This window comes from Vicia villosa, linkage group LG6 (assembly GCF_029867415.1).
Source record: "Vicia villosa cultivar HV-30 ecotype Madison, WI linkage group LG6, Vvil1.0, whole genome shotgun sequence".
Classification (NCBI taxonomy): Eukaryota; Viridiplantae; Streptophyta; class Magnoliopsida; order Fabales; family Fabaceae; genus Vicia; species Vicia villosa.
In genome coordinates, this window is record NC_081185.1 from 135,053,532 (window position 1) to 135,125,620 (window position 72,089).

Sequence of the window (72,089 nt, forward strand, 5' to 3'; positions counted from 1 at the left end):
AAAACAGCTGATGATATGCGTAAATCAATGTTGGAGGTATAAAATTTCTTAATCACTTACACATTAGTTGTTACTATATTTTACATAATGAATGTTATTTCAAGTAAACAATATTCAAATTTGTTACTATTGACATTTGTTTGTATTAAGATGGAAAAGATTATCCTATGATTTATTCCAATAATCTTGATTTGTTGTTGAACATGAATATTTTACTTTTTACCGCCTGGAGGTCATATAGATAGAAACCTGGAGCGATAAGAACGAAAGGGTTAGTGTGGTCACAGCTACAACTACTAGCACTTCAAAAGGCTTATATTTCTTCTAAGGGCGCTACAGCAAGCTACCTTTTTTTAGGTCTGGCATGAGCCACTCCATTCCTACTTCCACTCAACAAAAAAGATAGTATTCTTGGGCTCTACCTCCAGAGTGCGTACAAACTAGTTTTAATGCAATCTTGCATAACATAAATATATACTAATTTTAAATGAAAACTCATTAGTAAGTATGTATATAAATTTATTAATTGACGGGGAATTAAAATGTCCAAGGTGTTTTAATTGCCTAACTTGGTTGGATATAATTTCATCTTTGTGGAGAAAATGATTCATTCATCTTCATTTAGTGGTCATAAGAAATGGTTTTCCCAACATATACTAAACAACAAAAACAAAAGACAATAATTTTGAAATGAGTGTTATTACTTTTAAGGAGTTTCCATTTTTTTTGGAAATCTTGGTATCCGGCCTTGCGACCGACTAATCCAAGAGGGACCAATCCCACCGTCCACTAGCGGGGGGGGCGTTTAAAGCCAGAACAAAGTTCTGTATGGACTGGTCCAACAAGGATTGATAGCATCAAGCAGAATTCGAACTCAGGGCCTTGAGATGAGCACATTCTAAAGACCCAAGCCTCCACCACTAGACCAACCTTTGGGGTTGAGTTTCCAATTAATTCAACTTGACTGAATGCCATCTTATTGACAAAACAACTGATGATATGCGTAAATCAACGGTGGAGGTATAAAATTTCTTAATCACTTACACATTAGTTGTTACTATATTTTACATAATGAATGTTATTTCAAGTAAACAATACTCAAATTTGTTATTATTGATTGTATTAAGATAGAAAAGATTATCCTATGATTTATTCCAATGATCTTGATTTGTTGTTGAACGGAAAAATGACATTTAGAGTTAAGGTTCAACTAAATTTTAATCAGACTTTAGTTTACAAGCTCTCTATTGATGAAAAATTCATTAATCAAATTAAAAATGAATTTCTTATTGATGAGGTAAAAAATTTGTTAATATTATATCTAAATTTGATTTATGGTATATGAGTTATTCATTTTTAATAAACTTAATTTAATGATATTTGCATAATCAGTCTTAAACACAATCTGCAAAGATCAATACAAGCAAATAAAAGATAGACTTCTCAAATGCAAGTCAACAACTTTATTACTGTACATACTTTTTATATTGATTTGTAATATGCTCAATATCTGATAATTGTTTAATATATTTCTAGTCATCTTTGATTGGGAAATATACCATATAGATGTTGATTGTGAAATATCTCGCTAAAAAAGTTTCAATCAAGGGAAACAATAAAGATATTGATTGTGAAATATTTCGAGCTACTCAATTCTCAGGGACCAAGCTAGCGAAGAAAGTAAAGATTGAACTAAAAAATCAAAAAGGATTGGAAGACATAATGGATTTGAATAATTTTTGGTAGGCCTTTTTTCAATGATGCTTTATTTAGGAAGTTTAATATAGATGGTCATGTTATGATAATTTTGAACTATGTTATCCGAAGTTTGTAAAATGTTTGTTTAATGTTTCAGACATGCATGGTTTATTGTTTAACGTATTTTGAGTTATGGATATTGTTTGCATTTTGTTTATTGAATTTTTATATTAAACGAAATTTCAATATATTTGGTGTTATGTCTTTTTATATATGTGCTTGAGATGTTTATGAATGATGACAATATATTTAGTTAATATACAATATGCTATGTCCGATGTTTAAATTTTAAAAGAAAAGGGTTAAATATACAAAACCCCCCTGTAATATTAGCGAGATTAGGTTTAAGCCCCTGTAAAAGATTTTTTTTTAAAACCACCCTCATAATTTCTAGATTCCGTGGATATAGCCCCCGTGCAGTCTAGATTCCATTTTTTATTGACATGGCAGTCCAGCTGGAATTTTAATTTATTTTATATTTAATTTGAAATACCACGTGGAATTATAATTTATTTTATATTTAATCTGAAATACCACGTGGAATTTTAATTTTTTATATTTAATTTGAAATACCACGTGGAATTTATTATTTTTTTAAGTTATTAACTTTTTTTCATTTTCTTAAATTATTTTTATTAATATTTTTTAGAAATTATTTTTTTTAAATAATCAAAATAGTACATTTGGGTCAAAGCCCATTTAAATTTAATAGACTGCCATGTTGTCCAATTCCCCTCACATTTCTTTTAATTCATAAGTGGATATGGTTGATTGATATATAAACATTAGTTTTGTTCTTTTATCAAACGATGTGGGACTAAAAGTATAATAGTTGTTGCTATTACTGAAGCAACAAAATAGGTAGTTGTCTGCTTCAACTTCTTCACTACACAACAACAACAACAACACCTCTATCATTGTCAAACCCACTAGTGCATTAGTGATGGTTAAATCTCTGTTGAAGCTCACACAATTTCTTCGCCACCCCCCTGCTTCACGTAAATCAGAACCGCTTCACAACAACACCAACTCATCGCAGCCAATCGCTCACCGCCAGCAATCGGCATCTCCATCGTACCCACCGCATTCTCGCAACCGATTCAACACCTTTTCGGATCCACTTCTTCCGATTGTCAGCTTATTAATGAAGCAAGAGTCACCACCTTTTTGACGATTTTATCGACAACTTGTTTCTGCTTAATTCCTACCGGAATAGCCAACAAATTCAATGGTCGATTTGAATTTTTCTGAAGCAAAACAATCGGAGAATCAAATAATATAGATTGGATTGCCGGAAAAAAATAAAAGAATGATTAGAATTAAGCATACATTGTTTGGAGCAGCAGAGGCCCATAAGGGCCTTGTTTCCAAGTCAGATGTTGTAGCAAGAATTCCTTGAGGCAATGAGTGAGTTCCAGAAGGATGATGGCATTGTGTCTAGTAAATGGAAGCAATTAGAAATTGAAAATGATATAAAACAAATGGTTAAATTTGAGAAATAAAATAAGAAACCTTGCATGCATTTGATTTTGTAATAGGTGTTGAATAAATCAGTCCCCATCTTGCCAACCTCTGGGAAAATAGTTTAGAATGTTATATACATACACAAGAGTTTAGTTGAGGGGAAGAGAAATAGAATAGAACTAGTAGAACATACTTGTTTGTATTCGTTTTGAGATAATGCATTACCAACGAAATAAGCTGCGCAAATCAAAGAGAGTAGAACAAAGATGGTCCATAGGAAGAATCTGTTCTTTGGATCCTGTAAACACAAAGACAACATCATCATGATAGCATAGCAGTTAGTTGAATAGTCAAATAAGTTTTTCAGAAAAGTAAGGTTAGTAATGCTGAATATCACAACAGCACTTTGTGTAGCTAATCTCATTATTCTCTCCATTTGATCTTCTTCCATTGTTCTTCTTACACTTCTCGTGTAGTAGCTCCGTGATGGTTGTTCCACTTGTTATGTCATGCAATGTTTACATAAAGCAATGACAAAATGGCAGCGGGTGTTTGAAAGCCAGGCAAGGCAAGGCAGGTAGTATGTATTCATGCATGCATGCTGATAATTTTAGCAGAGTTGGTGGTGAAGAAATTGGATAGAAGGAAGTCCCACATTGTTTATGAGAATCACACATTTAGTGTTTATAAAGCAAATTGCCATTTTATCTAATAAATTGAACACATTGAAACACTAAGTGGGTTGGACTTTAAACAAAAATGGGATTAGTCCCAAAACTTAATATTTTAATAATTAAAAAAATCATTCCTAAAAAATATTAATAAAAATAATTTTAAAAAACGTAAAATAGAATAAATACAAAAAAAGTATAAAAAAATTAATATAAGAATTTAAAAAATAAATAAATTCCACGTGGTTGTTAAAAATTAAATCAAAAATAAAATAAAAATCCAGCTGGACTGCCAAGTCACTCAAAATTGTAATCTAAGTTGAAATAGTATATCCAGGGGCTATAACGAGGGAATCTGAATATTACGAGGTTTGTTTTACAAAAAAAACTTTACCAGGGGCTAAAATCTGATTTCGCTAACATTACAGGGGGGATTTGTATATTTAACCCAAAAGAAAATAAGACATGTTTGTTTGACAATGATTCGAAGTGATATAATTTCAGACAATATAAATATATAGTTTCTCTATTATTTTGATAATAGATATGTCATATACAATTATGCTTGCTGAAATAATTCAATGGCATTCTTGGATGGTTTAAATCATTGTTATTTATTAACATTTGCAAGCCAACATGAGATTGAGAAGGTCAAGTTCTTGATATTAAAAATAGATGATTTCTCACTACACCCCCGTAGGCTTCTTACGCATTACTGAATTGACAAAAATGTCCTCCAACTTTCGTAGATGCACTTCCAGAAGCACCTCATTTTTTTTGAAAAATTTAGTTTTTTTCGTAGATTCATCTACTGAAGCGTTAAAATATAGTGAAATTTATGATTTTCCCAATTAATTGGGATAATCAAAATGTTCCGTATATACATCTACGGAACACTCTCTTTTCAAACTCTTTCGTAGATGTAGCTACGGAAGAATTCATGGACTTAAAAGTGTTTCGTAGATATATATACGGAACATTCTGATTTTTCCAATTAATTGGGAAAATCTCAATTTTCACTATGTTTTAACGCTTCCATAGATGCATCTACGGAAAAAAAACTAATTTTTTCAAAAAAATGAGGTGCTTCCGGAAGTGCATCTACGGAAGTAGAAGGCAAAAATGGAATTCCGCGCAGTGTGTAAGAGATTTATGAGGTGCATTGAGAAATCGTCTAATAATATATCACTTTAGGCTATGAGTCCATTTTATATTTTCTTGCTATCTAATTTAAAATGCATTTTAGTATGCTATAAAAACTTAAACAATACAATACTTTGTATTATGCTAAGAAAACCATAACAGACTGAGTGAATATGCTTCATATAATGTGTGGTCGACAAACAATAAGGAATTAACAAAGTATTGTCAAATGTGCATGTGTACTAATTGTTAAAATAAATATATCATAATTGCTTATTTAACTCATTCCATTTCTATTGTTGTGGTATCATGCTGCTTGAATAAAATTTTATTGATTGATCCACATCATGAATTTTAATACAAATATTATATTCACATCAGTTGTTTCAGGATCTCATAAATTATAAGCATCATGGTGTCATACCCCAATTTTTGACCCTAAGATCATACATCATTCGCATATCAATCATCAACCAAGAGTTTCAACTTAAAACTCTGCTTGTGGTGTTGTGCTCACTTCATCTGCAAGGGGGATTATCGACCACCAATGTTTATTTAGTTTGTATATGTTATACTAACCAAAATACAAAAAATATTGCTTTGTGCTTTTGTACGTTTGTGTTTTGTAGGTGCCAAGCCAAAGTATCTATCAAAAGGGGCATATTTCAACATTTTCACTGTGCAAATCGATTTGCATAATGTGCAAATCGATTTACAGAACTGTTTCTGCCCCAGATTTTGCTTCTGCCATCAGTGCAAAACGATTTACATCACTGTTTTTGCACCAGATTTTGCCTTTTTCAGCAATGCAAATCGATTTGCATAAGATGTAAATCGATTGCACCAATGCGAAATTTGAAAAATGAAGACAATTTTTAGCTTTTGAGGAGTGCGTCACCACTTTCATGTGTGGGGTGAAGCTTCTAGATTTCCCAAGCAATTCCCTACATCATTTTGATCAATCTTATCATGTACCTTCATTTGATGACATACACACCATTGGATCATAATTTTGGCTCCAAATTCATTTACCAAACCTAATTTCATTTACCAAGCCTAACTCCAAACCACCACCAATCCCAAGCCTAAATCCTATAAATAGAGGCATTCACCTCTTCATTCAACAAGCTTTGAAAGCCAAAGAAACTCTTGCCTTTTCTCTACTCATCCTTTCCAAACCTCTCACTCAAAGTTCATATCCATAGAGTTAGTAAGATTCACCTTGAATCCTACTAATTTTGAACTAAACCTTCATCATTTCACTATTTTCTTTGTTTATTCATCATCAATTGTGGAAAATCAAAGCATTTGTGGTTGTGTTCTTCAAGTAGACTCGAAGTTTGTGAAAGAAGTGGTAATTCTCTTGATCCATTCCATAATCAAAGATGTGATCCTTTGTTGTTTGTGTGTGATCACCTTTGATGCTACATTGATGTTATTTGATGGTGATTTGATGGTATTTTCGTGCATATTTGTATCAAAGATCACAAGGTGTTTGGTTTTATGTTTAAACAAGTTTTATTCTCTTTATTTGCTGTTTTTTTTAAACTGTGCAGTGCAAATCGATTTGCATCCTGTGCAAATCGATTTACACAGTTGTTTTCTACGCAGAATTCGAAAATTTGAATTATGCAAATCGATTTAACTTGTTTTTGGTCCTAACTCTTCTTCTACTCCATTCTTTTGATATTTTTCTTGAATCACAAATTAGAGGCCTAGTTCCTCTCTAATGTCAATGGACTTAGGGCGTCGGTAGGATGAAAATCTGAATCCGCAATATTAAGTGATTGAACTTAGAGATAGAAGGAGCTTTTGAACGTGGTTCCATCTTTTACTTCTTTTTATTTTGATCGATGAAAGTCTTCAATATCTTGAGAATTCTTAGGGATTCTTGATAAAGACGAGATCGCTACCTATTTTCTTTTCGTGTGGTATTGCTTTCGGAGAGTGATTTATATATCACTTCTCTCGCATGGATTATCACGTAAATTGTTGATCCGCCTCATTGTAGGTTGATTTCTACATAAATCACTTGGCGATCTGCTTAACATAGCGCAACATTTCGTGTCCCGAATAAAAAGATCCAATATGCAAGAGAATTGTATGCGGTTGATTTAAGACTTATGGAAGTTTGTCGTGTAGTCGCTATGAATTTAATGAGCTTCTGATAAACTTCCATTAAATTTAAATCCGAGAACATCCTTCACTCACCATCGATCTTCATGACTAACACTTAGATGATATACTTGTCAAGTTTCAAGATGGTCATCTTTAACAACTAACAATTGACTTTAATTTCCGCGCTTTATTATATTGTCCTTTATATTTCTCGCTTTATGCTTTATTTTATCATTCATCATGTTTATGTTTCCGCTATTTTCTCTTTGTCCATTTGGACTCTTTGTTTATGTTTCTGCTATTTTCTCTTTGTCCATTTGGAAGTTTTATTTCCGTTATTTTCTTTTTGTCCATTTGGACCATACTCTATTTTTGTGCTAAAACATTAATAAACAATTTCAAATCTAAAAAACACTTAAGGCCCTATGGACTATTGGTTACTATCCCGAGCATTTTGGAGACCAGGACTTAGTATCTCTGGACTCTGTTATTCTGTTGTTATTCTGTATGGCATTATATTGTTGTCTGTTTGTGTGTGCAGGTATTTCCTCAAAAATTCCTTGATGGTTAATTCCAAGGCGCCGTGATAAGGATTTTACCCAAAAACAGTCGTTACTCTGCCCAATTTTTGTCAGAATTGTAATGTGCTTAATGCAAAGTGGTGCTAAAGATAATAAGTTCATCTGGATCCCCAAGTGGTAATGCGTTGGTTCAGTGTTGGTAGTCCAAAGGATGAGAAATCTACCTTGACTCTTAATGTCAAGTGTTGGATTCTTTTTGGTTAGATCGTTCTTTCCTTAGCTTTTATTTTATGCTCTAGGATAGCCTCTTCATCTCATCCCCTTCTTAGATTTTCAAAATCTTCTCCCTTTTTATAAAATCTTCTTATGTTTGCAACCTTTTTATATATATTTCTTTTAAAAATATCTTTTGCCCTTAGTGGCTTTTCTTTCAAAGTTTAGACACGATTAATTATTGTAGTGAGTTGTGATACCCCATGATTTTGAGATTGATTGATATGATGGAGTTTTTTCCACGTGAGAGAGCTAGTGGCATACTCGTTGATTTCCATCCGAGTTGGAGCCCTTCTTTCATTTGTGATGCAAAGAATCCATTTGTTCTCATGATCAAGATCAATGGCTGAGTATTCTCTCCGACGACGATAAAGTGTTTATCCCTTTTAAAAAAACCTTTTCCCTTTTAAGCGGAACTACATTAGCTCTAACTTCTCCATTGCACCGAGGAGGTATGTAGGCACAAGATATAATGTCTTGCCAAGCTTGTTTTAAAAATTAAACAAACCTTTTTTTGCACACACAACACAAATTTTCAAAAAAGTTCCTATGGAGTACCACAAATATGAGGGGTGCTTAAAACCTTTCCTTTGTAGAATCAACACCCGTACCTAAGATCTCTTTTTGTTTTAAATTTTGGGTTTTATTCGTTATTTTCCCATTTCCTTTGGAAATAATAAGGCGCGGTGGCGACTTTAAATGAAATAATGAGTCGAGTCAATTTAATGGCTTCGTTCTCATTTTTTCCCCGCTACACATGGTATTGTGGTTATGCCAAGAACTTATCAAATATTGAGATCTAGAAATATTTCGCATGACAATAAGGTATTTGAAAGGCTAAATTTATGTACAATGTCGAAAACTAATGCATCTAACACTCAATACATTTGTCATGTTAACTATTTTCAAAGTTTTTGTTGTGAATTCAATACCAATAACAAAGTATAAAACAAGGAAAGAATAAAGAACAAGGAAGAAGACGAACACAATAATTGGTTATAACTGCTATTCTTTTACTTTCTCTTAGACCATTTACAATGGGGGTGTTGAAAAAATTATTCAATAGTTGAATGTCTACAATGGTTTGTTGAATGAGGTGTTTAATGTGATGTGGATTAATTGGTGTTGAAAAGATTCAACATGTTGAATGAGAAAAAAGTGGGGCCACATGCAACACTTTACACAATTTTATTGGTTGTTGTGATTATTTAGATTTTATTTTCTTTTAATCATTTAAAATTAATTATTTCATAGTAAATAAATTTTTTATTTATTTTTATTTTTATCAAAATTCATTATTTTTTTTCCTCTATAAATAGAGACTTGGTTCATTTGATTTGGACTCATAAAAAAAAATTCACTTTTAATTGATAATAGATATTAATATATAATCATAAAAACAAAACTTTAAAAGAAAATAAGAATATGATGTGGGGTAGGGTGTTGAATTTTATTAAACAAAACCATTGTAGTGAAAAAAAATTGAATAGGTGTTGAATTATTAGGTGGAAGAGAGAGAAGATGACGTGGAAGATAAAAAGTGAAAAAGTAGGGTGTTGAATAATGTAACCATTGTACATAGTCTTAGACTATTTACAATGGTTTCCAAATTCAACACCCTACTTTTTCACTTTTTATACTCCACATCATTTTCTCTCTCTTCCACCTAATAATTCAACACACATTCAACTTTTACTCACTACAATAGTTTTGTTTAATAAAATTCAACACCCTACCCCACTACTTTTATTTCATATTCTTATTTTCTTTTATATTTTTGTTTTAAGATTATATATTAAAATTAATTATATATTAATATTATTATCAATTGAAATTATGAAAAAAGATGAATTTTAATATTATTAATTATATATTAATATTATTATCAATTGAAATTATGAAAAATTATGAAAAAAGTGGAATTTTTTGGTGTGTCCAAATCAAATGAACCAAGTCTCTATTTATAGACACACAAAAAATGATGAATTTTGGTGAAAATAAAAATAAATAAAAAATTTATTTACTATAAAATAAATGACATTAAATAATTATCATGAAATAAAAATATAAACACTCACAACAGCCAATAATAATTTGCCAAAAATATTATGTGGCCCCCACTAATTTCTCATTCAACATGTTGAATGTTTTCAACACTAAATAATCCACATCACTTTCAACATATGATTCAACACACCATTGTACCAATTCAACTATTGAAAAAAAATTCAACACCTCCATTGTAAATAGTCTTAGAAAACAAGATTACAAGTTTACAAGAATAACAAATAACCTCTCTCACCTTAAATTAAGATTTGCAGTGTGCAATGATGAGAGACTAGTATGCTATTTATAATAAAACTTAACATATTAACTAATGGGCTTTTTGCATAAATCCCATTACACAAACTAACTTAATAAACAAGCTAACTTAAAAAATTAGGGTTTAAACACTAAAACCTAATTTAACATGCTAAAAACCCTAGCATCTCTGACACCAAAATGTGAACAACCTTCAACTTCATGCTTAATCCTGTCGAACCAAGAAGCTACCCTTCGACCATACTAGAGTTCAATCCAACATCTCACAAATCTCCATATTGGACCTAACTCTACAACATCAAGGGAACATATTAGCTTTCTTCATGTAGCTTTATCAACTGCATACAATGGAAAAACTTACAACTCGGCAATGACTTGGTGATCATATCAGCAACATTGTGATCTTTCGAAACCTTCAACACTTGGACTTCTCCACGCTCGATTACTCTTTTGACGAAATGCAGCCTCACATTAATGTGCTTAGTTCGCTAATGATATGTTGAGTTCTTCGACAGGTGTATTGCACTTTGACTATCACATTTAACAGTGATACCTCGACCTTGAAGTTTCAGCTCCTTCGCAAAACCTTCAAGCCACACTGCTTCTTTTACAGCTTCAGTGAGGGCAATATATTATGCTTCAGTGGTTGATAGAGCAACAACCTTCTGAAGTGTTGTTTTCCAACTAACTGTTGAGCCAAACATAGTAAAAACATATCTAGAAATAGATTTTCTAGAATCCATACAACCTGCATAATCAGAGTCGACATATCCTTCGATTACTGCTTTACTATCTTCACCCAAGGCTCCACCATTAATTAGGACCCTGTTCAGAGACCCATTTATGTACCTTAAAATCCACTTAAATGCTTGCCAGTAAGCCTTTCCAGGATTCGCCATGTACATGCTTACAAGACTTATTGCATATGCTATGCCGGGTCTAGTACATACCATAGCATACATCAAAGAACCAACTACATTAGCATATGGGATGCTATTCATATAGGCTCTTTCGACATCAGTGCTGGGACACTGATCAATACTCATCTTGAATTAAGGGTTTGTCGGAGTCACAACTGGCTTCGAATTCGACATACCAAACTTTTCGAGAATATTTCATAGATATGCTTCTTGAGATAAGCATAATTTCGACTTCTTTTTATCTCTTCGAATGTCAATTCCAACCAGTACGAAACTTGGGGTTTTTCCTAATACACCCCTAAAGCCCATCACTCTTTTAAGTTTGGTGCATGGATATAAACGGTGGACGGTCCATGGTCCGATCGACGAGCTTTAATACCATATTATAGTTTGACCTAACTCATCCTTATAAAATTGATTTGTAAGATGATGGGTGTCACTCTATATAAACTTTCTCAAGACTCTATCTCCAACCAATATGAAATTTAATATTTTTCTCAATATTAAAAAATATATGATTGCACCAGATATTGTATGTTGCAGTTTTAGTCTTAATCTCGCAAATATCTATTTTATTATTATTGTTTTGCGCAATTTGATATGGGAAAATGCAAGATAGACCCAGGAGAATGTTTGCATCTTTATAATAAGAGGACCAAAAATGCTACTTTGATATCAAATATTACACCTACATCTTATATCACTATTTGCATATACAGTGAACATTAGTGATATTTATAATTTTGCCTTTTCAACATTTTATATTCTCTCAGACAAAACAATTTTGGCATAAAAAAATTTGGTTAATATTATTTGTAGTTTGGTTAATATGTGTCGTGACGATAAAAAATAATTTGAATCAGAAAATAAAGTTGATTAACTGAATATAATAAGTTGGTTAATATAGTTCATAATTTGGTTAATGAGTGTTTGACATCAAAAAATAAATAAGGTTTGTTAATGTATTTCATAATTTGATTAGTAACTTCTCAAAATTTAAAAAAATTGATGTAGTAAAATAAAGTTGGTTAATAGAATGTAAATATTAATTATTATATTTTATAATTTAATTTAATGTTAGAAGTATTTTATTGGTTAATGAAGTGGTGAAGTTAGTTATTTTTTAGTTAATGCAATGGTGAAGTTGATTAATAACACAACCTTATATTTATGTTATAAAATAAATTTAAAAAATATATTTTTTATAAAAAAAAATTTAAGTTTAAAAAAATATTTTTCACCATATAAATACGATTAATAATATATGGTGTCAAATTTGGGTGTAAAAGTTGGTGTCAACATAGCATACATTGTGTGTGGACATAATAGTTATAGTAATGGGCATTGCGTGACACTAATTATTACACCAAATACGAATTATTTATAGGGTGAATTGTGTTTTTTTACTACCTTCGGTCTTATTTATAAGAGAAAAATTACTTTTAAAGTTATCAAATAATTAGTGATTCTAGACTGTATCATGGACCAGATACATTAATTATTCAATGAATATATGACCCTTTTGTTTTGGCTTTTTTTAAAAATGATTTTTATAATGTTACATAATTTTTTGAAAAAAGATTTTACAAAGAAACTTTTTATAAAAGCTTCAAATGAAAATTTTGTTTGAATAATTATTTTTAAAATGTGATTTAAGGTATTTCATCTATTTATGAAAAAAATTGAATATCAAAATTTCAAAAAATCACTTAATTTTGAAGCTATTTCAAATAGATTTTCATAAAAAATCATTTTTGAAATACAACTTTTTGAAAAAATTGCGATTTTAACTAAGGTTTAATCTTCAATAATGTATGTTTATGTTTAGGAGGTTCAAATTAGTGTTTCATTTTAGAAAAAACAAACATAAAAAAATTTGTAATATTTTGAAAAATGGTTTTGAAAAATCTATTTTCAAAAATATAAAGAAAAAATCCTTTTTTTTTTAAAGTTGAAACAAACAGGCCCATAAAAAGTCATTTTTCTCTTCTAAATAGGACCAGATTTTTTTTAAAAATAAAAACAATATTATTTATCAAAAAATTATTTATTTTTTAAAATTAATTCTTAATACAAATATAATGATGTGTCATTAACCAATTTTATCTTTGTATTAACTACAAATTACATGTTATTAACCACTTACTTTACTTATAATTCATTAACCAATTTCAAAACTATATTAACCAATAAAATACATTATATTAATCATTTTTTACACTAAATTATAAAATGTATTAACCACTACTTACACTCTATTAACCAACTTAATTTTATTATTTAAAATTTGTTGGGTCTGAGAACTTATTAACCAAATAATGAATTGTGTTAACCAATTTTATACACATTATTAACTAAAGTTGATTTAATACGTAAGATTATTTTTTGATATGTGGACACTCAATTACCAAACTATAAATGATATTAACTAACTTTTCACGCTCAATTAACGAATTTTATTTTACTATTTTTTTTATGTCAGAATATATATTAATCAAAATATAAATTATATTAACCACGTTTTTATATACTATTGTTCAAAGTTATTTTAGAGAAAAAATTATAAAAAAGTCAAAATAAAAAAAAATTATTGTTCACTGTATTTGTGAATAGTAAATAAGATGTAGGTGTCAAATAACATTACTCAATAGTTATGCAAATGTGAACATTGATGTTGAGTCGGCCAAAATAAACACAGAATATACAATGTGCGGATTCAAGATGTAAACATTGATTGCTAGTGTAATTCTTTACTTTTTAGTGTGTGAGTTTCGCTCCTAACTCTAAAAACAATGTTTGAAATAGGGGTGTTCAAAAATATGGTTAATTGAATTGTATATTGGAACTGAACTGAATTGTCCCATAAAAAAAAATAAACCACTTAAATGGTTAATGAACTGTACCGTTTAATTTAAACAATTTAGATTCAGTTTAAAATCGGTTTAAAACCAATTTTCTTTTATAAACTGATTTAATTATATAAATTAATTTTTCATAAAATTCTAAAAATTAAAAATCATGTTTTTTCCAAAAAAAATTAAAAAATTAAAAATAAATAAATAGAAAAATAAAAATTTCTGAAAATAATTTTTTTTAAATTAAAAAAGTTCAAAACAAAATAAAAAATTTTGTAAAAGAAAATCTGAAAGTAAAAAAAATAGTGTGAAGAACAAAAACTAAATTTCTCTTTATTTTTCAATTAATTAATGTAGCTATTTTGGCACTTTAGCTATCAATTTGGTGTTTAAAGAACAAAGTCCTTTAACGTGGCTGTTTTACAAAAACATTTTTCAATTAAATTAGTGCATATTGTTTAGTACCAATAATAATAATTATAACCAAAAGAAAAAACTTTGATAATTTTATTTTTTGAATTACAACTCAAACAAAATAATATTCAATTTTTTTACTGAAACAACTTTATAGAATTTCTTTAACAAAGTGTTTGTCAAAAAAATATACAAAGAATTTATTTTTTTCATTATAAAATTGTTTTTGTCGAAAAATATTTTGATGGTTAAAATACACTACAAATAAAAATAATACATGTTTATATTGTTCATAAAATACACAACAAAATTTATTTAAATGAAATAGGAAAAAATTGATCACGAAAAAATATAATTAAATAAAATTGTTTCATTAAAAAATTTGATTACTAAAAAAATAGTAATCAATTAGATTCATAATGTTAATTTTAAATGTTAATTTCAATTACTACTGGTACTAAAGAATATGTATAAATTTACAGATTTACTTACAAATTTGTTTTTTTTTTTTTTAAATAAAATGATTAGTATGAAATATAGCAACGTTAAAGGACTTTGGTTTTTTCAGTTGGCCGTTAAAATGCTAAATAAATTAAAATTATTATCACTTACTCTTGGAGTCAATATAACCCTCCTATATATATATATATATATATATATATATATATATATATATATATATATATATATATATATATATATATATATATATATATATATATATATATATATATATATATATATATTGGTTTAAACCAATTTATAACTGAATTGAAACTACTTTAACAATTAACTGAATTGTTGTTATTAATGTGGTTATTAAAAACTGAACTGTTATGTGATTCAGTTCAATGCAATTCAACCAACCACGAACATCCCTAACTTGAAATGCCGGATGTGCCAAATAATTTAGATATAATTTGTTACTAGTACAACAACATTAATTAACCTGGCCAAGTCCTTCAAATTTGTTCTTCCTTATTTGTGGTGATCTTTTGACATTGTGACTCAACATCGAAAATTTGCAAGCCATCTTCATCGCGGTAACGCTCCTCCTTCATCAATGAAACATACTCCAAATTTTTTCCACCGTAACATATAGCCATATTCAAGTAGAAAGACACAGAAAAACCAGTGACACCAATCAAGAACCAACAAATGAATATTCACCAATAGAAACGGCACAATATCATGAACCCGGTGTGCATAAGCCACAAACAACCTTTGGATTGGTAACTAGGTGTAAAAATCATTAACCCCATGAACATAAGCCACAAATCTTGAATGATTATGCCAACAGAACACACAAAAGTTACACACCAAGAAACTCATTGGAAATCCAATTCCCATAAGGGTTGTCAAAAAACTAATAAAAATCAAAACTTGCAATAAATAATGGTAATGTCCTTATACCACCATAAGATCTCTTGAATGAAGATGAATAAGAAAGAAAATGGAGTTTGATGTGGTTGAAAAAGTGCCATAAACCAATTACGAAGAAACCAAACCCCAAAATTTCATGTCCCTCAATAGTGAAATTCAAATGTTCACTAAGATGAAGTTGGTTAATATGAGGATATGTATAATATTTATGTATGATATGATAGAATATACAAGTGTAAAGTGTCTATATTTGAGACACTAGAAGGGACAAGGAATAAACATTCCTTCCACAAGGTTAAAGGTTGCTACTTGTGGTGGGTATCACACAAAGTACAAGGTTTGAAAGTTTAATCTAAGGAACAATAGAGCAAAGTCGAAATTAGAAGGTGCGTTTTTGTTAAGGAAATTTCAGGCTAATGGATATACATGCACTTGACTAGAGTGGAAGTAGTTAAATTTATTTATATTTTAGACTACAAAATATAAATTCTTGTTTGCTTATACATGTCAAAAAATAACTCTTGCGTCAGATTAAGAAAAAAATACCAAGTTATCAAACTTACTTTTAGAGTATAAATATCTTAATATAAATCACTTCACTTTAAATTCAATCTTAAATAATTTAATTTTACAAAATCAAGTCTAACAAAGACTACAAATTTGTCAAACATTCACTCACATGCTAAATCTAGGATTGCACCAACAAAAATCAGAACCCAGATGACTCAACTAAAGAGGAATATGTTGCATTTTCATCCAAGTTTTCAGGCTTCTTAGTAGTGGTTTTCCATGTTGTTCCATCACTATTTTTGTCAGATGGTCCCACCTCCAAACCAACCAACTCAAAAAATTCCAATTTTTGATGTTTTATTAAATCAATGTCATCATCCCAGCAAGTCTCAGAAATAATTTCAAGTGCTTTCTCTATCTTGTCTTCAGCCACAAGATTCCCATTTTGCAGGAGGACAAGGTAGACTTGTTCAGCTGAGGCTTTTCGAATCTGTTTAACAAGAGATAAAATATAATAAACTCAAGTATGAGAAGCCAAAAAGCAAGCAGAAAGAGTAAATTGTGAGCAAGACCCTATCTGCTTTGCAAGTGATTGCTTTTAAGCAAAAAAACAGAATGCTAAATCATAATTCATGTGTTGATGAATATTTGAGAATCACCTTAGGGTAAGGATGACCAAGAAATGTAAGAAGTTCAGAAAAGGCCCTCGTAGGGATTGGTTCCGGTACTGAAGCTATATAACCAAATATTGCAATACCAGTATACAACTTGGAGAAGTTTGTTGATCCGTTTAGTTCTATTGCCAGAGAATCCAAAACAGCAGCACAAAAAGTTGGAGTCTGAGCCTGAAATGACAACATATATCAAAGGTGTTCTCACTAAACAATTGCAAGTACTTAAAAAGATAAAATCAATAATAGACACCATATATCTCATACTTGTGACTGACTTGTGAGCAGTAAAAATGGCTCATATAGTTTGAGTCATCTGGATGACATGGGGAATAATGTACATAGGATGATGCTCATGGCAGTCCAAATTACTACTCATTTGTTCTTTGCCAGAACAAGGAAAAGTTTACAGAAATTGAAGGAGGTTTTCCACATGGAGTTTATATACTTAGGGTTCAAGATGTCTGTATTATAAAAAACAGAAGTATATAGAATCTGTAGAAAGCTACCTTCTTATCCTACATATTCCCTTTCTAACTTTTAATTTATTTTGACTTAAGTATCAGGGGAAACTCAAAGTACATCTCTTGCCAAAACAATATAGAGGGTATTTGACAACCAAACTTATGCAGAAATGGGCAACATGAAGAAAAGGAGTATCAGACAACCAAATAACAGGAAATATATATATATATATATATATATATATATATATATATATATATATATATATATATATATATATATATTTATATATAACAGAAAAGCAGGACTAACCTCCATATTAAGGAATATCTTCTTGCTGAGCAAACTCTCAATGGCCTGGAACACAACATAAGCTCATAAGTACATGAGAGAGTTCCATATAATATTAAGTGCAAATTTAATTACATGTATAGATTTTTTTTTCATAACAGAAGAGGCACGCAACAAGTATTATATACAGTAAAAAGAAAATAAATTAACATTTGACTTAAAAATAATAAGCAATGATTGGTGTTGAGGAGAGTGCTGACCAGGATTATCTGTGTTCAAAACATATAAATGACGAGGTATTTTTACTTTTAGAAAGCAGATCCTTCAACTACAACACATGGACTAGTCTTCCCTAGTAGCTAACTGAACTTAGCAAATTATGAAGGCTGTAAAAGGTAAATCTTTAGGTTACATCTTAACTTCCTAATGTACATCGAACTAATTATCTTGGGAAGTCATTTGTGCAGCATAAAGCTTCTAGGTTAGTAGTGGCACAGTTACATTGAAAACCCTGTGATTTGATCAGATGCCTGGTCTGTTCAGACCCAAAAACTGGTTGATGGCCAATAGATGAGTCATGACTCACAGCAGAGATTGCTGACGACCTGAGGGAGTCACTGATGGCTATGGAGGTTCAACCTATAGATTTGCATGGTGGATGTTGATTTAAAGCATAGAACCAGCGCCTCCAAAATATTCAGAATATTCTCCAATCCCCCATACCATACCAAGAAAAAGAAGAAAATAAAATAGGTATAAAACAGAACCAGATCTTTTTCATGATTAGTTAATCGAAGCAAGAATAATAAAGCACTGCTTAGGAAAGGCAATACCTTTAAAGTGGGTACAATGACTCTGTCACGTTTCCTGTATTGTTGGAGAACCCACAAAATATCAACTGATAGCATATACTCCCTGAGCGTTCTTGTATTAGGGTCTTTGGATTCAGTCCCTTCTAAATACTCTAACAGTGCCAAGAGTGATACCCTCTTCAAAGAATTCGGAGTATCTAGCAAATCACCCATAGATATGACTAAACCTGATAGCACATTTCTGCTATAACAACCAAACTGAAGTAGCAGTACGAAGCGTGGGTAAGTGTGCGAAGGAACCTGGAATAAAATAATATTGTCTCAATAAAAAGTTTATACTATCAACCTCAAGAAAGGATGAAAAATCTATAAACTTACAGCCCAATTGGCTTCTGCTTCCTTCGGAATTATTTCCTCTAACTTTTCCCGAAAGGGAATATATGGAATATAAATCATCTGGTTGTACAAAATTCTGTAGAGAACGCTTGCTGCAGCTGCTCTCAACTTATCCAACTTCTCCACAGCTTGCTTACAAATTCCTCCAACTAAAGTAGTAGCAAGATTTTCGTCGAATAATAAGAGCTCCGAATTTTTATTAAGCATACTATCAGTCAAAGGATTCGCTAAGGATTCAACTTCATTATCGTCTGATTTTCCAGACAAGCTACCTGACTTGTCGATCTTACAGAGCATATATGTACATTTTTCAAGGCCATCTAATGCAGCCTCACGAACCCAAGATCCTACATCACCTCTATTATCAACAGAATAGTCATCAAGAGCTTTAAATAAACTCCCCATCACATCATTCTTTATAAAACTATACAGAGAAAAATCATTCTTAGTAAAAGAGGTAGCAGTATTCTCTTTTCCACTGATTAATGTTTCACATACTGATACCAGCCCTTTGACAGCATTTACCCGTGCTTCAGCATCTCTTTCTTTAGGGTTTTTCTGCAATAGGAAAGCATTTGGGTAACACAACAATTGAACCTGAGATAGTAGAGATATAGCATTTGCAACTTCTTATAGTACCTCAATTTTACAACAGCCACAAAGCTTCAAGAGCACATTTCTCCATTGATTGGCCAACAACTCATATGGAAAAACACCTATGGCCAATGGAGATCCTCTCCTTACCACTACATTGGGATCAGTCAGCATATTAAGATACTTTTCTGTCAAAACACTGGTACTTTTATCATCTGAATCTAGTAAGTATGCATAGAAGAAATGTTTCAGGCCTTTAACAGCAGCATTCTGTACATCAAAAGAGGATTTTACTTGTCAAATATACAATGGCCTAAATGGCTTATGCAATAACATTAACCAAAAATTAAATTATTTATGCAAATTGCCAGTGTCAAAGGGATAGAATAGAACCTGTATCTGAGAATTAGGATGCCTCAAGTTCTCATTTAGAGTATCGAGTAAGCTTTTCTTTATTTTTTCCGTTAATGCCACTTTAGATACGGAGATGCATTCAATAAATCGTGAAACAGCTGCACGCATTATTTCTCCCCCCTTTCCACGATAAAGACGTGCTTTCTCAATGGCAGGAACAACATTTGCAAGCTTTTTCTGTTTATCTGCAAATGACAAAGTTCAGCAAACTCCTATCTTCGATAAAGATATGTTTTATCATGACAGTTAGTTGGGAAGATAAACCTGACTATAAATTTATGTATATATTGATCTTCAATTTACAAGGCCGTGTATTTAATTCCCCAGTCCGAGGTTTTCATACATTTTCTTCTCATGTTAAGGAATGAAGTCAAATTATTCCAAGAATTATATTTCATAGGTTTCTTCCAAAAGTATTTTGTTTGAAATAAATGATATTCATTTAAAAATAAGATAAGTATTAGAGTAGAGAAGATAGAAAGATGTTCACTGAGAATTCAATTGTATATTCTGTGAACTGAATTACAAGGAGTTAGCATTTATATAGACATGCTAATCCTACACCCTTATGTACATAGTCCTACACCTCATTATAACTAACATTTAGTTAGTTATTATGATGTGGGAAAAGTAGTTACTAGATGCTAATTGAACAAACAGCTTTCCTGATAAGAAGTAAGGGGGAGAGAGAAAGAATGAAAATAGTGTTCTTATTATTCTGAATAATTTGTATGCATAAGTAGAATGGTCAATAAGCCCCAAACTCCCAAGCCCCTTAATTATGGGCCCCTTCATTATTTTGGAAAGAAAAGAAGTTGTTGGAGAAAAAAAGTTAAAAAAATGTATTTTTTGAGGAAAAAAATAAATAAAAAAGCTGGGGCCTGTGGGCCTGTCTTAGATTTGGAGGCTTTAAGTATTAGGGGCTTATTAAAGTGGAGGCTTTTTGGCCCCCTAAGCATGTGGGCTGGAGTCAAGTTTTGAAGGACTCGATAAATTGTCATATGCATGCATAAAATAAGACTACGGTTCTAAGTGTATATTAGTGTAAGCCTGACCCACATATTAGAAAGGTAGAAACTGCAGAGAGAAAGGAAAGGAAGAGAGAAAGTTTGTTGTAACTGAATCTGTTATTTCATCATTGTGTTTACAATTCTGTTAGAACAGTAACAGGCCCAACAGTAACAGTTACTAAAACAGAACCAGTCTGGCCAATTAATACTTATGTATGTACATTATGTCATTAACAAGGGTTTTCAAAGTTGTTTGAAGTTCCAGCAGCTGAAGAAACAATTTAGTTTCGCATCAACATGTGTGTAAAACTGAAATAGGTTGCTCTACTTGGAAATCACCTCTTCAATTTCAGAACACATGCATAAATTATAGACTAGGCATGCAAGGCTTGTATAACAGAAATACAAAAACATAAAGAAAATGCAATTCAACAATAGCTGCCTCTTCTTTTGCTTTTTTTATAAAGTTTTAATAGAATAAAATTGTTTCACTTCCATTACTAACAGGAAACAGCATAATCAAAAATTGTGAAATGACAACCTGAAGGAAGAGCATAATCGCATTGATGTAAAGCAAAAACAAGTTCCCCGGTTGCCAACGTTGCACCATGGCGCATGCACAAATCAGATGAAAGAGTACAAGGAACTAGCTTTTCCATAACAGCACTTGCAAAATATGGAGGATCATATTTTACAAGTAAGGAAAGGGCCTCTGCAGAAAGTTCTCGCAAGCTTTTATCCTAAAGATGTAATTTTCAAGTCAATTCTCTCAAAATATATCAAGAAAATTGAATATCAGGAAGCAGCAAAATAACCATAAACTGTTAGTAAATATCAGAATATAGATAAAGTTATGCCGAAAAAGTACATCAGATGAGAGGGAATCATGAGATTAAAAAGTAACAAACAGTAGATAAATTAAGCCGAAAAAGTACATCACATGAGAGGGAATCATGAGATTAAAAAGTAACAAACAGTTGAAAATAATCAAACTTAAAAATGTTAGACCATCCTATTTAGCCATGTTAGCTTAAGAGTTAAAAACCTCCATCGCAAAATAGTCTCTCTCTCTGTTACCAGTGAATCCCACATGACCAAGCCAGCCCCTTATTTTTAGGCCCTTTATTGAAAGAGTATTTTGTTGGCCCTGGCCCCCTAATGATATTATTTTTTAGAGGGCCTAAGTAAGAGGGCTTAAGGCCCTATTTTTTTTAGAATTATTTTTTTATGAAAATAAATTTTGAAAATAATTTTTCCCAAATTTTTTTCTGAAAATAAAAAAAAAAAAAATTGTAAGATCATCGAGAAAAGAAAAAATTCTTCTGAAAACAAAAAAAAAAAGTATTCTGATTCTGAGGGCCTTTTCTTATTTTGGGGCTCATTTTTTCTTAAAATTTTGGGTGGGAGCCTTTAATATTATTAGGCCTCAGTTTTAAAAAGCCCCATAAATTGACAGCTCTAGTTTTGAGCCATTGTCAGGAAGTTTGATGATGTGGTGTGCCATTTGAAAATGAGCAGAGTCTTGCAAAGGAGCTGGAGTGAGATTATTTGAAACTGGTAGCATTCTCTTTTTTCTTTTCAAGACGCAATTCATGAGTGGCAAGCATAGGTTCAACTCAAATTCATCAAAAAAGCAAGGACCAGACTTGTTGATTACTACAAAGACTAGAGTCATACGCTACAGGTAAGTAAGGCTTCAAGAATGATCTTGAATTGTCAGGATAAGAAACTGGAGCGCCAATCGGGAGAAGCAGGAAAGCAATGGAGCGAACTCAGAGGAGAAACATGGATATTCTGTTATTTCCCTTGGATTTGATGATCCAACATAGATCAGATCTCAGCACTGAAACAACATTTCTTCATCAGACTGTGCAAATAATTGTAAATTTCTTCTGGTACCTGCCACAAATGGCAGTCTGCAACCATTCATGATTGTAAAGAACCAGATAGGGAGAAAAGAAACATTGTTATGATCAACAAATCATACTGTTCCTATTCTGTATAACAGTTTCAGCCTGGCCATCAGATTCGAACAAGAAACATGGTAAATTATTAGAAAGGATGACATAGAGTTGTAGCTTATGACCTCAAATGATGCCTTTGATCTGTTGCGTCCATCGCAGGAACTTTGTATGGATGTACTTCAATGGTATCAGATGCAAAAAGGTAATTGGCACATTGGGAAAAATGCAGTGTGAGCTACCAGATATGAGAGGATTTAAGAAAGTGGTCCTTTCACCCAAAATAAAAAACTAGCTCATAGTACAGTGTTAAGATTCACAAAGTGAGGAAATGGAGGAAAGTGAGAGTAAGTTTGAGAGAGAATCTGTAAAAAGTTTGTATATTCTGATTATAATGAATGCACTGGTAGAGGAGAGCATTTATACTGTTAGATTAAGTTGCAACTATAGTAATCAGTTGAAGAGATCTGAAACTAAATTACTTCAATCTACTGGACCAATTTAAAGCTAGCGGCAGCTAGTGGGTTTCTGCTAATGCAGGCCCAAATAAGAAAAGTTAACAGTAAGTCTAATAGACTATAAATCAGAAACATAAAGTAGAGAGGTAAAGTGAAACAACATATATCTAATAAGCCGTACATAACTCATAACACATAGCAAATACATACATAACGAATAACTCGTTTCATTCATCCTTTTAAACCTGAAAGATTTTTAAAAGTTGTAAACAATAAATCTATGAAGAAAATTTTCTATTGTGAAATACATATGCCATGATATAGGTGATTGGTGTTAGAATATTAGAATATTTGAAAAACACCTGTTCACATCATTATTTTATCAGAAAATATTGTACAGTATTGTAGATTTAAAGTCTAGTATTAGTTTCAATATTTGCTTATGAATCATGGTCTATATCCTTATTTAATTAGGATTAGAAGTCTGGTATTAGTATAAATAAGAATTAGTGTTTTGTATTTTGTAACAACACCCAACACCTCAATGTAAATGTAATTATACTATTTTAAGTATTCCATTTCCTCCATTTATACATCTACAGGACTAAACCCTATGACCCCAACAATCCTCACAAAAGCTAAGCTTCTATCCTATTCAGCAGCCATAATACCAGCCAGAATGCTACACAAACTTCATTCAGAAAGTGCCGCAAATCCATAATGCAAGGGCAATTAGGGTCAATATGGTAGCAATAGAATTGGTAAGAGAGAGGGAGAGAGATTTTATTGGAGTTTACCCAGTGACAAATTTTTCTGCCCAGCAGGTCGCTCACAAATGGAATAAGATATCCTTCGTATCGAGCAATGGAGATGGCAACATGGAGATAAGAGTTAACTCTAGAAGAAAGTGAAAAATAATCTGCAGTATTCACGATGTCAATGCCATGCGGATAATTTCCTTGTCTTCCAACATTCTCCTGAAAAGCAGCTGCTGCTGCTCTTCTGCAGTTAACCTAATGATCACAGGTCAGTTAGACATTCTATTTCCAAAGGAGCGAAACATTCCAAAACAAAGCATGTTGTGAGAAGGGCATAAAAGATATAAGAACCTCACGGTCATAGCATGCCACTGTTAAGAGGTGTGGAGCAAGCTCCTCTAAAATGTTTCTCATATCTGAGCGATAATATGCACGTCCAAATGCCCAGCATACATATGCAGCAGCATCACGCACATTAGACCCTACACTGTGTGGACCTCTTCGAACATCGTAATGCAGTGCCTGATAAGAAAAATATGCTAATTATTTCCTTTGTCATGTAGCATTTATCTCAAAAAAATTGTTGTTGATCTCCGATTCTCCCTAGTGTTGGATATAGGCTTCAAAATAAATAAAGTACTTTGAACAAATAAATAACTATAAGCAGAAAAACGAAATAGTCTGAAGACCCAAATTCTACATTTATAAGCCTATCAATGGATATAGTTTGTAATACCACCTGCACAACAACGGGAACAACTTTGGGAAGACTAGTGGGTAAGAGCAAGCCTCTACGAGCAAGTTCAGCCAAAGCTAAGCAGCCTCCATGCCATGAACATTCGCCCTGAAAAAAACATTAAATTTGAGCTATAAAACTGGAAGTCTGGAACGGAGCAATGATAGAACACCAAATAAATTTAATGTTTAATTAGGGCTTACTATGACCAAACTCAAACAGAATTTTACACAAAATCAACAAGGACGCTTCATGAAAATCTTACGGATAATACTCTCCAAAGTCCAAACTACCAAATACACATACCTAACTGCTATGTAACACAATAACTACAGAACTGCCTACATAGCTTCCACATGGGAAGAGTTCTACATCCTACGCCTTCTTTTGGAATGTGCCTTCCCAATAGGAGGCTTATTGGTTTTTCGAGTCCTATCAGACTAGTTAACGTAGCAAAAAAAAAAAAATTACTGCAATACTTGTAGAAACCTAGGTGAATATGAATTTAATTAGTAAATTCTGATGGTCGGGAACATGTATAAACAAAAGTTTCATACCTCACCAGGTGAAAACAGCGCCAAAACAGAGGATAAAACCTCCTCGGAAAGGGAAGATGTCAAAAGTGAAGTTATGCGACCAATACCTTTCCCTGCAGACCAACGTACAACAGTGTCCTACAATCCAATGCCAAGATTTATTTAGCAAGAGAAATAAAACTATACTAGATGAAGGAAACATGTCAGCTTAAGTAGCTCTGAATGAATTCACAAGATGTTTAAACAACTATATATCATAAATAATGGAGTGTCAGTCACCAGCACATTTGGCAGTTCACTTAATCAAATTTCCTACAAACCCACCTTGGCATTCAGGTTAGCTAAAGGAAAGAAAAACTGGTAAGGAATGATGTGCAAATCAAGGATGTATTAATACTTAATAAAGGGGGATTGATTTTGGGTGATATCTTACTGTTAGTTCAGTTGGGAGTCTAATTATAGAGTAATTGGTTAACACTGAGACAACTGTCTCGCATAAGATAAAAGGTGGTTGCTACAGCTCAGTCTTATTGATTGCCGATGACTGACCATGGCGGAAGGCCAAAAATCAATTATTTTAAGCCAGTCATATCCATCATAAAATGCCATGGAACTGCCATCCTTCAGAAATTGGCTGTGACAGATGTCAGAAAATGTCAGAAAATCTGTCGTGGCCAATATTTGACAACAATGCTACAAAGAACATGTGATTGGGTTTTGGAAATATACAAAGAACATGCATAAAACTCTTCCAAAGTTGTATTGAAACAAAATAATTGATTAAACTGAAAGATAATCATATGGCAGGAGTATGTCAGAGAATCACAAGGTTCAAACTATGTCAACAGTGCTCTAGTAATATGTCAGTGAACGACTCCTCTGAATAAATTATGTAGTTAAGCGCCTTTGGATTATTTGGATATTGCAGTGCTATTTCACCCAACAACCAACGTTACAATCTACTAAACAAATCACAAAAGGAATGTTCAGGATCTAAGGAAACCGGCAATGGTACAATATAAAGCCCTACAACACAGAACCAAATCAGGAGGAAACATTTGCTATGTGATAGACTTATCTATCTGGGTAACTCAAATATGTCAGAGTCAGGGCTGACTAACATTGGAGTAATATGTGAGTCCTTTATATTCAACAGTGTTTAACCAAGCCTGCTAGTCGGTTCAGTAACATCATACATATCATCATTATTTCACATTTCATGCCAGTTCATATAACAAATGAACATCATCAACAGAGTAATTAGTAATTACAGCTTTCAATAGCTTACAAGACTTTTTTATACAATCCATTTACAGAGAGGCCAAACTATCTGCTTCCTTTTAGTTGTATAATCATTGACATGGACTTAGACTCCTGAGATACTTAGTACTAAGGTGAAACACAAAATTCACAATCAAGAATCTCACCCTTTAGACATACCATATCCCTCAAACCAGATAACAACATCTCAATGATCTCTTCAACATTTTCTGGAACATCCATATCTTCATCTTCGGCCTCATCTGTAAGTTCAATTGAGTTGGAGCAATTGTCGTTCACACCCAAATCAGACTGATTAGCTTTACTGGATGTATTCAAAGAAATATTTAGTTTGGCGGTTCTTCCCTGCATGGTATACATAGAATTGTCAAGGGAAAAAAATGGTGGCAAACATTAAGCTTCTACATTTGTTTATAATTAATGACCAACAATGTACAACTGTCCTCCTAAAAAGTAAGCTATAATGTCATTACATCAGTTACCCATTATTTAGAAACACTTGGGAGAATCTATAAAAAAATATTAACACTGATGATGACTGATGAGAACCAAACAATGGAGTAAAAATTTATGTCGCTGAGACAGTTACTTTTATCAAGGGCTCAAATCAAATAACTAAGTTTTAAGAAGTTTATGTCTGAAGCTTAGTTCAATTCAACTAAGTGACTCAGGCCTGTAACATGATAAACATACTTTCATTTATAGTAGCTCAAACTTTTAAGAAGACAGAGTACGGCCGCGGCCAAATTGCTGAAGGGATCTTTGAGTTCAACTCTTCACATTTCCAATATCAATAATCTCTCCAAAATCATCCACCCAGTTTTGTTTCAAATTCTACATCAAGTTCTTGACTTGCAGTAGAAGCATTGATTATTTAGTTGGCATAACAAGCATTGCTGGATAAACCATATAACTATAGCTAATTATTGATTGTGACTCAAATGCCAGCTCAAAGTAGAAATAAACAAAACATGGACAATTATACTTGCAAAGTTGCAATTAGGCACACACAAAAAAGTATCTTCAAACAAGATATAAGATCCCATCGAACTTGAATTACAGAAAAGCTAACCGTATAACGCCATGAGGGTAATCGATGAGGAAGGGAAGCAAGCCCAATCCTTTGGGTTAACTTCATCAAATACTTGCGAAGCAATGGATTTCGAGCCGCAATTGAGGACTTGTACAACAATGAAGTGTCATTCCAAACGACAGGAATTACATCAAGCAAGAGATTCCGACTGCCTGCCTGCTCATATATTTATGCTGTAAAAGTTAGAATCGTTAAAGGCAACAAAGACAATTTTTAGTTATGATTGCTCTGAGTGAATATTTAACAAAGCTAAATGTGATGACTTGTCTCCTCGAGCTACCTGAAACATTCAATCAATTTGAAGCATAATGTTTGACTCATTCTTAGTTTGTATCTATTTGCATGAAAACCTATCACTCCCTTCGTTTCATAATGAGTGTCAAAATAAATGTCACGTTCACTTTTAAAGGTATAATTAATTCTTTTTTTCAATTCTACCCAGTAATTATTACTGTGTACACTACTTTCAAAAATCACATTTCACTTGGTATTGATGATCGAAAGAACACGCCAATGGTTAATAGGGTTAGTTTAGTAAAAGTGGTGTTTTTTGACAACTTATTTGTGGGTAAAAAACCTTGAACAACGCCCATTTTGAAACAAAGGGAGTATTAATTATCCATATGTAACATTATCAGTTTTAAGTTAGGAAGGAGAAAAGAAAGAAAGAAAGAAAAAATGACTCAGATTCTATTAAGGATGCAAAATAAAATACTAAGCCAATAGTATTATTTATACTAATAATAGATTCCTAATCCTAGTTAAATTTAAAGCAAGGAACAAATAACTTCATATAGATAAGACAAAAGTTAAAAGAATTAAGATAAGGTTCCTAACAAATAAGACCCCTAAACGTAAGGTAACAAACTTTCCTTAAAAATAAATAACATAATTAACCTCATCTATAATGCATCATAGTCGTGAAGCACGGGTACTTCTAAAATGGTGAAGTACCCACACCGGATACATACCCGTACTAGGTACACGTACCGTACTTGTGATACTTGGTTTTTTTTCTCATTATTTTGTTTCAAGTAAAATTTGTAGTTTTCTCATATATGATATATTAGTATATATTAGTATAATATTTTCCATATTTTAGTATCTTTGTTACTATATCTTAAACATAATTTTTTACTTTTTAAACTTTTACTTTGATGTTGTTTTACTGCTATAATAAAAAGCCAAACAGAAATTCAAACAGCGGTAATATTAAAGAGACTGGAAAATTTGAAATTGAAATTAAGGCCAATGATTACGGATGCTAACGAGATAAAATCCCAGAAATAAAGCTACATAATAATGACGTAATCATGAATTATCATTAAATAACATGAATCATCCATGTGTTTCATTATCTACCTCAACAGAATTTTGTAGAAATTCTAGCTTAAACAATGGTGAAAAACACTTGGACCCGGTGTGTAAATGAAAGTTAAAACAAACCTTGAAAATAGCAGCCAGTGCTTCAATGGTCCCGAGTACTTCGAAATGCTGGAGTACATCTGCAGTTACAGAATTCATGACCTCATGTGTCCACTCAACAAAGCTGAAGCAAAGAGAAAAGTCAGTTTATCCAGCAACTGTAGGGTGATTCAGTTCTTAGATTTAGCATGATGGTTAGTGAAACAGTAGCTTTTATGCAACACAAATGCGGGCATGAATACAAGCCCAAACATGCCTAAAAGTGATAGCACATAACTGCTGTGATTTGTGAACTAGTACCACCAATTAAAACAAACTACTTAAGATATCTAGTAAAAAAATCTTCTATTTATAAACATGAGCGGAACAGCCAAGAATCAATTAATGATTTGAGCTAAGCTTTAATCAAAATGGAAATTATCCATACATCATGACACAAACAGTTAAGACAAGGATATAAGCTTGAGCTAACATTAAGAGGTGATAGAATAAACCCACTCAATTGAGTAAAGCCTATGTATAAGCTATTTCTACAGTCAAAAAAAGAGGGACACCAGCTCAAAATGAACTCTCGGTAAACTTTTATATATGATATCTTAGAGACCTTACTAAAATAAGATGTGAGCAGCTTCTAGACATGTCGTAAGTTACTCTAGTAAGCTCTTTGAAAATAAATTGTGCTTATACAGTTATGCTACTGATAAATTCAAATAAACTCTCCCAAACAAGTTCTAAATAAGCTATAAAAGTAATTGAATAAACCTAGTAAATGCTTTTGGCATATCTGGACGAGTAAGTAGCCTTGAGAGTACTAGTCCAGCCATAGAATGCATAGGCCCGGCAGCCGAGAGATAATCCTTACAGAACCCTATTATCCTCAACACAAGAGGTACAAGCTCAAACTCCCTTACATTATCACTGCTTGCAATGCTAGAATCAACACTAGATATATCAAAAGGAACCAGCACAAGTATATAAAGCCACAACAACATCACGCATTTAGCTTCATTTTCTCCTGCACTTTCCTCTCTCAGTGATGAAACTGAATTCCTCGAACGACACTTTTCAAGCAGAGATACCGCAAGTTCGAGATCGGAAACTTGATGAGGAAAGAATCTAATCACTGATTTGTATCCACAAACATGGACCAGTGAATACACAACGATGCAAATTGGATTAACTATTTCGAGAATTTCATCGAAAACTACACCGAGTTCAATTGTTCGTGAACGAATAATGTTCATCAATGGCGGAACTATGCTTTCTAGGTAAGGTTCTAGAAGTTGTCCTTGCTCTTGATACTTATCCATCTGCAAACAAAAATCGGGATCCAAGCAAGGTTATGAACAAATAACCGCGCGATAATCGAAGTCGATTAATAGAGAGAGAGATTAGGGATAGTAGAATACGATGGATCTGATTTTGTGAACGACTGGAGGATCGGAGACGCGAGCATTGGAAACGGTATCGTCGATGAATGCTTTGACGAGGTTCCATTCTTGAAGGAAGTGCTTTTTGAGAACTTTTTCCTTGGAATCGTACTCGTCGTCTTCTCCTTGATTCATCGCCGTCGCCGTCGATACTACTGTTTCTTCAATCGGTTGTTCCATCTTCTGAAACCACCAACTCCTTACTCAGTTACACTACTGTTCTGCAAAAAAAACAGAAAATGGCTAGTATTGTTATTCGCGCCTCGGGTTTAAAATTAAAACCCTCTGTCAATCAAATTAAAATGTGTTTAATGTTGATTTGTATCAAGAGATACTATTAATAATCAGATTTAAATATTTTTTTTTTTAGAAAAATCGGTATTTGAATTTAACTTCGTTAATATTTGTAAATTAAACGGATGGTATTAGATACTAAAATAGGCGACGGCAGCGTCCGGGGCCTAGGGCAGTTGTCCGGGCTCTTCCTTATCTCGCTTGAACTTCAAAATCTCATCGCATTGGTCTCTCTCACTCAAGAAATCGAAAGATCAGAGTCAATCGTCTCTCGGATCGTCACGAATTCTCTTCTATTTCTTTCACTTTTAGATTTGATTTTCGATGCAGAATCAATGTTGTGATTTTGTGGTTTATGAATCGGTGAAGAATTGTTGTTGAATTTATAGTTTTGTACTATGCACACCAAGTGTTCGATGAAATGCGTGAATCATGTTCTTTTGTTTTTCTGTCATAGGTAAGAGATTCTCTTATCATTATGGTCTTAAGTTTTAATCTTCATTAGAATTACACTTATTTATGAGCAATAGGCTATAAAAAAATGAAAAGCGATTGGGTTGTGTATATTTGTCAGAAAATTGAGAGACTTTGATACATGATATTAAAAAAAAAAAGGCGAATGGTTTCTAGAAATGACATCATCTCCTTCTTCTATCACTACCAACAAGGTGAATATTTTACCTTTCCTTACGTGTTTCATTCATCTATCGCTAGCATCCTGTTGCTAATTGCACAATTTATGCACTCATTAACACTTAACAATGATTTTCCTCAATGTATAAGATTATTTGAAAGCATGTTTATGATTTCTATTGTATTGGCAGGGATTAGCTTGGTCCTTGTGCAGCACAAGGAAAAGGAGTGTCTTGTTGCATTTGGGGGATCGAAAAAAAAGGCATCAAATCAGGTTTAACAAATGTTAAAGAAACTGTATGATTATGAATTTTCTTTTAGTTTAAATTTTAGGTTTCAACATATTTTTCTTGGTTGTGACAAGTTGAAGTGTTGAAAATAGACTACCACCAAAGGTTCAAGTTCTATACTTGAAGAACATTCATCATCCACTCAACATAGAAATGACTCTTCCCGGCGTTTCTTCGACTCTATTGTTAGACAAAATCTAGTTTCTGCAATAAAGGTAATGTTTACTTTAAAATGTTTGTAAGGTAACAGTCAATTTATAGTTTGTGTCCAGGCTGTCTAATTTTTCTGGCTTCGCCACTGGATACTAATCTAGTTATAATATCAAACTAAGAGAAAATAGAACGATATTACTTATGGGTGTGTTTGAATTGGCGGTTGACAAAATTGATTCTAACATAATTGAGTTTGAGAGAATTGATTTTATTATAATTGAGTTTAGCAAAATTAATTTATGTTTGGATACATTTATGTAAAAGTGAGTTAAACTATAAATTTGAGTGTAAAAATCATCTAGAATTAATTTTGAAGACAGAAGTTACCAATTCTAGCTTCAAGTAAAATCAATTTTGGAGACAGAATCAATTCTACTGTTACCTGAACAAACATCTTAAAATCACTTAGTATGTGTTTGGTTACACGTTTGAAACCACCAAAATCAATTTTGGTCCCTTAAAAGCAATTCCAACATGTTTGGCTTTTTGAAACTTCCTGCCGCGAGCGTACGTTTCCTTGTTCAAAATTGCTTTTTGATGAAGCTGGGAATCCTATCTTTTGGAAATCGATTCTCCTCACAGCAGGTTTGATTCCCATCAATTTCTCTTTTGCCCTTGAATTTAATAACATTAATAACTTTCATCACCTACCTCATAATTCTCATCAATTTATCAATCAGAATTTCCTTTCAACCTGATCTTTACCAACCTCATTACTCCATGTCAATAAATTCTAATTTCCATTTCAGTGTTGGGAAGTTATGGGTTGCAGAATATACCTACTTTTATTCCTTATTTTTGTTAAATTTTTATCATATTAATTCACATATTAATGCTAAAGTTATTACAAACTTCTTTATATAGGTTAGCTCATCACTCACCTTCTTCATTCACAAACACATTAGTTGGAAGAGAAGTTTGGAAATTATCAGATTTTTGTTGTGTTTGATATCTCAATGTATGCTCAAATGCTCCATTTTTCTATTTACTTGGTTGTGATAATAATGCATATGTGGTGTTTGATGAAATGTTTGAATAGACACCGTTGTTTTTTGTTTTTTCTTTAACAAGAGTTATTGCTCCACTATTTTGTTTGTTATTATGCTTGGTCTTTATTCATATAAGCTATTGTTTTATAATGGTTTTGCTAAGATTGTGCATATAGGGTTAATATTTTAGTATATATTTATTTAACTTTGTCCATATAGAATGATATCTATTTGTGCGGATCTTCCCACAAATAATGGAAGGGCGCAACAGAAAACTAAAGCTTTTTCGGATCACAAATCATCTAAAAAATTTGTCAAAGTATGATTGGATCAAGTTTCCAAGGGAGAACGTGTTGGTACAAGCTTTACAAAAAAAGGATGGAAAGAGATCGTTTCTCGATTTCATGAATTAACAATAAGGAAGAATGAAAAAACACAACTAATGAGTAGGTATGATAGTCTTGGAAAGGATTGGCGTGCATGGTATAACTTATTCGAAAAAGAAACTGGAATAGGGTGGGATCATGTGAATAATATTGTTGTAGCACCGGATGAGTGGTAGGAGAGTAAACAGCTAGTATGTTATAAGAAAAATTTGTTGTTTCGTAACACCTAGGTATGTATGTGTTGTTGGTGTTTGTTATTTGATGATGAGTTATGAACATGCAGGAAGATCCTCTTTATGAAAAATTTAGGAACAAAGGGCTTCCATTTGCCAATGAATTAACCATACTTTTCAAGGATGTGGTGGCTAATGGAGAGTACACATGGGCATTGTCTTGTGGCGTATTTCCAAGTGGGGTTGATAACGATGATAATGATGTATATTGCTCATGCTTAGATAATATTGGCATAGAGATAGAAGAAGGATCTGATGATAGTGAAAATGCCAGTGTTGGAGCAGCAATCGAATTTGCAAATATTGAACTCAACTCTTCACAAAAAACAGATGCCCAAAAGAGTGGTGAGAAGAGGAAAAAAGTTAATAGGGATGATAAAACCAGAAAGAAAAAATTGAGTGCCTCTTCAAAGATTGTTGAAGTTGTTAGTCTAATTGTAGAGACTTGTCGTTCTCGCAATGATGTTGCGGGAAATGCATCTATTCGTGAAGTGATGGCTGAGCTTTAGAACATTAATGAAGTTTCTAATGATCTTGTGTGGCATGCAAAATGTTGTCAATTGATGATGTTTAAGCCAGCAAGGGAGATTTTCATTTCTTTGCAAGGTTCAGAGGAGAAAAGGTTGAATTGGCTAAGGCATGCAGCAGTTGATAACCCTTTGCCATTCATGAATATGTAATTTGAAAGTGTTGTAAACTATGAAGTATTAGGAAGCAAATTATAAGTACTAGGAAGTATTAGGAAGTCAACTAATAAGTGTTAGGAAGTAAATTAAGAAGTGTTAGGAAGTATTAGGAAGTCAATTAAGAAGTGCTAGGAAGTATTAGGAAGTACTAAACTTTTGTCGTGTTTATATATGTACTCATTTTTGAATGTTCTGATGTAGTTTAATTTACCATATAGTTATATATTTTAGCAAAATTTGTGTAGTTTAATTTTCTGGTGTAGTTTAACTTATATGATGCAGAATTGAGAAAGAATATATTTTGACATATAGTTATATAGAGATAGCATATATTTTTTGTATTGTTTTATATGCAGAATTGAGATAGCATATATTTTGGCATATAACATATATTCTTTAGTATGATTTCTTTTGGCATATAGCATATATTTTAGTGTACCGTATATGATTTCTTTAGCATATAACTTATATAAATTATATACATATTTGATAATAGTTCTTTTATATTTGTAGTGTTTGACAAATGATAATAATTCTTTTGGATTAAAATGAACTATTGTATTGAAGAATCAAATGAAGATGATGAAATTTTTGAACAAGCTTCTCTAGTGGCTGCACTAACCAGAGATTACGCATTAAAATATTTATGCAAAGAGCCGTGTAGAACTAGTGAACTAACATGACATACATGGGTAAAAGAAATATTACAAGGGAATCCCACTCGTTGTTATGAGATGTTTTGAATGGAAAAACATATTTTTCATAAACTTTGCAATAAATTAGTTGATTGTGGTTTAAAACACACTAATCACATAGGAGTTGAGGAGATGGTTGAAATGTTCTTAATTGTAGTTGGACACCAGGTGGGTAATAGAATAATTCAAGAAATATTTCAACACTTGGGAGAAACTGTAAGTAGACATTTTCATGAAGTGTTATTTGCTTGCTTGAGTTTGTCCATGGAATATATTAAACCTCAAGATCCTTTTCTCCATGATAGTCATTCAAAAATTAGAAATGATAAACGATATTGGCCATTTTTTTAAAATGCCATAGGAGCAATTGATGGTACACACCTTCCATGTGTGGTTAGTGTCGGTGATCAAATTAGATTCATTGGAAGAAAGGGATATCCTACAAAAAATGTAATGGATGTATGCGATTGGAACATGTGTTTTACTTTTGTATTAGCTGGATGAGAAGGTATTGCCCATGATGCTCGTGTTTTTGACCAAGCTCTCACAAATGCTAATCTGAATTTTCCACATCCTCCTCCACGTATGAATATTATTCTTTACAACTTATTAATATTATTTATCATGATTTATAGTTTTATTTTTTATTAGATATGTATTATTTGGTGGATGACGGTTATCCAACACCAATGGGATATATTGGTCCATAAAGATGTGAACGTTACCATGTTCTTGATTTTAGACAGTCTCATGGGTTTGATAATCACAATGAGGTATTCAATTATTATCATTCAAGTTTAAGTTGGATACATGAATCTATCTTAGTTAATATTTGTGACCTAATATAATGATATTAGTTACTATATTATAGTATCAAACTAAGAGAGGATGAATAAGCACTATTAGAAAATTCGCGTTTAGTGACTGATTTAGTGACCAAAAAATTTCGGTCACTGTAGTGACCGAATTAGCCACCAAAAACTAATATTCATGAGCTAATTTTAAGAGGTCACTAAATCGGTCACTAAAATAAATCAGCCACCAATTTAGAGACCAAAATTTTGTGTCTGAAATTTCGGTCACTTTAGTGACTGAATTAGCCACCAAAATTTGATATTCATGAACTAATTTCAAGAGGTTATTAAATTGGTTAAAAAAAACTTTTATAAACAATTTAATTTATATACAAAAATTAGAGACCGAAATTTGGTCACTATTATTTTTTTGTTTTTTTTTTCTACTTTTTATTCTCTTTATTATGTTACTAGTTCCTTTCTATTTTTTAAATATTTTAATTCTCTTTCAATTTTTAATGTTTATTAAAATTTTCATATTTCTTATTGTTTTAACATATAATATATTTATATCAAATTATAAGTATATTGTTTAAATATAAAATATATCAATAGATGTGAAGTGGTGTAGTGACAAGTTCTTATTAAAATACGTGGATGTCACAAGTTTGATTCTTAGGTATCACAATTTTTAATTTTATTTTATGAAAAAAACACTAAAACCGGTCTCTAAAATCGGTCACTAAATTCGGTCACAAATATGGTCTCTAAATTTTGGTCACTAAATTCGTCGCAAAAGCTTAGCGACTAGCACTTTTTCAACCGAAAAGTATTGGTCACTAAATCGGTCGTTAAACATTTTAGCAACCAATTTTTAAGCTTTTTCGATCTCTAATTCGGTCACTAAAAGGGAATTTTCTAGTAGTGAAGAAAGTAGAATGGCGATACTTATGTCTTTCAAAGTAAATTGGTGTGTATTTACATGAACCAAATGAGAGTATTTATACTACTAAAAATACTACTATTATACTAAGATAATAATTGGTATTATTATTCTATCTTTGACAAATTATACATCTCCAATAATTTGACATTACTATTTTAAATTTGACAATTAGATAAATATTTCTAAATAATAATAATAAAAAAATTCTCAACTATTATAACACTTTTCCTTTTATATTTTATTTTCTTTTTATTTGTCACTCACTCGCACATTTACAGCGTGTTTGGAACAATAGATTTATAGGAGACAAAAGTAAACGAGGGAGACATTGAAGAAATAGGCATTCGCCTTATTTAGTATGGCAAAGAAATGTGAAAGAAAGAACAAAGAGAAGACTCGTACAATATTTTGTATTTTGCATTCATTTGCTTGTCTTCATTGGTTTTCTTTTTGCCTAAAACTTTGTACAATGATCAAATGCAATTTATATCGTGATCAATTGACATACTTATAAGTTAGCAAGGTCATGATGAATAAGTAATTTTGTTCTTGTTCTAAGGGTCATAAATCTGCAATGTATTGGCTTCACCTCCAAAATCAAATAAAGTATAAGCAAACTCTTCAACGAGTTTTATAGGTGTTAATATAAAAACGGACCATAGTTGTAATTTGATTGAAAGTAGAAAAAAATAATTCACATGTTTGAATAAAATTAGGGAATCCAATAAACTATAAACAAATTTTAAGATGAAGCAAAATAAAACACTATAAACTAAAACAAGTAATTAAAAAATTTATTTAATTATTTAATTAGTTTAATTTTAATGACCAATGAAATTTATAAAATTAAATATTTTCAATTTAAGAGTATATTTGTTGTTTTAAATAAAACATCTATATATATATATATATATATATATATATATATATATATATATATATATATATATATATATATATATATATATATATATATATATATATATATGTGTGTGTGTGTGTGTGTGTGTGTGTGTGTGTGTGTGTGTCACTTTCACTCTTATATCAAACAAAACATTAAATCAACTTTTTTTACCTATTTCTCTTATTTCACTCTTTTTTTTACTTATTTATATTTTCTCAATTTTTTCTCGCAAAGTATTCTCTAAGATGCTGGATTAATCAATTAGAACACATTCTAAATCAGTTAAGAGAATGTTTGTACAGTCCAAAAAGTACATGTGTGTCCCCCTGCAATGACAAGGAGACTCAAATGTCCTAGTAGGTATATTACACGCTTATGGGTGAAGGCTAGCTCACGGCGGCGAGTAACCCTGTGTGGTGGTTTCTAAGGTTGTTTAAAGGACCAAATTACGTGAGGATAGCGGTGTAACAACCTGCCCTAAAAATTAAATTTATTAGAGTCGCCATCTATTCTACCAGGGCGAATAGGAAACCCTACGAAGTTATAGAGATCGGGGTAAGATTATATAATCAGGTCGAGGGAAGGTGTTAGGCACCCTCAACCCTTTCCTAAGGTTTTGAATTAAGGTAACAGTTTTATGGCTAAAAGTTAAGGTTTAATAGCTAAGGAAATGAAAAGGGTGAGCGGTAAGATTCGAACCTGATTAAGATTTTGGGGAAGGGGACTCGCCTTGTTGCCAAGTGCCTACGTACCTCCTTATGGAGGATCAGAGTCTATGTAGTTCGGGATAAGGGTTGTACGCCCTTTGAATTTTGTAACACCCTTCTAATACCCCGCATAAATAATAAATAATAATCAGAGTAAACATGAAAAAGGGCATTACAACTTCCAATTAATTAAACAATAATACTCATGTCATGCCATAAAGGAGAACGTCAACCAAATTTATTCAGATTCATCATGGTAACACAGCGGAATTATCTTAACATCTGAATAACAAACAGCCAAGTCATAGACTTAAAGCATCAACATAAAAATCCATCCAAAATAAAAAGTTCAACAAATAATTCTAAACGACGCCCCCAGTGTTACACGACCAGAGCATGACACGGACCCAACTGACTCTAACACTACTTGACGAGCTAATCCTCACCAAGTACGAGCGCTACTCCTCAATCTGAAAAATAACAACAGTAAGGGTGAGTCTCATTCACATTTAACTAATGTTATAAGATATAGATAATAAAATATCATTTCACATGCCATTCACCCAATTACAGTTATGATCAGATTCAAGCCATACAATCAGCAAGCAAACAATCAAATTAACACATATTATAACATTGGACAATCCTCCATTCATGTTATAATAGCAAAACAGCCTAATGCAATGCAACTACATGCATGTGGTACCAAAATCTGGGATAACCCAACTCACCGACCCACCATCGTCAAGGATACGGCAACACCCACTCACTAATTCCACACAATGGGAATTAGCTACCACTGATCCACCATCGTCAAGGACCAGCCACCAAATGATTATGAATGCATGCATCAACCATAACATGCTCATCACCCACACACATCGATCAATGTCATAATCATCAATAAAGCACATATTTCATACCAACAATATATGTACAATAAACACCAGTTATAACCACAACATCATACAGGTAAGACATTCATTAGTGTACTTATAAGCATATCCCACCACAACAACAAGATCAAGTGTTCTAAAAATAATTCAAGCCACAACTCAAAACACCATTTGATTGTATAAATTATTTGATTAGCTTCACTGTGCTCGAAACGGCACCAAATTCCGGCTTACGGTTTAAAAGTTACACTTCTTTAAAATTTTTCAAAATGGACAGTCGCATCAACTAACAGCACGCGGCGCCACACACGGTTCGCGGCGCGGAACGAATAGGAACAACGCCTTCGCGGCGCAAACAAGGTTTCGCGGCGCGGAACGAGAAGAAACTACGCCTTCGCGGCGCGGCCATACCCTCGCGGCGCGTACTGAGCACAACAAAACTTCCTGGCCTTCTGCCACGCAGTTCGCGGCGCCAACTCCTGGACGCGGCGCGAACTGGCGAATTCCAGCGCTCCGAATAGCAGAAAACAGCCTGCGATTTCGTCCCCCTTTCACCGAATCACCACCAAACCAATCCCACTCCAACCAGATTTCGCATACAGTGGAATAACACATATTATGGCACATTTATAATACATTCAACCATACAATTATCACCAATACATGATCAATATAATCATTATGCATCAATCCTCCCAAAACCTAACATTTCTACAACCTAAGCACAACCCAATTGATACGAATAACACGATCAAATTCTATCATACTACCTATAATCCCATAATAGAAGATAAACGGAAGAGTCCCCCCTTACCTGAAGGTTGATTCTTCGTTCTTCCTCGGTCGCACTTCTCCGTTCCTCTTCTCTTTTCACGTTCAGACTTCTTTTCCCAAAATGCTGTAACCCTCTCTATTCCCCAACTCCTCCTATTTTATTAAAATTGAAATAAAATTATTTTAATTAGTAATAGGGCCTATCAATGCACCCCCTTCCTTACTAACCACAACTCAAGCCCAATTGCTTAATTCCTCATAATTCAATTAATTTAATTAAATTAAATTATGAAAATAAATGGAGTGTTACAACTCTCCCCCACTAAATAGTTTTCGTCCTCGAAAACATACCTTAGGCAAATAACTCTGGATAGGAATCCTTCATCTGACTCTCCAATTCCCAAGTCACATTCCCACCTGCTGGTCCTCCCCAAGCTACTTTGACCAGTGCTATCTCCTTGCCACGCAATTGTTTCAGCCTTCGGTCTTCAATCCTCATTGGCAAAGTTTCAACTGTCAGATTGTCCTTTACCTGTACATCATCGACTTGGATCACATGAGATGGATCAGCAATGTATTTCCTCAACTGTGATACGTGAAATACATCATGCAGATTCGCAAGCGTCGGTGGCAACGCAATACGATACGCCACTTCTCCCACCCTCTCCGTAATCTGGAACGGACCAATAAATCGCGGAGTCAACTTCCTTGATTTCAGTGCTCTACCAACACCAGTTGTGGGAGTCACCCTCAAGAACACATGATCTCCTTCTTGAAATTCAAGTGTCCTCCTTCTTTTATCATGATAACTCTTCTGACGACTCTGAGAAGTCTTCATCTTCTCCTGAATCATCTTGATCCTTTCTGTTGTCTCCTGAACAATTTCCGGTCCAATCACGGCACTTTCGCCAGATTCATACCAACATAAAGGCGTTCTACACCTCCGACCATACAAAGCTTCAAACGGAGCCATACCAATACTCGAGTGAAAACTATTATTGTAAGTAAATTCGATCAAGGGTAGATAACTATCCCAAGCACCGCCTCTTTCCAACACACAAGCACGCAATAAATCTTCTAGTGATTGAATAGTTCTTTCCGTCTGTCCATCCGTCTGCGGATGATAAGCAGAACTCAATCTCAGCTTAGTACCCAAAGCCTTCTGCAAACCTTCCCAGAATCTGGATGTAAACCTTGGATCTCTATCCGACACGATACTCGAAGGAATACCATGTAAACTCACTATCTTCTCAATATACAATTGAGCCAGCTTCTCCATTGGGTAATCCATTCTCATTGGTATAAAATGGGCAGACTTTGTCAACCTGTCTACAATAACCCAAATAGCTTCACAATTCTTCACCGTCCTCGGCAAACCGGAAACAAAATCCATAGATATACTATCCCACTTCCATTCTGGAATAAATAACGGTTGCATAGCTCCATACGGTTTCTGATGCTCAATCTTCGACTTTTGGCAAGTCAGACAAGCATAGACAAATTCAGCTATTTCCTTTTTCATTCCAGGCCACCAAAACAGCTTCTTTAAGTCATGATACATCTTGGTAGCACCAGGATGAATACTCAATCCGCTACGATGTCCTTCTTCAAGAATACTCTTCCTCAATTCGGCAACATCAGGAACACAAACACGATTACCAAACCTCATTATACCATTCTCGTCGATTCTGAATTCACCTCCTTTATCTTGATTAATCAGAGCCAACTTATCAACCAACTCTACATCAGTCTTCTGACCTTCTCGGATTTCCTCAAGAATACTACTAGTCAGCTTCAGCATACCCAATTTAACACTGGTAGGAGTGTCTTCACATACTAAACTCAAATCTCGGAATTGCTCAATTAAATCCAATTCTCTCACCATAAGCATAGACATATGCAAGGACTTCCTACTCAATGCATCGGCAACAACATTTGCTTTACCCGGATGATACTTCAGTTCAAAATCATAATCTTTGAGAAATTCTAACCATCTTCTTTGTCTCATATTCAACTCTTTTTGGTCAAAGAGGTACTTCAAACTCTTGTGATCACTAAATACTTCAAACCTTGAACCATATAGGTAATGCCTCCACAACTTCAACACAAATACCACTGCTGCCAACTCTAAGTCATGAGTCGGATAGTTTCTCTCATGCACCTTGAGTTGTCTCGACGCATAAGCGACTACCTGTTGATTCTGCATCAGTACACCTCCTAATCCTGACAACGAAGCATCACAATAAACAACAAAAGATTCCGCCGGATTCGGCAAAATCAAGATCGGCGCACTAGTCAACCTCCTCTTCAACTCTTGGAATCCTTCTTCACATTTCGAATCCCAACAAACGCTTGACCCTTCCTGGTCAACTTAGTTAACGGTAATGCTAACTTTGAAAAACCTTCAATGAACTTTCTATAGTAACCCGCCAGACCAAGGAAACTACGGATTTCGGAAACTGACCTCGGAGCTTCCCAGTGAGACACTGCTTCTACTTTCGTTGGGTCAACGGCAATACCATCCTTGGAAATTACATGCCCAAGAAAGCTCACTTCGTTTAACCAGAACTCACACTTTGACAGTTTTGCAAAAAGTTTCTTTTCCTTCAATAGTTCCAATACCACTCTAAGATGATCCGCATGCTCTTTTTCATTCTTAGAATATATTAAAATATCATCAATAAATACTACTACGAACTGATCCAGAAAAGGATGGAAGATCCTATTCATATACTCCATGAAAACCCCCGGCGCATTGGTTACTCCAAATGGCATCACTGTATATTCGTAATGACCATACCTCGTTCTAAATGCTGTTTTCTGAATATCGTCCGTCTTCACCCGAATCTGATGATATCCCGACCTCAAGTCAATTTTGCTGAACACACATGCCCCAACTAGTTGATCCATCAAGTCATCAATCCTCGGCAAGGGATACCGATTCTTGATAGTAACCTTGTTGAGTTGTCTGTAATCCACACACAACCTCATTGAACCTTCTTTCTTCTTCACTAGTAACACCGGTGCACCCCACGGTGAGACACTAGGACGAATAAATTTCTTCTCAAGTAAATCTTCCAATTGATTCTTCAACTCATTCAATTCCGATGCCGACATACGATAAGGTGCCATCGACACAGGATTAGTTCCAGGAATTAGTTCAATAGCAAATTCTACTTCCCTCTCTGGCGGCAATTCTCTTACATCTTCCGGAAAGACTTCTGGAAATTCACATACTACCGGTAAGTCACCACTCACCGCTTTCTTTTTCACTTCCATGGACGCAATCAACATGAACACGACAGCTCCGTCCTTCCTTGCTTCATCCACTTGTCTAGCCGTCATCGCTAAATCATCAACACTGACATCTTCAGGAAAAATAACCGTCTTCGTGAAACAGTTGATATGAACCCGGTTAAATTGCAACCAATTCATACCCAAGATAACATCAAGTTGTTCCAACGGAAGGCACACTAAGTCCATTCCGAATTCTCTACCAAAAATATCAATTGGACAGTTCAAACAAGCGAACGAAGTAGTCACTGAACCCGACGCAGGAGTGTCAATGACCATACTTCCATTAATCTCAGATATTTCCAAATTCAGTCGTTTAGCACAATCCAATGAAATAAACGAGTGAGTTGCCCCAGTATCTATTATTGCAATTAAAGGAGTGCCATGGATGAAACACGTACCTTTAATCAACCGATCATCTGGAGTAGTCTCTGAACCAGATAAGGCGAACACCTTACCACCAGCTTGATTCTTCCTCGGCTTAGGACACTTAGGACTGATATGACCTTCTTCCCCGCAGTTGAAACAAGTTACAGTGTTCCCTTTGCACTCAATAGCAATGTGACCTGCCTTTCCACATCTATAGCACTTCTTTTCTTCACTCTTGCATTCGTGAATGCGATGTCCAGGTTCTCCACACTTGAAGCACTTAATAGGAGCACTAGAGTCTCCCCCACTAGGCTTCTTCCAGCCTCCAGCTTTCTGGTTACCCTTACCATAAGGCTTACCGCGATCCATCTGCTTTTTCCCTTTCCTGTCGACTAACTCGCGAGAGTGCGACGACTTCAGTTTAATATTGTCCTCTTCGAAGATTCGGCTGCAGTCAACCAAATCGACAAACCTGCGAATCCTCTGGTATCTGATACCCTGTTTAATCTCATCGCGGAGACCATTCTCAAACTTGACACACTTCGAGAATTCACTAGCCTCATCATTATTGTAGTGGACATAATACTTTGCTAGCTCAACAAACTTGGACGCATACTCTGGCACAGTCATGTTACCTTGTGTCAGCTCCAAAAATTCAATCTCTTTCCTGCCTCTAACATCCTCAGGAAAGTACCTCCGCAAGAATTCTCTCTTGAACACAGCCCAAGTGATTGCAACTCCTGCAGCTTGCAGTTCGTCCCTACTAGCCATCCACCAATCATCAGCTTCTTCAGACAGCATGTGAGTCCCATATCTCACCTTCAGATTTTCGTCACAATCAATCACCCGGAAGATCCTTTCAATCTCTTTCAGCCACTTCTGGGCGCCTTCGGGATCGTGAGTGCCTTTGAACAACGGAGGGTTGTTCCTCTGAAAACTATTCAGCTGCCTGTCAGCACCAATTCCAGCTCCATTGGCATTCCCTCCCAGCACACCAGCAATCATGCCCAGAGCCTCAGCGATAGCATCATCGTTTCTTCCTCATCTTCCAGCCATTGTTTTGCTAAATATCAAATAATATCTATCAGAACCAGAAGTATCGACAGTGTCAACCTTACACTAATCGCATACGAGGGGTTAACCGACACTAAGACTCTGACTCAAACGACCGACAATGCTCTGATACCACTATTGTAACACCCTTCTAATACCCCGCATAAATAATAAATAATAATCAGAGTAAACATGAAAAAGGGCATTACAACTTCCAATTAATTAAACAATAATACTCATGTCATGCCATAAAGGAGAACGTCAACCAAATTTATTCAGATTCATCATGGTAACACAGCGGAATTATCTTAACATCTGAATAACAAACAGCCAAGTCATAGACTTAAAGCATCAACATAAAAATCCATCCAAAATAAAAAGTTCAACAAATAATTCTAAACGACGCCCCCAGTGTTACACGACCAGAGCATGACACGGACCCAACTGACTCTAACACTACTTGACGAGCTAATCCTCACCAAGTACGAGCGCTACTCCTCAATCTGAAAAACAACAACAGTAAGGGTGAGTCTCATTCACATTTAACTAATGTTATAAGATATAGATAATAAAATATCATTTCACATGCCATTCACCCAATTACAGTTATGATCAGATTCAAGCCATACAATCAGCAAGCAAACAATCAAATTAACACATATTATAACATTGGACAATCCTCCATTCATGTTATAATAGCAAAACAGCCTAATGCAATGCAACTACATGCATGTGGTACCAAAATCTGGGATAACCCAACTCACCGACCCACCATCGTCAAGGATACGGCAACACCCACTCACTAATTCCACACAATGGGAATTAGCTACCACTGATCCACCATCGTCAAGGACCAGCCACCAAATGATTATGAATGCATGCATCAACCATAACATGCTCATAACCCACACACATCGATCAATGTCATAATCATCAATAAAGCACATATTTCATACCAACAATATATGTACAATAAACACCAGTTATAACCACAACATCATACAGGTAAGACATTCATTAGTGTACTTATAAGCATATCCCACCACAACAACAAGATCAAGTGTTCTAAAAATAATTCAAGCCACAACTCAAAACACCATTTGATTGTATAAATTATTTGATTAGCTTCACTGTGCTCGAAACGGCACCAAATTCCGGCTTACGGTTTAAAAGTTACACTTCTTTAAAATTTTTCAAAATGGACAGTCGCATCAACTAACAGCACGCGGCGCCACACACGGTTCGCGGCGCGGAACGAATAGGAACAACGCCTTCGCGGCGCAAACAAGGTTTCGCGGCGCGGAACGAGAAGAAACTACGCCTTCGCGGCGCGGCCATACCCTCGCGGCGCGTACTGAGCACAACAAAACTTCCTGGCCTTCTGCCACGCAGTTCGCGGCGCCAACTCCTGGACGCGGCGCGAACTGGCGAATTCCAGCGCTCCGAATAGCAGAAAACAGCCTGCGATTTCGTCCCCCTTTCACCGAATCACCACCAAACCAATCCCACTCCAACCAGATTTCGCATACAGTGGAATAACACATATTATGGCACATTTATAATACATTCAACCATACAATTATCACCAATACATGACCAATATAATCATTATGCATCAATCCTCCCAAAACCTAACATTTCTACAACCTAAGCACAACCCAATTGATACGAATAACACGATCAAATTCTATCATACTACCTATAATCCCATAATAGAAGATAAACGGAAGAGTCCCCCCTTACCTGAAGGTTGATTCTTCGTTCTTCCTCGGTCGCACTTCTCCGTTCCTCTTCTCTTTTCACGTTCAGACTTCTTTTCCCAAAATGTTGTAACCCTCTCTATTCCCCAACTCCTCCTATTTTATTAAAATTGAAATAAAATTATTTTAATTAGTAATAGGGCCTATCAATGCACCCCCTTCCTTACTAACCACAACTCAAGCCCAATTGCTTAATTCCTCATAATTCAATTAATTTAATTAAATTAAATTATGAAAATAAATGGAGTGTTACAAATTTGATCTGATATGGTTTGAAGGCTTTTTGAGTTGCATTATCGTAGTTATGATAAATCATAGTTTTTTTTAAAGTGTTTTAGGATTAGGCGTACAACCCTGATTTAATATGTTTTCGTTAGGTGCGATGATCAGTAGATTTGATCATTATAATTAACGAATTGAAGAATGTATTGCTGGTTATTCTGACCAATAGATTTGATCGTCACGAACAGCAAATGAAGTGTATTTTAATAAGGTTTATATTTTTTATCACCACCTCTCATAACCAATAGATTCAGTTATTACACGATGATGAATTACATTATTGATGTTTTATTATTTTTATCCCTCGCCAATGCGACTAATAGATTTAGTCAGATCGAGGAGAGAATCAGTCAAGAATTAATATTAATAAATTAATTAATTAGATTAAAAATATTTCTCGCCAATGCGACCATTAGATATAGTCGGATCGAGGCAAACCCTAATGCATGGATCGACTATGGTTTTGTTGTTTTTAACAATTAAAATTAATTAAATCAATTAAGTCGAATAATCGGCATAATCGAATAATCGGGATGGTCCTAAATAATTCTAAACCCTAATCATTAACCTAACCCTAATTTAAATCCTAATCCTAATTAAATAAACTAATTAAATTAAATAATTAATATCCTAATCTAAACAATTATAGAATAAAGTAAATAAAAAATATATAATAAAACCTGGTTTGGATTCTGTGTTACTGGCCTCTGGGTGTCCATGATATACCTCCAGTCTTGTACGCGTCAGATCTAAGATGATGATGATCCGGTGGTGATAATTGAAAGGTATATGGTGGACGCTTATGTGAGGGCAGCGCTGGATCATGAGACACGCTATTCATAAAAAAATATATTAGAGCCTGGGGATTGAACCGGCTCCCTCATGATTCTCTATTCCCCCTCTTTACCACATGAGTTGCGTTGATCAGTTATTTATATGGTGCACAACAATTAATAAATATAATATAAACTCTAAATGGTTAAGTCAAACAAAAACCAGACGCGGGCCCTAGTAGTATGCGATTAACGAATCAGATGAGGAGAGATGTGGTGCTCATGTTGACTGACCAACGAGAACGAGCCAGCACACCAACCGCGCCAGTCAAACATTCTCCCCCTTCTACAGCCGCCGAACAGGGATTCCGGTCATCCCTTCCGTTTGACCTCCACCGTCGACCTGCAAAAATCAGAGAAAAAGAAAACAAGAAGCAACCTGGTCCACTAAATTGACCCTTGCGAACTCATTGGCGGGGTTATTTTTGATTAAAAACGTCTGTAAGTGCTGATACGAAGGAGATGAACTCCTTTGCCCTAATAATGGCATGCTATTAATCCTGCACTAAAACTCGCTAACGATGGTTCAGACTCGCCCTAAACACTGTCATGAACAAGCATATGCACATAATACCGATTAAAATTGCAAGAATCACGAATTCGAATGGTTAAAAAGTTTGGCAAATCGTGAAAACAAACATGGAGATTCTGGACGCGGTTGGACCGTGATGATGCGTGGAATAGATTGCTGGGGACCTCTTGCCTTGATTAGAACGTGTGGAATGCCCTCATATTGGCTGAGAAGAGTGCCACACCTTTGCCTTGTTCTTGAATATTTCTTCCTTGAAACCCTAGTCTTGTTTCCCTAATTTTCGTCCCCCCTGCCCTCTGATCATGTTAAGCATATATATGAGAGTAGATTAGGTCATTCCATGGGCTTGGACTCTTTATTTTTGATCCCTTGGAATTTTGCTTGAATATGCATGAGGTTTCTTCCTTTTCATTTGGCTAAAACCCTCCCTTTTACATATGAACGAAAATTGGACCTCCTTATGGTGTTGTTTGGGCCTTCATGTGATTAAAACAAGAGCTATGCAATTTAATCCATTTATTTTGATATTTTTCTTAATTTATTTGATTTTTAAATGAATAAAAAATCCAAATAAATAGTAAATAAAAATTATAAAAGGGTGAATATGGATTTAGAGGTCTCATACAAGGTCATGACCATGTTTGAAGTGAAAACCTTAGGCCCATTAATCAAGAAATTCAAAATTCTTCATTTAGGGTTTTATGTATTTCTTGAAATTTTGCCAACTTGTGTGCCTCGTATCTCCTTCAATATTTGCCATATAACCATGTTCTAGGACTTTTTGGAAAGCTTAAAGAGTCCTTTAAAACCTCCTTTTGGTTTCACCTCAATTGGAGCTTCCATGCTCGAGTTATGAGCTTTGACCCAAAAGATGTTTTTTGTTGACTTTTTGGAGGACCTATAATCTCTCGTACCATATCTCCCAAATGATGCATTTCTGGCCTTGGCTTGTGAGAGACAAAGTTGTAGAGAATCAAATTTCCTTCAGAATAGGCTTTAGTTGGGAAATTTTTGATGTTCTATGTGAAATTTATGGCCGATCAAAGTTGAGTTGACTTTCTCCTTTAAAAAACCCTAATTTGAACCTTTTCTTTGTTCATTTCTGAGTTTTTATTAATGGGTCATGATCAACCATTGATCGAACGATGGATATCACTTCAAATACTTGATGTTGACCAAAAGTCAGGAGTTTTGACTGTACTTTGCCCATAGTTAACTTTTAGGTCAACATAGTCGATTATCGATCATCTTGAGCCATTGAATGAGCAATCCTTGAAATTGAAGCTTGACTTTTGACATGGAGATGCTTTGAGTCATATGAGACACCTTGAGATCCATTTGAGGCCTTAGAGATTCAAACTCCTTTGATAGAATGCAAAACCCTGATTTAGGAGGCCCTCGATTATGAGAACGTTGCCTGAATAGACCTTTGAACCTTGAACCCTTGATGATGAAATGAGATGGGCAAATTTTAGGGTATGACAAGCGGCCCTGCTGGTGGCCGACGGGTGGCTGAATTGAAGGTGTTAGAGCTATTAGGAGCGAAGTGCTCTCGGAGTAGTAGTGAGTGATATTTAGTGTGTATGACTTAAGAGTTTTTATCCCCTCGAGGGATATTGTAATTATAGGAGTTCTCCGAGGCCTAGGAATTTTACCTTCTTGGACGTGGTCTTAAATGCTCTCCTCTGATTGGGGTAGGTTATTGACCACTATTTTCGTGGGGTCATCGGAGACTCTTTCAAGCTTAACTCCCAAGTCAGAGGAAGCTCTTGAGTGACTCTCTTGGATCACCTTTCGGGAGGCCCAACTGATGGGCAAGGGCGCCTTGGTTTGGGTATTTATCAAATAAAACACTTCATAGTCCCTCAAGCACGTGGACTTTTCCTTTAATGAGAGGATGATTAAAACATCTTTCTTTTTTATACTTGCTTTCACTCAGTCGCTGATCCCCAAGATTGAGAATTCTTTTGTTGGGTGGTGCTTCCCTCATGTGCGAGTTCCCTAGTAAAGGGCGAGTGGAATATTATGTGTCCCTCTATCGAAAGTGCTCGGGACCGCAAATGCTTTTGTGGCATGGACATTTAGTAGATTTGGGGAAACAAGTCTATTATAAGGAGATATTTCTGAGACACCCAAACATCAATCAATTTGGCCAGATTGAGTGTTCGAGGAGGAGAGACATGTGTAGCATTTAATGCACCTTATGGTGGTATTTATTGGGAAGACAAATAAGTTTCCCATATCAAAGAACTAAACAATTATATTAAGTAAGAGAATCATATTCTTAATGAATATCAATAAAAGCACATACATTTGTACAACCAAACTCTTACACGTATTTTTCAGACATAAACACTAAGATAACTTTAGTGAAAGAATAGAAAAGGAGTGGAAAGTGAGAACTTAGAGATTCAAAATGAATTCTTCAGATTATGAGGTACTACAAAAGAGTTTGTTGATTAACCCTATTGTATTAATTGATTATTTAGTGTAAACACCACTCACGTAGGTTTAAACCAACTAGTAATCACCCATGCACGTGCTTAAAACGTTTTTCCAGTGATTTTATAAAATGAGAGACTTCGAAAATATTTGAGTGTGTGTGAGAGTTTCCTTAGTATCTTAGGAGCTACTCTTATACTTTACAATACATTAATCATCAAACACAATACCAGACGAGTAAGCTTATGCACTTCCCCTCTCTCACAACCATAAAGCTTCAAGATTCTTTATTTCATTCGTCATTGATGGTATCGTTCAACGGGTGTGATCATGGAACCACTTAGAAGATTAAGATGATAAATTTTTAATGAATTTATCAATCTTATAATTGAACCAACTCTCGTATCAAACGATTTGTAGAGAAGGAAAATCAATTGTGGTTTGTGGTTCCCTTGAAATGGGAAGTTTTCTTTTCTCATCTCGAGATTTTGAGGTAGTACACTTATTATAGATTAAAGAATCAAAAAGGGTTGACTCTCTAGTAAGTGGTTATTCAATTACTTAGCCAATACAAAATATTCTATTTATCCTTTGGCCGAGTCTTGCGTGTTTTTGGAACAAATTGGTGCCACAAGCAGTATGCTTAGAGCCTAATATAAATCCATGACCCAAAAGACCGAGGAGGCTAAAATGAGGTTGTCCGAATATTTCCTAAGAAGAAATCTCGTGGAAAGAATCTCAGCAAAAATAAAGCGGATTCCAAAATTACTTCTCAGTTTAGAAAGATCCAAAGACTTTTTAAGTTTTGTCCGAGAAAGAATCAAGGAGGAGTCTCCAAAGGTTACCTATCAATCTACCATGCTATCATACATGGGGTGAAGCATAATCTCGTGTCATGCTTATATGTGTCTCACTTTGGAATATCCTTGCTCTTCTCTTTATCGGTTAACTCGCTCGTTTTACCCAACCAAATATGTGATCTATGTGTTATGCTTTATTTTCCACCTTTTTTATTATGAAAAGGGGTAATATACTCTCATGAGAGTAAAGTATTCTCATGCGAAAGGGAGTTTAACCACTCTAATTATATATCTATTTGTTTCTATTTACCACCTCATTAAGAGATGTGTTGTCATCATAAAAAAGAGGATAATATTGATCTATGTACTTGTAAGTATGAAGTTGATGATTCTGCTGATAACTTTCTTAAAGTTTTGACAATGACAACATCAATGACTGTTGAAGTCGATGGTAATGATTTTTCAACTCTCTAATGATGGTGACCAAACTAAAGGACATCTAAAACCTTATCTAGATATATTATTAATCTCAAAAAGCGGTGCTGCATGGTCAACCCCAAAACGGGAGCGGCGCGGAAGCAAAGAACGATGCATGCGCTATTTTAGTGACACGGACACTAAAAAATAAATATTTTAATGACACTTACACGCTGAAAACATACTAGTAAATACCAAAAAAACTCAAACTTCATGAAGTATTAAGTAATAAAATACTTCCAAATGTATAATAGGATACTTCTAACTCCAAATACCATTAAAAAGCATAACTCTTAAGCAAAACACTGCAACATACTTATAAATAGCAATAAAATTCAAGAAAACAAACACTTAAACATCTAAATCTTAAAATAACTAAACATCAAAACTCTATTAAAAGTTCAAGAATCATTAAAATCTAAATCTTCATCATCACTTCCTCTACCAATAACATCTTTTTCGTCATCTGTAATGTGTTATTGATCACCAAATTCATTATCTACTACTGCCACTTCTTTTACTTTTGGGTTAGATCTAGACGAAGAAGATGGAGGTGCAACTTCATTCTTTTTCAATATTGACATACGACATACTCCCGTCTTCAGCCGATATTTTTCCACTTTGAATCTTATATATGTCCAGCAGTCATAACGCCTCATCATCATCTTCATGCACTTCACATGACATAACTTTCTTTCCCGCCTATTTCTTATCTTCATGCTCCTGCAAAATCAACTTAGCATCTTTGAGTGTTTGAGTGCAAGGAGGAACAAAGATGATGAGCGATGGAGGAGCAAAGATGAAGAGTGATGAAGGAAGCCACATACATCTCACATATTCTTCTTTAATCCCTCATCTATTATGTTCTTTATTTTTCATCTTCTCATTTTTAATGTTACTGTTCTCCCTTCCAATTTTGTTTTTTTATTACACCTCTTTGTCTTTAATCTCTCATCTTTTATGTTTTTTCTTTTTCATCTTCTTTATTTTTTTTCTTCTGTGATTTTTCTGTTTCATTATAATGTTTTTGATATTGTTTTATGATACCATTTTATGTTTTTTTTATTCCACTTTAATCTAATATTGTTTTTGTATATTAAATGAGAATTTGTTGTCCAAATATAATAGGTTTTGCTGTTATTTGGTAATGTATGAATGAATAAACATGAAGTTATGCTATCCTTTATATGTGTATGTATACTTCAAAAAAATCTTGTAAAAAATCGAACCAAATGAACAAACCCAAACCGCATTGATTTAATTTAGTTTGATTTCATTTCTAAAAGTCAATCGAAACAAATTGAATCTTACATTTTTTTATTGCACTTCAGATGACTTATAACGTCAAAATTGTCAAAATCGCACGACAGACACCCATACTAAATATGCTAAACGAAACATGCTTCCTACGAACACATCTAAAATCTATCATAATATACTATTTAACAATATATTTTGAATTAAAATACACTTCCCATAAACATTTGCGTTTTAAGAGGATAAATTGAAAAATTCTTATTGCTTTAGAAATGAAAGATTCTCAACCAACCCCATGGATCTCTTAAAATCCACATGAAATTCAATTTTTGCCCCCAACTTCTGTAGATGCACATTTGGAAGCACCCTATATTTTGAAAAAATTTGATTCCTTCCGTAGATACATCTACGAAAGCGTAATAAACTAGGGTATATGGGGAAAAATACACAAAAAATCAGTTCAGGGACGTTTTCGTAGGTGCATATACGACATAGCTTAGCGCCACATTGTTTCATAGATGCATCTACGAAAGTGTCTGATATAGTTTGAACCAACATGATCACTCCCCCCATTGTTTCATTTCTTCAAACTCTTCATATCCCACACCCTAAAAATCCTACATCATCAATACCCTATTTCACTCCAAGACTTAAACTTTTTGGTGCAACAAATTAAAAGAAGCAAGAAGAGTCTTAATTTTAGGTAAATAATCACTTTCAACCACTATATTATTCACATTATCAATGATTTTTTCCGTAAAAAGGTTACATAGCTTCCGTAGATCCATCTACGAAACATGTTGAGGAAGAACACTTCCGTAGGTGCATCTACGGAATAATTCCTGCAGTTTTTTTTCAGCATTTTGTAATTCTGTGTGATTTTGGAAAAATAGGCATGGTGCACCCCGATAATATTTCAAGAGAATTAGCTACTTTAGTCGATGTTTGTACGAGTATCGATAGGGTAGTCGCAAATATGGTAGATGTCGGAGGTGACTTTAGTAGCAAGCAATACTTTGATGATCGTGAAAGCATGCTAACATGGATTCGTAGGAATGCAACTAACCATGGTTTTGGTGTGGTGATAGGAAGATCGGATTATGTTACGCCAAGAAGAAACCCGTTTGTAACAATATTGTGCGAAAGAAGAGGGAAATGCCATCCTCCTCTTGAGAATTTTAAAAGAGACGACACAGAAACTAGAAAATGTGAGTGTCCATTTAAAATCCGTTGTTACATGTTGGCTAGCAAGAAATGGAGATTATATGTTATTAGTGGTTTGCATAACCATGATTTGTGCTCAAAATTACAAGGTCATCAATGGCATGTCGGCTAAATCTCGTTGAGAAGGCATCTATTAAAGACATGTCCTTGAATTTTGTCCAACCGAAAAATATACTTGCCACATTGAAAAGGAAGGAACCCGACAACATATCAAATATAAGACAAGTTTATAATCAACAATACTGTAATAATAAGATGAGTATGGGAGATAGGAGCGAGATGCAGCAATTGTTGAAAATGTTGGATGATAACAAATATGTGTCGCGATACACAAAACTTGCGATGACGAGCTTACAGTCTGAGATATTTTTTGGACTCATCCGGATTTGATAAAGTTATTCAACACTTTCTCGACAGTGCTCCTTCTCGATTCTACCTACAAGATCAACAAGTATTGACTCCCATTATTTGAGATGGTCGGTGTTACATCTACCGAGAAGACATTTGCCGTTGGTTTTGCCTTTTTGGAGTGTGAAAAAGAAGATAATTTTAGGTGGGCATTGGAGATGTGTCGCTCACTTTTGAAGAAATAAATTGGAATGCCTAAGGTGATTGTTACGGACCGCGATACCGCTTTGATGAATGCGGTTGCAACAATATTTCTTTCTTCCGAAGCATTACTTTGTCGATACCACATATCGTGTAATGTGAGAAGTAAGGTTAAACCCGTCGTGGGAACGAAACAAGTAGGGACCGAAGGTGGAAAATCGGTGAAGCCCAGAGTGGTTGTTGACCAAATAATGGATGCATGGGCCCGTATTGCAAGTTCGTCGACAAAAGAATTATACGCCGATACCGTATTGCAATTTCGGAAAATATGTGAAAAATATCCCGATTTATTGAAGTAAGTTGAAAGCACCATTATTGACAAGGTGAAGGAGAAATTTATTTGTGCGTGGACGGATAAGGTCCGATACCTTGGGAATACAACCACCAATAGAGTTGAGTCGGCACATGCTACTTTGAAAAATTGGCTGTGAGCAAGGGTGATTTGTGTAAAGCATGGGACACAATAAATCACATGATTTCAAACCAACACAACGAAATACAAACCTCGTTCGGTCGGAGCATTACGATTTTGGAGCATCGATTTAAGGACAACATCATTTACTCTCAATTGATTGGCAATATGTCTCGGGCAGGATTGAATTATATCTTTCACGAGGCGAAATGAGGTGAAACTTTGGTGGCAATAGCGCAAAGTGTGGTTGCACTATTACTAGCACGTATGGTCTCCCGTGTGCTTGTGTTATTGCTAAAAAGGTGAGATTAGGCGAGCCAATAAGAATGGATGAAGTCATTCCTCATTGGAAGAGACTTAGTTTTGATGATGATGATTGTATCGAAGAAGATTCGAATAACTCTATTATTTTTGAATTGGAGGAGATATAAGAGAGGTTTTCGAAGGCTGATGACAACATGAGATTAAACATCAAAGAACAATTGAGGAGGATTGGATTCCCGAAACAACCGACATAAAACCGCTGTCTCAACCCGTTAAGACAAAGGGTGCTCAGAAGAAAGTGAAGTCTATGCCAAATGACAACTCGACAACACGGTCTCCTTCATATTGTGAGCACGATGACAAACGCTTTCCCGACTCACCTACTCCAAAATTGCAAAAATCTCAAAAGAGTTCAAACAAGGGAGCTCGCTTAAGCAAACCGCCTCCAACACCTATTCCACTGCAAGTTTCACAAGTTTCCACTCTGATTCCGACACCTATTGATCCAAAAGTTCCGATTCCAACACCTATTGCTCCATCAGTCGAAGATGTACAAATTGCTCCAAAAATTCCATTCATTGACGAGATGTCGGTTTTATGCAAAAATACATCAACCGGATCGTAAATGTGGCGGGGGATGGTAATTGCGGATTCTGGGCCGTATCGACTTTGCTTGGTAAGGGAGAGGATGCCTATGAGCTTGTCCGACATTATCTTATCGAAGAATTGGTGAACCATAAAGACTCGTATACGTGGGTATTTAGAGACGAAACCAAATTTGAATCGGTCAACGGAGCTCTTGTTCCTTGAGGCGGCGCCTACGCACCGGTTTCGCATTGGATGAGATTCCCGGAAATGAGACATCTCATTGCATGCGCATATGACATGGTATGCATTGACTTGACGCGTTATGGTTTTTCGGAAACCTTTTTTCCGCTCCGCACCTCCTACAAATCCAATTGATCGTATTATATATGTTAGATGGCTCGCCAAATCGCGTATTGTACAAGTTTACTTGAAACCGGGATGCCCCATACCACCTACGTCACCAGAATGGAATCTTCATCATACCGAACTTGTCGAAACGTGACCGGATGTTTTTGTTGATAGGATGCATGAATTCGAAAGATTGAAAAATATTGAAAAAATCTCGAATGCAGAAAAGTCAAAATTGGAACCACCAATAGATTTAACTGGCGACAATTCTTTTGATGTATTTTCTGTTTTCAAAATGTAATTTATGCACTGTATACCATTGCAATATAATCCTTTTTTATAGTTTATGTGTTTATGTGTTTATGTGTTTTATACTATTACATGCCACTGCTGCTATTGCTTTGAATTCTGCAAAAAAATAGCAGGGAAATTTTCGTAGATGCATCTACAGAAGGGTGTTACATAGAAAATTATGGGTGTTTACCGTATATGCATCTACGGAAGGGAGAAATCTATGACCCTTCCGTGGATATATCTACGGAATATTCTGTGACAGAGATTGTGTGGTCCATAGTCTCCAAAGGCTTCTATAAATTTGAGGTTTCTAAATTTGCATTGCACACAAACACAAACACAAACACAAACGCAAATCCTAAATACAAACACAAAAATGTCTCGCATAAGGCCCTGTTCATGGCAGCGAACATCATATAGGCGTCCCGATCCGGAACCGAAATATCGTAGAAGGAATGAGCATGTTATTTTCTCTCCGGTCAAACCCCATATACCGATTATGTTTTGGAATATCCATACCTTCGACCAACTCAAGAGGACTCTGATGACTCAGTTAGAGAGGGAGTACAAACCCGGCGAAGTCATTCGAAAGATCCAGAGGCTTAGAACAAGGACCGATTTTGAAACCGGAGAAAAGCAACGTTGGTGGGATGAAGTTGAAGACGACGTCGATTTCGGTCTAATGATGCATGGATCAGATGACATTGTTTTAACTGTTGTAATACCTTAGATCTCTTAATTTTCTGTTTGAAATTTCGTTGTAATACCGATCAATCAATGAATCAATGCTTGAGTCTTTTATGGTTAAAAATGTTGCGGTTTTGGTTTTTTGGGTCTGGGCTGATTCCGTAGATGCATCTACGAAAGTCTTCCGTAAGTGCATCTACGGAACAATACAACATTAAACAAAAAAAATGTGCTTTCGGAAATGCATCTACGGAAGCACGAGGACAATTTCGTCAATTCGGTGGTGTGCTTCATAACAATGGGGTGAGTTAAGAAATCTTCTAAATTGCTTTTTATTTTTTGTTTTATTTTAAACAAAATATTTACTTTTTAACCAAATTATAATGTGATTTCTTTTTCGTATTTTTTTATTAATTTATTTTGATTTTGTAACCTAAAAAGTTATTAATTACCTATCTAATTGAGAATATTTATTTTATAGATAAATTAATAAAAACAACTTTTATTTGAAATCAGTTTTGTAAATTTAGATTTTAACTTATTAAAAAAATTGTACTAGTATCAAACAGAATAAAGTTTCTTAAAATCATATCAAAAAGTGATTTATTTTTCAAAAAGTTTTGACAAATAATATTAAATTCATTTCTAGTCATTGCAAATCAAATATACGAAAAATAAATAAATAAATTTAATTAATTAACTCGAATAAGGTTAATGGGGGGTCCATCTAGACACACCGGACCCGAGTTAGATTAACTAGCTTCGTTTCGGATCCTCCTTTCTTCTCTTCTGCTATCGGTGACGTTAATCCTTTTCTCTGCGATTCAGATCAGATCTGCACTACCGAATCTCAGATCCTGCATCGGTAAGATCTCTCTCTGCTACTTATCAATTCAATCACTGCATTACATTACCTTACCTTAGGATTTAGAGTATACTTTAAATTTTAATTTAGGAATTTCAATTGTGTAAAGGTGTGAGAAAAGTGATCAGAGTTGGTGCAATACTTGAATTGTTTCGATTAATGGTGTTTATGCAGTTCTGGTGTATATGTGATTATGTAAAATGCGTGTTGTATTCAATTGACGAGGTGTGTGATTTGGTGAAGTCGTTTATGTTGATTATTCTTAATATATATAGGCTTGTTTGAATATTATTTGGTGAAATTTTTAATAAAATTGTTGTAGTGAGAGTGATTGGTATTAGCTATGTATTTTGCATGCATGTCATGAATTCCTACGGGAAAATAGCCCTTTTATCGGAGTGGTGATAATAGCCCTTATGAGGGAGTAGTGATAATTTTCCTTCTAAGGAAGCTGTGATCAATGCCCTTGCAAGAGAGCGACTATAATTGTCCTTACGAGGGAGTGGTGATAATTGCCCTTACGAGGGAGTGGTGATAATTGCCCTTACGAGGGAGTGGTGATGTTCATTTTCATGTCGACCAAACATTAATGTTATGTTGTCTGTGATAATATGTGGAGTTTGTGTAGTGTTTATTAATATCACATGTAGTTTGGGTCTTCTTGTTAATTGTCCATATTATTTTCTTGAACGCTGTGTTCATATATATGCTTTATTGTTATTATGTTTGTTTACGGATGGTGACCCTTGCTCTTATAATTTGGGTTGATTACCACCACAACTGTTGAAGGCATTATAGTTTCGCATGCATCATCCTAATTAGCCGGTCTAGTACTAGTCTGTAGGTAATATGCAATGTCAGTCTTGTTCGGCGGGTTGTTGCGGATCAACTTAGATGTCACTTTTGTTTTCTTTATTTTGGATGCTATGTCTTTTTGGATAGTATATTAATTTTTTTTTGTGAAGATTTGGGTTTGCTTACAAACTTGTGTTTAAAATCTTGTAAGATGTTTTTTTAGCGTAATACCCTGTTTCAAATTAATCTGTACATTTATTTTATATGTGATTACTCTGATTGGCGGTTTTGAAAAGAATAAAAAAATTGGTATTTTGTAAACATACCCTTTTGGTTTTATTAATGTTCCAAAAAATTTAGGATGTTACAACCTTGCTTCGTGATCCCATAGCTCCTAACTAACAATGTGATTGTTTTTTTTTTTTTTGCAGATTCAATTCAACACTAGAAGAAACGTTTTCCTCATTTCAATTATCAATCGAACAAAATGGTAACTCACCGCTAGTATAATATTTGAGAACTTGCTCATGTTTTGCATTGCTTAGGAAACCAGTTTACTTTTATTAGTTTTTTTCTCTCTTGATTTCAGTATTTATTTTTTATTTGTGTGTTGTATACTTGTATTCACGTTGATGGAATAATTTTGATACTGGAGTGGCCTGGGTGGCCTGTAGCTACTCCAATTTTGTTATATGTATACAGTTTTAACTCATGATCTGTAAATAAAGACCATGGGAGTTTTAGTTCTTTCATATGAATTCTCTTCTGTAGTAAGTTTTTAGCATGGTTTTTCTTCTACATTACGGGTAACTTTGGATCTTCCGGTGCAAGCTTATGCTGCTAAGTAGTGTTTGATTTTCTTTTACCTTGAATATAGTTATGTAACTTTTGATATTTGATTTCATCCAGAAATGTGCTGAGCTTGATTGTATGAGCAAGTTGTTTGCTAGTTTGGTATAGGCTCAATTTGTGAGGGCGAGGCAGGGTTTATACAAAGGCCATACAATCACATTTCCTTTAGGTTTTGTTTGCAAATTGGGTTTTGAAGGAGAGTGGACTGGAGGACTTACTTTTATTTTTTAAATCAAGGACTCTATAATATGTTTTTAAAATTAAATTAAGTGTGTTTGAAGCATAATATTATCATTTATCGAGTTGCTCTTTCATTTTTTTAAAATTATCAAATATCAAAATATAGACTACGCCTTCCAAAATTCCCCTCCAAAACCCCACTCTCTAACGCAGCCTTAGTAAACTGGAGAAACAAACATCTATCGGCTTCAGAAAAATAAGAGATATTCCTATCTGTTCCTGATTTTCTCTTTTGTATCGTGAGTTTTTTTTGTCTCTTCAAATGTTTTTTTTATTTGTTTTACAGGTCGTTCTTGCTGCATCCATTGTCGGCAAGTCTGGCAAAGGTGAGTTGCTTTCAGCTCCCATTCACCAGTGGTCTTTTATCCTTTAGTTTAAGAGTAATTAGCACTGATAGTTTGTGTCTAGCTCACTTTTCATTTGCAGTCATTGTATTATACTTAAGTAAACATAAATTTCACTACAGGGAAAAGAAACATATTAAATATATTATATATTGCTCTTGAGATGCCACTTTTTATCATAGTTAACTGTAGGCTAGACATGTGCTCATCTTTGTTTATAATATTTGATTTTTGAAGCTATAACACACCCTTCATGATTAAAACAAATGAGGTATTTAGATTCTCTCTACATTGCTGCAATTGTACATTGCTGCAATTGTTACGGATTCCCCCTTATTCACTATTATGAAACACATGCTACTGGGTTTTGAGAAATATATAAGAAATTAGTTCCAGTCGGGGTAGTTCCTTTCCAGGAGTAGATACATTCGTTGGAGTTGGACATGTGGAAAATCTTCTAATGAAGTAATTTCTTTTGATTTGGTTGAAAACATGGTCACTGATGTTAAGATAACTAATATATGTTACAAGTCTTAATCAGAAAATATAATAGGTATCTTTTGATATATGACTGCTTTGATATGTATAATTTATCTGCTCTTCACTTTATGTATCACATAGACCAATGAGTTATGAAATCCATTTACTGTTTCAATTATTCCATCTTTTTTGTGTGTCTAATTCTTAATATTGCAGCTTATTATTGGGAGGTTAATTTTTTCGCTTTGACATTCAGAATAATTTTTTAGTTTATAAACAGCAGCGGAGTCCTGTAATGATGTTTTATTTGACGGTGCCTAAATAATTATGGATTTAACACCCATATCCTTATGCCACTAAACCTCTTGCTTTTTGTTTACAGTGCTGGTTTCTAGACAGTTTGTGGATATGTCTCGTATAAGAATTGAGGGACTTCTAGCAGCATTTCCCAAGCTGATAGGTACTGGGAAACAGCACACATATATTGAGACTGAGAACGTGCGCTATGTTTACCAGCCAATTGAAGCTCTATACCTGCTACTTGTAACAAACAAACAGAGCAACATACTGGAAGATTTGGATACTCTGAGACTTCTCTCCAAACTTGTATTCTTTCTTTGATGCTTCAAATTTGACTTCTTGTTTTCTCAAATCCATTTATTTTCAATTGATTGGTCTTTTCATCTTGTTAGGAGCATTATTAGTTTTGTCGTTAATTTGGTATGACATGCTAGCCTGAATCTAGAATGTTTGTGCCGTTTTAATTTTTTGTCATGTTGGTGTTTTCAAGGGGTTTTAATGGTACACTTATGAGATGCATAAGCTCCACTTCTTCATTTAAACATGGCGTTTAGTACATTGAAACTTATAGGCGTTTATTACAATGAAATTTATAGGCGTTTATTACATTGATTTCAATAGGAAGGTTTAGGATTGATGAAATGATTTTTAGTGGGAGGGAGGTATTTCACCTTTTCAAATCTTTAAAGCCCTTGGATTAAACTTTTGTCAAAATGCTTTCACAAATTCAGTTCATTTCTTAATATTTTCAGGTCCCTGAATATTCTTATTCCCTTGACGAAGAGGGTATCTGCAGACATGCCTTTGAGCTGATTTTTGCGTTTGATGAAGTCATCTCTCTTGGGCATAAGGAAAATGTGACTGTTGCACAAGTTAAGCAATACTGCGAGATGGAAAGTCACGAAGAGAAGCTGCACAAGCTGGTTATGCAGAGTAAGATCAATGAAACTAAGGATGTGATGAAGCGGAAAGCCAATGAGATTGATAAAAGCAAGGTATGATCGGGGGACTACAATTTAAAATTTTTTTAAGTTGAGTCTGGGATTGCTCATAATTTAATTGAACTTAATACATTTACTGCGCAGATTGAAAAGAATAAAGGTGATAAAGGAGGGTTTGGATCAATAGGTTCTGGAAGAATTGAAAATAGCTTCAGTGATTCTAGCATACCTAGCACTGGAACTGGTTTTGGATTTAGTACTGATATTGACTCCTTTCCTACCAAACCTAAAGGTTGGTTTTCATAGATTCTCACAAATTCATCTAGAATGTTTGTAAATGTAACTACTTAGAATGGCAATAGATCCTGCAATCTCCAAGGCTGTGCTTTATTCTATGCCCAAATTATCTTGTTTCAGAATTAAGAGTTATTTTTTCATTAATGTACTCTCCTATTCTCTTCCTTAGGTCGTCCAACTTCATCTGCTGCTGCTCCGCCAAAGGGTCTTGGTATGAAGCTTGGTAAATCTCAAAAGACAAATCAGTTTTTGGAATCATTGAAAGCAGAAGGTGAGGTAATTCTTGAAGATGTTCAGCCAAGACTTAGCCAGTCTCGGACAGCTGCCCCACCACTTACCGATCCTGTCACTTTAACTGTTGAGGAGAAATTAAATGTGACTCTGAAACGAGATGGCGGAGTTGGTAGTTTTGATGTTCAAGGCACACTGTCTCTGCAAATTCTTAACCAAGAAGATGGACATATTCAAGTTCAGGTATTGTATACTTACTATCTTTCTCAAGCTTTCTGTCCTGTGGCTGCTGATTTGCATAACCAGGAATTTATTTATTTATAAGAAAAAATGAGTTATTGACATACAAAAGTTATAGTTGTTTCATTTAATCTCATCATCATTTGATAAAACAGTTCATGTGAAACACAGTTCATGTATATATCACTTTAGAAGACAACTAAAGTATTGGTACTTGCATATGGTGCCATGTTTTTGCAGGTCCAAACTGGTGATAATCAGGCCATCTCTTTCAAGACACACCCTAACATGAATAAAGAGCTATTTGCCCATGACTATATACTAGGTCTAAAGGATCCCAATAGGCCTTTCCCCACTAGTCAAGGCAGTGATGCTGCAGGTGTTGGTCTTTTAAGGTGGAGAATGCAAAGCACCGATGAGTCAATGGTGCCCCTGACAAGTGAGTTAATATCTATCATTAATGTGGTCAACAACTTTATTTTCATGCAATAAGAACTGACAGTGTTGTATATATTTCTAATGCAGTCAACTGTTGGCCATCTTCTTCTGGAAATGAAACTTATGTCAGCATTGAATATGAGGCTTCATCAATGTTTGATCTGCGGAATGTTGTGGTTTCAGTACCTCTTCCAGCTCTTCGAGAGGCACCATCTGTTAGTCAGATTGATGGAGAATGGAAGTGAGTAATTTGTTGTTTTTCTTCCCTGAACAATTGTTAGGGACAACAGTGATTTGTGTTTTTGGTCTGTGGTTAGTAGGATCTGTTACACATGGTAAATATTAGGGAGCTTTACACCACTGCTCAGACTGTTTGATGGAACTAATTTTGCTTTCCCACATCACCCCTCCCCTCCCAAAATCACCAATTGACGTCTTTCATATTTACTTACATTTATAATTCTAAATCATTTTATTTTACTCCTTACATTTTTGTGCACTCGATAATTACCTAATAAAATTGGCTTTGCAGGTATGACTCTAGGAATTCCATTTTGGAGTGGTCTGTCCTTTTGATTGATAATTCAAATCGCAGGTATGCTATGTTTGGAGTGACTTTTTAAGATTTAATTTTAAGCTTTCAATTTATTTTGTCTGATCTTAAAAATTTGGCAGTGGGTCAATGGAGTTTGTTGTTCCACAAGCCGATTCATCAGCATTCTTTCCCATTTCAGTTCGTTTTGCAGCAACTGAGACATTTAGTGACCTGAAGGTTTGTGTTTTTCTTTATGGTATTCAATTTTATTAGGGGCAGTGGATGGAGTGTAATTTGGAACAATTTATCAAAATTTGAAACTGACACATTTATCAACCCAAAGATGTTTGTATGGCTGGGAAGTTTTTCATCTCTAAATAGAAGTTCTTTTCTTTCAACTCCTTTGCCGCCTGTCATCAGCTGCTATGGATAAGATATGATATTATTAGCTTGAATGTTGTTGTAATGAGATCTTAACCTTTTTTTGCTTCTCTTTGCAGGTTACAAATATCATACCACTCAAGGGTGGTAATCCTCCCAAATTTGCTCAGCGAACTCAGTTGATCACAGAAAACTACCAAGTTGTGTGATTGATTTCCTCTTGACTTTTTAGTTTCTATGACAGTTTTGCTTTTACCATTTACGTCAATAGGCTTTACTTATAGTTGCAGTATTTGTTATACTATTCATGAGTTTATACTTTTGGTTCTACTTTTCAAGACATGGAGCAATGTATGATACTTCTATTTACTATCATGTCAAGTATCTTATGTGGAAGGGGATGCATACCCCATCTCCCCTCCTTTTATCTGTGAAAAAGTTTATATAAATTAGAAGACATGCAAGTCATGCTAATTAAGTATCAACTATCTAGTTGTGTATGTAATGTGGTGTATTTGCTAAAATGATGTTTTATGTGTATTTTACATCTCTTCAAAATACATTTTCAACAAAACACAATTGAAATTTAGGGTATGTTTGGATGGATAGTTTGGGGGTCTCAGTCCATATATGAGATTTTAAGATGGATAGAATAGCATTCCTTAGTAACTCAAATCCCTTAATATCTGATCACCCTATAAACGAACATATAACTTAATATCTCATAAGGGATTTTGCATAATTTATATTGAGATTCATTATCCAAGTCTTTGGAATCAAAAGTATTTCTATTTTTCTTAGGCTATGTTTGGGAGTTTGGAGGAAAAGAGAAGGGAGAACTTTGAAAAAATAGAAGGATTGAGTCGAAATAATTGAATGATTTTGGTTGGGAGGGTTTAAAAATGTCATAATATGGAGAATTTAAAATTTGTATTGAAGGAGAGCTTTGAAGGATTTTGGAAGGTTTACATAAATTTTCATAATATCTTTTATATTGTTATAGTATTTAAAAAATAAAAAAATATAGTAATGATAAATACTCTATTATTATTTTATACAAAATTATTTTTAAAAAAATATTAAATATTTCTTATAAAAATTCATTTTCGAAAGTCCTCTTCTCCTTTTCAAACTCGTAAACATAGCTTAGCATATCTAGGTGATAAATCAAGATCAAAGAACTAAGTCATGTTTAGTTTAAAAATAAAATAGAATTTAGACCTGAACAAAACTAACAGCGGCGAGCTTATAGAGGTGAAAATAAAGTTGTGTTGGATGTAGCTCGATGTTTACGGTAATAAGCAAATCAAATGTGCTAAGGAATTAGTCCGACCTTTCCATATTTGCATTTGATACCCCTTGTATTTTAAAAATGTCAATTTTGACACTCTTATAACCTCTCTAATTTTGAAAAAAAATATTCTCCATAAAACAAGAAAAATGGACAAATGCCATAGTTTAATGGAAAATCCATGTGTTTAAATCAGATATGTCAAGTGGGAAATTGAATAAAACACTACCTTGTATGTTCTTCTTCCTCATGATCAAATGGAGTTTCACTGTCAAAACCCTTGAAAAAATTTATTCCATTCTCAATCAATTTTTCAACACTAAAACATCATTATTGTATTTTATCACATTAAAGGGAGGAAAAAAAAACTGAAATTTATGGTAAAGTTCATTCATTTCATCCCTATCCTTTGCATTAATGTGGTTTTTAAGCTGAAAAAATGAACGTTGAGTCCGAATATTCATCTCCAGACTCAGTTTCAGTTGTTCAAGAGATCCATCTTCGGATGTGCTTGATATTTTGAATTTTTAATCTGTTTTTCTGTTATGATTTTTGTATTAAATATGGTGCACCTGAATATGTTTTCCAAAGTTACTGCGAGAATAATGTTAAATCAAATGACGTGAAAGGTGATGTTGAACCAGATGAAGTGAAGGATGTTGTTAAATAGGGTGCTAAACCGATTATTGTCGGGGTAGATGTTTGTAAATAATTTACAATTAAGCAATAGCTTATTGTCTTATGCTATAATGGGCCCGCATGGAGGTTGGGAAATTGGGGTTTGGCGCTGCAATCAAAAGGTCCGACAATAGTTCTAATATAAGACACGAATTTATTACAATGAGATGTGAAAGAAGTGACACATACCAACCACTGATTAGGAAGTTGAAACATGATGACACCGGATCGAGAAAATGGAGTGTTCTTTTAAATTGTGCAGATACCGTAAGTCAAATGATTGAAAAACATTTAATGTGGTTTCTGATATACATAATCATGCCTTGAGTGATAAACTATCCAGTCATTCCATTGTATGCCACCTTATTCCGGAGGAAAAGAAACTTGTTTTGAACATGACATTAAACATGGTGGTGTCGGAAAACATACTTGCAACTTTGAAACATAAAAGACCTCAAAATGTTTCAAATATAAAGCAAGTATACAATGTGTGTGCCAGAAACAACAAGGCAGTAAGAGGTCTAAGATCAGAAAGGTAACAACTATTGAAGCTTTTAGAGGATGACCAATATGTTTCTAGGTACAAAGTTTGTGAGGATAAAGTCACTGTTCGAGATATATTTTGGACTCATCCCGATTCCATCAAGTTATTCAACACATTTCTCAATGTGCTCATAATTGATTCAACATACAAAACAAACAAGTATAGACTCCCACTCTTGGAAATTGTTGGTGTTACTTCTATAGAGATTACTTTTTCAGTCTGTTTTGCATTTTTGGAATCCGAAAAAGAGGACAATGTTACATGAGATTTGAAAATGTGCAAGACTATGTTGAACGACCAAGAAAACATGTCAAATGTAATTGTCACCAATCGTGTCACCTTACTGATGAATTTGGTTGCTATAATGTTTCCTACATCGTATGTATTACTTTGTAAGTATCACATAACTATTATGTTCCAATGGGAAGTAGTCAAAGAAAGATTTTCAAAAGCTGATGACATCATAAAATTGCATATCAAAGAGCAGTTGAGGAAGATTGCCTATCCAGAAACAACAAATTTGAGACCACCGTCGTAACTAGTTAAAACAAAGGGTTGCCCTTAAAAAGGTCAAACCAACACTTAATGACAACTCTACGAGACAATCTTCTTCATACTTTCAACATGTTGACTCACATTTTCTAAATTCTCCAACTGAAAAAATCTCAAAAAGTGTTTTAAAGGGTGCTAGCAATAGCAAACCATCTCCTACACCGTTGTTACCAAAAATCATCCATATTAAAGAGATGCCTCTTTTTATGCATATATACATTGAGCGGATTGTAGATGTTAAAGATGACAACAACTTTGGATTTCAAGCTGTTTCAGGTTTGCTCAGTAAAGGAGAGGAGGACTATCAATTTTTCCGCTATCAGCATATACAAAAGTTGACGATACATAAGGAATCATACACATCACTATATAGGACAAAAAGAAAATTACGATGTCATTATCAATGCTCTTGTTCCTTGTATTAGTGGTTCGGTACCAAATGAAAAATGGTTGTACTTCCCAGAAATGTGACATCTTATGGCAAGTGCTTATGATAGAGTGTGTATTGATCTGACAAGATACGATTTCTCGAAAACATTTTTTCACTTCGCAGTAAGCCACCTCAAAATCCATCCTAACGCATCATGTGTACTGGGTGGCTTTCAAAAACACAACATTTTGTTCAAGTTTATTTGAAATCAGGATATCCTATACCAAACACATCATCAAAGTGGACAACGCATGTAACACCCCGATTTTATTTTAATTAGTTCTCGTAATTTAATTATGTGATAATTGGTAATTGTGTGGTATTGTTTGGTGTTTTGGTGTATTTGAGCTACCTTTGTGTGAGGTAGTGATCTTAAAAGTAGAACTAAGGTAGTGGGGTGTGAGAAAAAGTGTAGAAGTTGGTGGTGTAGGGAGTATGACTAATTGAATGATATTAGTTAGTAATCATTTAATTATTTAATATTAGGTGGATATTAATTTAATTAGATAATTGGTGGAAATTATTATTGTTATTTTAATTAGTTAGTCTAATAACATAATAGAAAAAGAGAAGTGGAGGGGAGAAGTTGTCAGTACGTGAAAAGAGAAAGGGAGAAGAGGAAAAGCTAAGGCTCAAGGGAGAACACCATAGTAGAGGTTGAAGAATTCATCGCTAGGAATACCAAGGTAAGGGTGGGGTTCTTCTTATATATGGGTTTCACATGACAATAAGGTAGATTATGATTATGTCTAATTGTATTGCTTTTTTCTCCATGTTTGGTTTTATTGGAATTGCTTGTTGTTTGGAGAAATCAAATCGATTGATGAACCATAATTGATGTGGTGTTTGTGTAATTGTTGTGTTGTATCTGTGTGTTGTGATTTGAGTGTATTATGATACTTTCGAATTGTGGTTTTGGACGTATGTTCGTCATGGTATGTAATCGTTGTGGTTGATGATTGAATGGTGAATTATATATTGTTACTGTTGAAATTATGCATTTTATGGAATTGTTGATAATGAATGTTGTGTGTGGTTGCAAGTCAGCATTGGAACTAAGTTATGAGTATTTTCGCTGAACAATATTTGGGGTTTGAAACTTTTAAAAAGTGATTATTTCGTGTTAAAACATAAGCTAAATTATTTGTAAGAAAAATTGAATTTTGGGATGGCTTAAAGTGATTTTCGTTTTGAAAAAGTTACAGAAAAGGGCTTATGTCAGTGATGTAACCGGTTACATGGTTAAGGTAACCGATTACATTAAAAATGTGTTTTTTTGGGCATTTTGGGTGATGTAACCGGTTACATAGATGAGGTAACCGGTTACATCGAAGAAAAATTGGGTATTTCTGCTTCTAGGTCTGATGTAATCGGTTACATGGTTGATGTAACCCCTTAAATCGTTGTGTTGAAAATTTTATTAAAACTTCAAAAATTCATAACTTGAGTTCTGGGTGTCCGTTTCGAGTGTCGTTCAAAGTGTTGATAAGCTAATGCAGTGTACTTTGCTATACAAATATTTTTGGGTGCAGAAAATAAATATTTTGTCACATGATGGTGCTGTTTGGTTTGTAGTTGCGTATTGTATTATGATAACTATGTATAACTTGCTTGTGATGCATAATATGTTATGTTGCATTGTGGGATATATGCAAATCTATTATTACTGTTTGCTACATTGTTGTGGTGCTGTTGCAACATGTTTTGGCAGGTGTTAATACATAGTGGCCAGTGGTATTGAAGTGCACCGACTATGGTAAAGGTTAATGCACATATTGTTGTTGCTTGCTATATCATTATATTGTTGTTGCTTGCTATATCATTATATTATTGATGCTTACTGTTTATATCACGTGTTTGTTGCATGGTGGCCAGTATTGGCGAAATTCATTGACTATGGTGAAGGTCAATGAGCATATTATTGCTGTTGCATGTATTCATGGTATTTGGCGGAAGCCGTATTTGGTGAGCCTCAATCCCATTGTGTGGATTGAGTGCGAGTAACTATTTCCTATGGTGATAGATTAGTGAAGCGTTACTATGTAATGATTTTAGACGGAGGCCCGTTTGGAGAGCCTCGATCCTAGGTGGGGATCGGGCAGTGAACCTGAGAGTTCATAAATTGGTACCACATGTATTGAGTCAAGTTGTTCAGTCTCATTTCATTGTATTGGTGTTGTATTATTGTGTTGATGGTGTGAATACATCAATGTTGTGTTTTATGTTGGTGGTATGGATATGTGCGTTGTTAGAATGTGTGATATAATTATAATAATTTGTTACTCCCTTATTATGCTGCATTCCTTTATATAATTATGATATGTCATCCATTCTGTTTGAATGTTGCCTCTACGTGTGTAACGTGCAGATATTCAGGAGTAGTCAGCGTGGATGTGAGTGGAAGGATGAAGTCTTCCTTTTTATTTTCTAGTGTTGGTGTTTGCTCTGATGTATAACACCAGGGAGTGACGTTTTTATGTTGTGGAGATTAATTGAATATCTCTTGAGTTGATGTTGCTATATTTTACTTTATAAACATGATTATATTTTGAATTATTATTAGATGATGATATTTCCGCTGCTTGAATACAAGTTTAATTTTCAGACATGTTTTTATTATTATAATCTTTCTTATAATTTTTAAAAATAGTGTGTGTTACATATCACGGTGTATGAGCAGGTTTTGTTGAACTGTAGCATCCTAAATACTTTTGTGTTGACTTTACTCTGATAATATATTTAAATTATGTAGGGGTTATTTAGGGTGTTACAACACATTGCATAAAAGATGCTGGAACTTACTTTTCTGAAAAAGATGGAAAAGTTCACCAAGTGGAGTGACATTAAAAAAGAATCAAATAAGGAAATGTCTAAGAAGGAACCACCAATAAATATAGATTTGGATAGTGACACATGCTTTGATACATTTTAGTTTTTATCTAACAATGTAATTCGTTTTTGTATGTAATATTGTCAATGATATAATCTCGATACAATTTAAGACATACTTAATGTCTATTCTACTTTAATGTCATAGAATTTGGACGTAATTTTTATACACTCTTTTGTTTCAAAATTTTGCCTTGTATATTATACTTATTTGTATGAATAATGCTCTAAGTGAGTCTGGATATGCATCTTCGGACACACCCCATTTTAATTGTAAAAAAAACAAAATAGAGGATTTTACGAATGTGAATCTCCGTAAAAACCCTTATTTTGTAAAAAAATAGGGCGTGTCCGAAAATGCTTACCCAATATATGCCCCAATGAAAGAATATCGTTTCTAAGGTCCAAATTAATCTAAAACATCTATAAATAGGGGTCTCTCATTCCATGTTCTTTACAAAACACAACAAACCAGAATGAATACATATATCCATCTTGATTTTTTGTATTTCAATTGAGAAAAGCCCGCCCACTTCCATTTAGGGTCTCCGAGGACATACCTCTAGTTGATCTGAAATCGAAACTGAATACTCTCTTGTGATATCCAGAAAATCGAAGAGTTCTCAAACTCACGTACCGTTCACCCTCGATTGATGACAAAGGGAAGATACAGTTCACCAAGCTTGAACTGAAGACAAATGAGGATTTAAAGGTTATATAAAGTACATTTAACAGTTACTCAATAAAAGGTCCGATTGAAGTGGATACAACAATTTCAAGATCATTTGAAGATATTCTAAGGAGGTTGCAACATTATGAACCACCAATTTATAATAAAATATAATGTTAAATTTATATTAATGATTATCTATTTAATGTTAAGTATTTTGATGTTAATTTATGCTTTTTTTCAACATTCTGTCATTGTTTCTAGTTTGACCTAACATAGCATATTTTGATGTTAATTTATCCTTTTTATTTATGTTGTTTAAATGGATGTTGAGATTACATTGACACTTTTATATGGTTGATAATAGTTTGAAACTTATATAAATATTCTTCTAGTGACCTCAGAAAATCATACTAAAAAATGAATCAAAATTTTTATTTTGCATTTT

The 72,089-nt window shown here is 34.0% G+C and overlaps 3 protein-coding genes and 1 pseudogene across 3 annotated transcripts; 2 read left to right on the forward strand and 2 right to left on the reverse strand.

Annotated features, from left to right (window-relative positions):
- Nucleotides 1–2,891: 2,891 nt before the first annotated feature.
- LOC131614747 (uncharacterized) lies at nt 2,892–3,673 on the reverse strand. Its single transcript, XM_058886303.1, has 5 exons — nt 3,620–3,673; nt 3,416–3,520; nt 3,271–3,330; nt 3,088–3,195; nt 2,892–3,005 (listed from the first exon to the last, which is right to left on the reverse strand). Exons 1-5 carry the CDS (start codon nt 3,671–3,673, stop codon nt 2,892–2,894), a joined length of 441 nt encoding a protein of 146 aa, XP_058742286.1.
- Nucleotides 3,674–16,419: 12,746 nt separating this feature from the next.
- LOC131610116 (tubulin-folding cofactor D-like) lies at nt 16,420–30,958 on the reverse strand. Its single transcript, XM_058881987.1, has 17 exons — nt 30,663–30,958; nt 30,016–30,563; nt 29,275–29,377; nt 27,808–27,984; nt 26,895–27,080; nt 25,476–25,592; nt 24,922–25,026; nt 24,534–24,704; nt 24,222–24,437; nt 21,547–21,745; nt 19,975–20,180; nt 19,627–19,851; nt 18,970–19,545; nt 18,613–18,891; nt 17,801–17,845; nt 17,012–17,197; nt 16,420–16,842 (listed from the first exon to the last, which is right to left on the reverse strand). The coding sequence occupies exons 1-17, from the start codon at nt 30,861–30,863 to the stop codon at nt 16,552–16,554; spliced, it is 3,831 nt and encodes a 1,276-aa protein (XP_058737970.1). The 5' UTR covers nt 30,864–30,958; the 3' UTR covers nt 16,420–16,551.
- A 2,364-nt stretch (nt 30,959–33,322) lies between these two features.
- On the forward strand, nt 33,323–34,401 carry LOC131614748 (uncharacterized; annotated as a pseudogene).
- A 23,965-nt stretch (nt 34,402–58,366) lies between these two features.
- On the forward strand, nt 58,367–65,132 carry LOC131610117 (coatomer subunit delta-like). The gene is made up of 12 exons (XM_058881988.1): nt 58,367–58,513; nt 59,740–59,798; nt 60,687–60,726; nt 61,607–61,830; nt 62,277–62,519; nt 62,610–62,757; nt 62,932–63,236; nt 63,474–63,672; nt 63,759–63,912; nt 64,204–64,266; nt 64,347–64,443; nt 64,707–65,132. Exons 2-12 carry the CDS (start codon nt 59,796–59,798, stop codon nt 64,794–64,796), a joined length of 1,566 nt encoding a protein of 521 aa, XP_058737971.1. The 5' UTR covers nt 58,367–58,513; nt 59,740–59,795; the 3' UTR covers nt 64,797–65,132.
- The last annotated feature ends 6,957 nt before the right edge of the window (nt 65,133–72,089 follow it).

Coding starts and splice junctions, on each gene's coding strand:
- LOC131614747 (XM_058886303.1), bottom strand. CDS start 3,673: ATGGAAGAAGATCAAATGGAGAGAATAATGAGATTAGCTACACAAAGT. Junction 3,521..3,619: donor TAGCTACACAAAGTGCTGTT/GTGATATTCAGC, acceptor TTGTGTTTACAG/GATCCAAAGAACAGATTCTT. Junction 3,196..3,270: donor CAAAATCAAATGCATGCAAG/GTTTCTTATTTT, acceptor TCCATTTACTAG/ACACAATGCCATCATCCTTC.
- LOC131610117 (XM_058881988.1), top strand. Junction 62,520..62,609: donor ATGAGATTGATAAAAGCAAG/GTATGATCGGGG, acceptor TTTACTGCGCAG/ATTGAAAAGAATAAAGGTGA. Junction 64,444..64,706: donor AGACATTTAGTGACCTGAAG/GTTTGTGTTTTT, acceptor TTCTCTTTGCAG/GTTACAAATATCATACCACT.
- LOC131610116 (XM_058881987.1), bottom strand. CDS start 30,863: ATGGAACAACCGATTGAAGAAACAGTAGTATCGACGGCGACGGCGATG. Junction 27,081..27,807: donor TACCCTCATGGCGTTATACG/GTTAGCTTTTCT, acceptor TATACCATGCAG/GGAAGAACCGCCAAACTAAA. Junction 16,843..17,011: donor TTGGTCATCCTTACCCTAAG/GTGATTCTCAAA, acceptor CTTGTTAAACAG/ATTCGAAAAGCCTCAGCTGA.